This window comes from Alosa pseudoharengus, unplaced genomic scaffold, assembly GCF_046254945.1.
Source record: "Alosa pseudoharengus isolate Yale_2024_CS ecotype anadromous, Long Island Sound unplaced genomic scaffold, YU_APseudo_1.1 YU_APseudo_1.1_scf_12, whole genome shotgun sequence".
Taxonomy (NCBI): Eukaryota; Metazoa; Chordata; class Actinopteri; order Clupeiformes; family Clupeidae; genus Alosa; species Alosa pseudoharengus.
In genome coordinates, this window is record NW_027468587.1 from 16,052,192 (window position 1) to 16,123,526 (window position 71,335).

The following is a 71,335-nucleotide window of genomic DNA, read 5'->3' on the forward strand; positions in this document are numbered from 1 at the left end:
GACGTTGAGCGGAGCTTCACCAGCAGATGACCGGCTGAGCTGTTCCCCATCCCGTCCCTCTCCAAGGAGATACCATCTGAGCTTCTCTCCAATTTGTTTATATTGAAATTTCCTCCACAGTGGATAAGAATATGCACAGTCTGGTCCAAAGTACAATTACCGATTTTTTTTACGGAAGAAAACAGAGTTATGTTATCGGCATCTTGTTTATGCGGAGGAGTTCCAATTTTAAACCAGTAGTTAAACACTGTAGACTTCCTGAGCTAGAGATGAAGAGATAACCTACTGAAATGCACTAGAATTCATTCAAAAAGCTGCCATCAAACGCATGTGTCCATTGATTTGGATCCAAATCAAGATTATCAGCACCGCAGGTTTGAGTGGGTGTATTGTCATACAAGAATTAGGCTCTCAACCCGTATTCAAGACACCCTGGGCTACCCTCTGTAGTCAGCAAGGAGATGGACTGCTTTCTGATGACAAGGCATTCTTTGTAGAACTTGTGTTTTTTTTTAAATGTCTTCTCAAAAACACGTCTGTGTGCCTGACACACTTCCATGTCGTCGGTATGTGGGTCATCAGCTGATTTGCGGGGGGGGGGGGTCACCGTCTCTTCACCTCCCAGCTGCGTGAGACCAATATGCTGCGCTCACGCGAACAGAGGTTCTTTCTACAAAGAGAGCAGTCGCTAAGGGGAGGGAAGGTCAACTGGGAGAGTATACACACACAACCAGCTCCTGAATCAGCCTGGCCTTGGTTCCGTCTCCAGCCAGTGTCTGCACGATGACCCCCGCAGTAATGCCGCTCTCTTGTGTTTATGACTCCGGGCCACAAATCTAATAGTGACCAAATTCTGATGCAGGTCAACGGCTCTAAATCCAATTGATCAGATCTCTACAGTCCGACTGTCATGCCGCCAACTGCTTCTTTCCCATGACTACAGCTTGCTGTTGCTAGATTACTTGAATGCCTCTGGAGTGACAACACCATAATCATGGGTTCGAGTCCTAGTGACACACATGCACATCACATAAACACTTTTTCCTGAATAGACTGTTGCTTAGGCCAAGAGGGTGTTTAAAAGGAAACATAATTACGGCTTGGAATGAATTCAGTTTAAGTCGTAATATCATGCTCTATAACAGGAAACTGTTAATGAGAGGTTTTGTTATCAAAGAGCCACATCCGTGAGGCTTACAGCGCCATTGAGAACCAACGCTGTGACGTCAGTTGCTTAACTGTGACTTTCAGGTAAATTTTGTGAAATGCATCCATTCAAACTCAACCCTCTGTGTCCAGAGCTGTTGTAATATGACAGTTGCAGTACGAGTTCTAAAGAAAACGTAAAATTCTAAAGAAAACTCACCGGCGGGGGCTTGGCCACCACACAGCAGCCAATCTTGTGCCAGAACTCACTCATTCCCGGCGCCCCACGCCTCGTGTCCTCGCTCTCTCTCGCCACCCTGCAGGCCGTTGTCGGATACGCCTCGGAGACTGGGCTGGTTCTTGGGGAGCCTCCCGTGTTGGAGAGATTGGTGCGGTAGCCTCAACTCAACCAGGAATGGTCCTTAATACTTCCCCAGTGGCTGCTTTTGACTGGTTATTCCTCCAAAAAAGAAAGCAAAGCAAAACAAAACAAAACAAAAAAAATAACTTGTCCTCTAGATCCTTCTTTAAAACGTCCCTTCGGCCGCAAGTCTGGCAGGTTGTGTTACCTCTGGTAGGACCTGTAGAGGCAGAGGGAGATTCCATTTAGAAGGCCAAAGGGCACCAGACAGAGCCCATGAGTTCATAACAGAAGTTCCACTTAACAGGGGTTGACACGGACACAGTCCGTCTTATCAGTCTCACTCAGTAAATCATTTTAGCCTAATTGTCCCAGTGTATGATGTGTAAACTTATTCTTAAAGTACAATGGAAAAAAATGTAATACAAACATGGAGTTTATCAATTTCTGATGGTTAACTTGATTAATGTTGAGCTGAGCTTGTAAGGGTGTTGTTGTTGGGTAACTCAACGGCAAAGTAGAGATCTGTCATTTTCATTTAACCGATTGCTATGTAGGCAGTGATTTTACTTGGCGTAACTGTAATTAATAGATATAAACTTTAAAAATAATTACTGACTCAATGTACTATAAAATACTGTATGTGAGTACATAGCAACTAAGATAATGTTAATATGCTGGAAGCATTGCACAAATCAACAATAGGCTAAAAGTGGGCACACACATCAACAGTCAAATCCATCGCTCTATAATTATTATCTAGCCCAATAAAGCAATCTCTGCTGTGTCCAACCTTGGACCCAAGCTTTTGGCATTACATGCGAGGGATGTGCCATAATCTACATTGAGCTGTCTGTAAAAGGCCATACTTTAATCATTACTGATGTACTACTAGGCTATGGTTTTATTTTCCCACAGACAAAACAGGCAGTCTAGGGGAAATCCCTGTGACGTTGCTAAGAAGTCCCTATTTAAAATACACAGAATCACATCCACATTATAAACCTTACTGTCCTCTCCCTTAGCTAGTCAACTTAGAACATTAAACATTTTGGTGACGTTATGTTGTGTTACAATGTCTATAATGCACACAGCTCTTAACTAGGGTCATTTTAGCATCATAACAAGGAAATGCCATACTACCAAGACTATGTCACTTGCTTCACAGCAACAGGTTTACAAGGCTACTGGTCTGCTTAGTGTTCAGTAGGGACATGGTATTTACGCAGTCTTGGCAATAAGACAGTACTGGCACGGGTAAGCTTGAGGGGGAAGGGCGACAAACTGTGCCAAAGCAAGGCAAGACTTTCACTGCCAAGGCAAAGGCAAACACTGTGCAAAGACTGTTTTGCTCAACTGTGCTGGCACAGCACTAGGGAGGAGAGGCTATGGATAGCAGAGATAGGCCACTACTGTCCGATGGCAGGCAGCATTAGGTGTGGTACTACAGAAAATAAACAGCTAAGAAAATAGCAGAAAACACTGTTCTGCTTGACTTCAAAAATGCACACACTACTGTTTTGAATTTGACACAGCTCAAGCTTCTCATCTGAGCAATTTTTAGAATCTGACCCCTGGGTTTGAATTTGACACAGCTCAAGCTTCTCATCTGAGCAATTTTTAGAATCTGACCCCTGGGCCAACGGAAAAGAGGAAGGACCATAAAAAGAGCATCAAATTAGCAGAACCCTGAGTCAAAGAAGGCTCTCCTCACTGTTAACATACAGTCAATAGCAGTGATGACACATCAAATGCAATGTCTATGAAGCCAAGCCTATGTAGGGGCAACAACGCTTTCCTCTACCTAGAGTATAATTGGGGAAAACAACAAGCACTCCTCTCTATACCAAATAAGTCTGGCATGGAGAGTACCACTGATAACACTTTACCAAAACCACAGTCGCAAAACACTCTCAGTCCACATGGTAGTGCAATTGAGTGGTTTAATTATCCCATTCCCTAAAAAGAGAGCTCTACCTGAAGAGCAAGTTGAACCTTTTCACCTATTGCCAGGACTATGCTACATTATTTCCGTTTTTCCTTTGACCAGTTGTTCTGATGTGACTTCCATATGAATATGCAAAATGAAACATTGTTTCTCCTTAACAGTGGATAAGAGCATGTTACACATCTCTTCACATGGCAGTTTCCTCAGAGTCATGCAAGAGAGAACATCCAGTCAACCATGTCACCTGTCTTCCTCTTTAGACTGACAACACCTACCACATGGACTACAGGCCAAGGTCAACGTTGGCACATTAGCAAAGTGTTAAGGCTACCCAGTATGCAGTATACAGTTTAATGACTACCTAACAGAGTGTTCTGTGCAGATAGGCTTTTCCATAGTTTATACAGAACAAGGAGACGTCCTTGGATACTGGCCTGAGCACCACTGATGGTTCCTTCCGGCTTCGTCAGAGTTCTCCTGTTTTGCAACTGCTAGTATATATATTTTTTTCTCTTTCTGAGGCAATAATCCCTTTTCTACTGTCACTTTTTTGAGCCACGAGAGGAATTTAAACCTTAGTCTAACTAGATAGCTAACTGACCCTTTTTTGACACACTGCCAAGTTTAATTCAACAACATAGTTGCCATCTGTACACAAACGGAGTTAGACTTTGTAACGTTTCTCAAAGAGCAGGAGTCAGTGGGACTCGGGATTTAACAGTGAGATATTTTAAAACGGTACGTTTAAAATATCCTCCTTAGGAATTTGAAGATATTAACAATCTCTCTGATACACAAAACATAGCTCTTTTTTTGTCTATAAAATAAAAACCTGCACCCCAGCTAAAGCCGTTATTTGAGCACAGATCCATTGTCATTAAGAATCAATGTTCACAAAACGCTTACTTTAGAAAAGGTTCCCTAAAAAAAGAAACTGGATACATTAACGTTATTGGTAAATAATTAAGGCTAAATGTTAAGGTGTCCATATGAACTCTGAGAGCATTAACCTGAACCAGCTGTAAACCAGACATTAAGTTACAAACAAGAATGGTAATTTTAGGCGTCAGACCTTCAAATTAACGTTAATTTTGTTCAGAAAATCTAGCAGATAATAAGGAAAAAATGGCAAGCAACGTTAACGTTACGTTACTTTACCGGGACGTGTAGGTCAAGAAAATAAGTTAGCATTTAGAAGCTAGTCAACAAACATAGAATCTGACGTTAAAGATTAATTGATCTGAACTCGACCGACATAAGCTAACGTTAACTTTACCATGAACATCCACCACAATGTGGACTGGTTTCCTGTTAAGTTATCTCGCTAGCCAACGTCAGTTTAGGCTTAGCTGCTAGTCATCTCCCATCTCCCTACTCAAACACTTAACGTTAACGTTAACATACTAAACATAGAAACTTGAGCCATGATTAGAGTAAACTAACGTTACTACACAGGCACTCGATCGTTAGTGTGTGAAAAAACAAAATAATGCACCGCTATTACACTATGTAGCAGAATGAATGAACTTATGTGGATCATAGCGTTACATAATTCATGAAAAGTTGATTCTGAAAGCCAAAAGGGCTAACGTTAATTGTGTAAGCTAACATTAACGTTAAGCAGTTATCAATCAGATGACTGGACCAGCAAATCAGAACTAAAGGTAGTTAACGTACGTTAATTAATTTAAAACAAAGTTGCTCGTCGTGTTTATCAAGTAGCTACCAAGACAAACTGTAAATAACTTTACCTGAGCAAGGAAAAAATCCACCCTTCCGACAGTTCTTTGTGCAGACTTCTGGAAACTTGAATAACTAACACACAGAGGCGTTGAGGCACACTGGTGATGGACCAAGACTTTTTCTGGGCACTGGCAGAGGCCAATCAAAATAAAAGTTCGAAGTGTGTTGGTTGTTCCTTGTCACATAGCCTATTAATTCGTCTGTTTTTGATTCCTCATACAACGAACACACCACCTCAAAAGTGAATTAACATAAATTATTAGCAGTACTTTCTTTTACAGGGAAAACTGAAGTTGATCGTGTGACAGGACTTTTATTTTACCGAACACTTCATATCCGAAACATGTACGTTTTTGCCTCTGTAGTTAGCGGAAAATTCAAGGAAAAGTAGGCGTAGTTTGAAAAGTCAGAGGAGGAGAAGACTACACCAATCGAATATTAAATGTCTAAATCTACATGTTGTTTAACTTGTTTATCTGTCCAACGTCTTACCTGACATCCTCAAATGAAAATCTCAAGGTGAGATGAATGGAAATTAAAATCAGAGGCCAAGAACAAGAGGGCCCTCTAGCGACCAAAAATTTCAATTGCAACTAGATTCTACTTCCGAGAAACTGCAAAGTGTGCCGATCAGGTAAACCCAGAGAAAGTCTAATGAGGGTATAGTCTACACCCCGTTAGGGGGGATTTAATTCAAAGATTCCTCACGCACCTCCTTTTTTTTTTTTTTTAAATCGGACACACGGGTCAGACGTTATAGCATTAAGAGCCATTCAACAAAAATGGCTAGGCCTAACCCTAGTGACTATGAAACTGTGGACTGAAAAAAAATAAACATATTAGAAAGGACTCAATGAAATAAATGTAAAAGACAACACTGTGTCTTTATTGTGTCTGTTCACGTTTGTAAGGGGATTTCATTCAAATAATAGCCTACCATTTACAATATGGGTAATTGTGGTTTTGATCATTCATTTAGCAATGTTTATTGTGTTGTGTCGATTGAGTTATTAAGGTCCACACTGAATAATGAGACTTCTTTCATGTTTTTGAGAATTAAAGTTAACACCGAAGTACAGACACTATGCAAAAAACCCCACATCTTTTCACATCTTTATTTGTATACATTAATGAAGGGACAGTGGTAGCATATTTATTAGTCAAATGCAGCCTTACTACACAAATCCATGTACCGTAATCCATGCGTGTTTGAACTCCTGTCAGAGGCAGCCAGCAGTCATTTGAATCCACTTTTTTGCCTATTTTATAATAATAATGTTTTATAGACATACCTCAAAGACAGTATTGCAATCACTAGACTCTGTAGCCTATATCACTCAGCACTGAGATTTATAACTTGTGCAAATTACTCCATTCATCACTGTGTACTGTATGAAATGGTTGGTTGGCCTTCTCTTTATATACGAAGAGAAATGCACTGGTTGATTCTTGTGTACAATGCGATTATTGGTCAGCTTCCTTCTTATATGTCTGCACTTTTAAAAACTAGTAAGAAGACTGGGTACAATTTACGCTCAAGCTGCAAAAACACTTAAAACTGGAGCTCTTCATCTATTAAGTTTTATTTTGTAGTCAATTTGTTTTTATCTTTGTTGTTACTGCTGTCTCAATATCTTTTGTCTTTCTGTGTGTTGCCTTCTTGGTCAGGGCCCTCTTGAAAAAAGATAACAATCTCAATGTGCTCTTTTCCCTGGTTAAATAAGTCAAATATATATATATATTTTAAATTATTATTATTTTTTCCTGGTAGGTATCAAAATGTAGAGGAAGCAGCTACAGAAATATTGGCACCTCTACAAATTAGAATTATTGGCACCTCTACTAAAGTTGACTAAAAAGAGGAATATAAAATCATCTTTTGGAAATTGATCTTAATGCCTTAAGTAAAAAAAATAGTAAATATCCAGCCTTAAAAGGACCCCAATTGTCTTTGTGAATGAATAATGTATCATAAATAAATGAATGTTCTTCCTTAAAATACAGGGGTCATAAGTATTGGCACCCCTAGAGTATGTTAAATTCCCATAAAGGCCAACAGCATCAATCAAACCAGCTAATAGGCTAACTGAAATAAAACCATGCCAATCTCTAGGTACAGTATGGTGAAGGGTGATGATGTGGGGCTATTTTAATTCCTTTATCAGGATGCATAGTAGGCCTATCCAGGATCCATGAAATAACTGGCCTTTAAAAATAAAAATCTGGCACCCACCAGCCCAGCACTAAACTCCGAGCGTGGTAAACAAAATTGAATATTTCAGACAGTAAAAGGCCCGGTAAGAACCAAACTAGATTTTGTTCAAATCTACACACCTATGGCGACTGAAAAATGTAAGGTTCATTTATCAAATGTTATTTTGAATTATTACACGGCTCTTCACAAGGCAAGTGGACCTATATAGAACCCAATGAGTACTCCTATTGCGTGGATAAACTTTCTTCTGATATTTCAGTTGGATTGCCTGAAGCTATTTGAGCAATGGATACAGAGCCCAAATGTCCCATATAAATTCATGAACAGATGGAGTGATATGTTTATGTTTTCTTTCTACAATAGTGGATGAATAAATTACAACCATAACCATAATTGTTATAGGAAAATAAGTTCAGATATTGTGGCCAAAGCAAATTAGGAAGTTCAGAAATTTTAAATTTTTTACTTGGGTGCGTAACATTTGCTCGGCTTCCTTCTAATTTTGCCCTTTTGAATAGGCTTATGTGTGTTCAATGTGATCATGTGAACAATACTGAAACCAAAACAACTGAACCCTAGACTAAGCCAATAAGACATTTTTTGGGGTGATCAACTTTATTTTGTGGAGATGATTTCAGTTAAGTGAAGAAACCTGATTAGAGATTTGCCAAGAAAACTCTTGAGCCATTGCTGTACGTGAAAGACGAAAAGTACTCATCCAAATATTGTATTGTTTCGGGACACACTGCCCTTCCTCAGACATAAGACAGGTACCTAGCAGCCCATACTTATACTAATTAAACACCTGACATCACATTTAGATGTGCGCACCTCTTTCTACATTAATATAGAATCCTGAACATCAAGCACAAGACTTGACACCCAAAATTTCTATTTGCCCCCCCCTCTCCCCAATCGGAGCCGTCTAGATCCGGGCCTGGTATCATATATAGATTACAAATTTCAGTTACACACAAACTCTGCCAAATTGTGTAAAGATTCTTCCAACCCATTTGGTGATGAAGTGGATGATATGGTAACACCTTGTGCATGTGCAACAGTGGGTGTCCATCAGCTGCACAGCTTTGAGATGCTCAGAGACAAACACACCCACACACAACTACTGGTTGCACTGGCAGTACCTCACTGAAGTGCATTCCACTGAGGATCCTGGGGATGCTCTACATTAGAGGATGTGGAGGATGCTGTACACACACAAAGATGGGCAGACTTACTTCAGTTTCTTCAGCCTACAGTTTGGATGATCTAAGCAGCTCCACTCCTGAATCTCCCAGATTATTGTTACTCAGGTCCAGATACAGTTGTGTTCAAATAAATAGCATTGTGTTAAAGACATATTTTAAATTGAATGGAAACATTCAACATTTCATTCCAAATTAAATTATTTATGAAATTAACATGTTTTCTTACAGGAGGCAAAGAAAAAGAATATTAGTCTGTTTGAATAAATAGCAGCGTTGACATTTTTCTCTTCAATCTCAAACAGTTGACATAAACTGAAGAATTCTTTCAAGATATAACTTCACTTAACTCTAATATTTAGTTGCAAAACCATTCATTTTGATATATACTGCACATCTGCATTGCACAAAGTCAACCAACTTCTGGCACCTATAAACAGGTATTTCTGCCCAGAATGAACAAACAGTTCCTGGGAATTTTGGGGTTTTGCTTCAGAAACTGCATTTTTCACCCCAGATAGTTTTCAATGGGGTTGAGGTCACGGTAATGAGCTGGCCACTCCATTACCTCAATCCTTTATGTATGGGCCAAGATTTTGCTCTTACTTGTGTGTTTGGGGTCGTTGTCTTGTTGAAACACCCATTTCGGAGACATTTCCTCAGAGGCATATGCCAACATGATCTCTTCAAGTATTATGATGCACAAAATGACATACACACACACACAGGGGCGGCACTGCTAGATAAAATTATTCAATTATTCAAAATTATTCATACCCCTGGCAAATATTGATTAAATGTTGATATTCTATTTATCGATATGTTTGTTCTGACTGAAAATGACACTACCACATGTCAAAAGGTTGTAAGACAATCTGGTAGAAACATGGAATCAAAAAAAGAAGCATTTTCATCTTTTTTTTTACATTTTTATGAAAAATGGTGTGTCCAAAATTATTCATACCCTTTTTAAATAATCAGTGGAAACATCTTTATTTGCATTCACACCTCTCAAAATGGTTCTTATAATACCTACCAAGCCTCTCCATGTCTCCACAATGATTTTGAGTTAAGAGCAATTATTTGCCATCCCTCTGGCCTTGTGCTCACTTTTTTGATGGATTGAGGTCTGGAATGGCACCCAGGCTAGTCTGGACTATGGCTGGGCCACTCTAAAATGTTGGTATTGTTCTCGGTTAACCATTACTTGCCTTGTTTAGCTGTATGTTTTGGGTCATTGTATGGTTTAATGGTCCAATGCCGCCTATTGGGGCAGGTCTTTCGGCAGACAGCCTGATCTTCTGAACAGAGACCTATTTGGCATGGATTGGGTTTACATGATCTGTATTCCTGGTGCTGGCTAGCTGTATAATCTCTATTCTAAATGGCTTTCCTAAAACTGAGACTCTGGAGGCTATTGCAACATGTAAATGAGAAAATGTTGGAATTCTTTTATCACTTTTGTATGCTACAGTATAGACTAGTTGGAACTGCCCACCTTAATGAACTATGCTAAGCTATGCTAACGTGAGTGCTTTAGACTGAGTTATTGCACGCACAGAAGCTAATTTCCCAAAATGTTGGCATGTTCCTTTAAGCAAGCACACCAATTACAAGAGCGCATGTATTTGAATAGAAATCAGGCCGTTCAACAGTGAAAGGTTAGTTTATTGGTCTGCTTTCAAAGTATACAACATAACATTTTTAAACACCACTAATGAGAAGGTGCTGAAGTGGCTATAAAAAAAATAAGATAAACATATGGTCACATAAACTAGGTTAGTGGCTTGTTTAAGTTGTTGCTGAAGAATTTAGGGCTCAGTCTGGTTTGCCAGTAGAAGAGAATGGTGACAGACTAGAGTGGAAACCAGCTGGACAACCCATGACATGGGTTCCAATCAATATGTCTCATACCCAGTCAATCTAATTTGGCCCAATAAGTCCATGTGGGAAATTATGCCAGGATGCAGATTTGTTGTAATCCTGAGGTGGCTGGCGAATGGTGGCTTGAACCTCGCCCATTTGCTCATATTTTCCAAGAGGCCTGGCTAGATTTTTTGACACACTCTGCAACATCCAATTTCTTCCCACTGTTGCACATTTTTGCCAAGTTCTGTAGAGGAAGGAGCACATTTGAACATGTTTACCTCAGATACAGAAACATATGCCTGTGAAACAAACAAAAATAAAGAAAAACACCACCAGTCATTTGGACACTAGTTTCTCATGGAGTTAGCCATCATTACATGTTGGCTAAATCTGGGTGGGAAATCTGGTTTTCATGCACCAGTAATTTAAAACCAAACATTTCCTGTAGGTGGGGCACATACAGTGTCATTTGATGGGCCTTACAGGAAAACCCAGAAAGCGACACTTTGATGATGCTAGTTTTTAAATACAGTGTTTCTCCTCAAATTCAAATGTCTCGGCAGACTGTGAACTCTTCTCATTTTGCTGAATGTGACTACTTGGATGATTTCTGTCTATGGATGCTCATATAGAAAGCCCATAGTCCCACGTAGCACAACACATTAACATCATGATTTGGGTCATTCTAGATAAAAGGTGGAAATGCTTGTCCCTTACTTTTGCAGACCCCTAAGTCGTTTAATTTGACCCAATAATCACATAAGTGTATATATTCAATAAATATAGACTGTCCCTGAGATGATAAGGCAGAGTTTATTTATGTATTTTTTTATTTATTTAATTTATTTTAAATTTTAAAAATGAAAATTGCCCTGTTCCTTTGATCATACATGGAAGTTGAGCTGTGAACTTTTCGTTTAAAAATATTATTTTCCTAAATCAAATCTCAGTGTGCTTTCTATGCGCCTCTCGCTACAGACCAGGTCTGTCTTGGAAAGTGGCGTAATGCTTTTTAGATAGTGTACGATAACGATTTTTAGATAATGCACTAGACCCCACCTTAGGTCATTAATTGCCACATCCTGTGCGCATTTCTCAATAAAAGAGACGGGCATGGCGAAAAACTCGAGTGCATAATAGGAATACGCTTTGCGTCGTGATGAGAATACGCTTTGCACCGTGCTTTTGACCATCATAATAGAGCCCTCAAGGTCATCCTCTTTGACCTTAAATCAATTAATTCCCAAAAGAGCCATCCACTTACACTTGCAGCTCTTGCAATGCTGTTAGGGGACTGTAAGGCAGCCAGCTCATTGAGGATTCTCTTCAGGTCATCACTGCAAGGCTTCTCTGAATAAGGAGTGAAATGTAAGCAGAAAATGAAGTCACTCCTTGATGGAGATTATGGTGGGTTCAGTACTCAGAGTTTAAAGTAAGGAAAATTAGTGCAAAACCATTCAAAACCATTATATACAACCCTGTTACCAAAAAAAGTCTCGTAATCTCGTAAACCTATATTCAGTTACAAAAATAGCAAATGTTGAAACTGATAAAGTTTAGTATTTCATGAAAAATACACACTCATTTTAAATTTGATGCCGACACTCAAAGAAAGGTTGAAATAGTTGTGTAACGGCTAGAGAAAACACAAGATCTTTGGGGACCTCATGGCACTGAATTAAAAACAGACCCTTTTTTTTGTAAAGAAAATAGTGTATGGGCTCAGGAAAACTTCTGATGACCATTGTCTATGAACGCAGTTTAATGCTCCATCCACAAATGTTGGTTAAAATGCTGGTTATCATGCAAATAGGACACCACATTTCGACCTGATCCCGAAATGTCGCTGTCTTATCTGGGCCCGAGCTCATTTAAGATGGACTGAGACAAAGTGGAAAACTTACTTACACACAGCACACTTCTAATTTATTTTGGAAATCATGGACCCTGCATCCTCTGGGCTACAGGGATGAGGGAACCATCCAACTTTTTATGAGTGCACAGTTCAAAAGCCGGCATCTATGATGGTATGGTATATACAGGTTTTGAGCAACATATGCTGCTATTCAGACAACGTCTTTTTTCAAGGAAGGCCTAGAATATTTCAGGAAAACAATGGCAAACTACATTCTGCACATACTAAAACAGTATGGCTTCATAGTAGAAGGGTCCAGGTGCTGCTATGGCCTGTCTGCAGTCCAGATCTGTCACACTGGGTGCATCGTGGAACAAAAAACACAACGAAGACCTTAGACTGTTGAGCTGCTGAAATCCTATATCGGGCAAGAATGGGACGATATTTCATTCTCAAATCTCCCACAACTGGTCTCTTCATTTCCCAGACATTTACAGACTGTTGTTAAATGAGAAATCTGGAGAATTTTCACACAAATCTCCGTTTCTCAAGGTCACTGAGTACTGTTGGTACGAAAAAAAAAAAAAAAAAAAAACAGAATTTCTCCTTTAAAACAAGAGGTGAAGCAACACAGTGGTAGGTATGCCCCTATCCCAATTTTTTTGAGGCATCAAATTTTAAATGAATGTATTTTCCAAGCAAACAATAGATTTTTTCCATTTCAACAACTAGCCTTTCATTTATATTTTACACAACGTCCCAATAGAAGTGGGGTTGTATATCTATCTATTTTTTAAAAATTGAATTCCTGAATAATGCCTGAGAACTTTAAGTCCTGAGTACTGTATAAAGCCATATGCAAGTATGTTGTACCAGGTTCAGGAGCTTGTTGTGGTCGAAGCTGTAGGTAGGAGTGTTCCAACAGCTGTGCAATCGAGATCCGCTCCTTTGGACTACGCACCAAACACCTCTGCAATGCCAATTAATCGTAATAAATAAGAGCCCCCAAAACAGCTCATTCTCACAAGCAGAAAAAATATGATTCAAGGCACAGCAACCTAACATAGCACTGACCTTAAGGACATCCAACAGATCCTTCTCTGCAATGTCAGGGAAATCAATCTCATGGTTGGGATCAATGATGGCATGTAACTTTGTGAACTGATTAGTGATGCTCTGGAATGGTGTCTTCCCATAGGTCATGCAATACAGGATGCATCCCAGTGACCACACATCACCTTTAGGACTAATCTGAGGATTAAAGCAATCACACACACACACACACACACACACACACACACACACACACACTTTAATCCTGGGTTACAAAACAGCACAGCAGTAACCCCTTAAAAACAAGTCAATCATTCTGATATAAGCATTTTAATGTTGTCAAGAAAGTTAAAGTAATTTCTACCTTTGAAGTTCCCTGCTTCCCAGGCTTGGATGAAGTGTCTCTAATGGCCTCTGGCGGCATGTAATTCAAAGTCCCTACCTAAGAAACAGCAACAGAATGTGTGAGTACAGTATGGCCTGACCTGGCTCACAGTCACTGCACCAGACAATACAGTCACACTCACGCACACATACCTTTCAAGATACAGTCACATTCACACAGATACACAAGTATACCTGTGAGTCTTTCATGATACAGTCACATTCACACACTCACGCAAACATAGCTGTGAGTCTTTCATGATAGTCACATTCACACACTCACGCAAACATACCTGTGAGTCTTTCACGATGCTTGTCATGTCTGGCTGAATGTGATTGGCGATGCCAAAGTCAATTAGTTTCAACGAAGCATTCACAATTACAAAGTTGGCTGGCTTCAGATCACTGTGGACGATTCCTACAGACAACAAAATTTATATTAATAATAGAATCATTGCAGTCCAAAAATGGTCAAGGCATCACTGTCTCAGCAATGGAAGCACTTGGTTGTAGCTCAAGTCAAGTCACCATGTTTGTGGATGGTCTGGACGGCTTCCAGCATGTTCCTCCAGTAGAACTTCCTCTCCAGGGGGTCAACGACCTTGCGCTTGCGCAGCCAGGTGTTGAGGTCAAGGTTCCCGCACTCCATCAGCATATAGATGTAGTTGTTTGTGATCTCACTGCAAGCAGAGGGAGCCAGGGAAGTAAACACAGCAGCCCTCACCAAGATGTTCCTCCTCAGAACAATGGACGTCTATTTCAGTGACATTTTTTTTTTCATTTTGTGCAGCCTCAAAATTAAAACCCATGATCTGGACATTGCTAATAGATGCAGTCCAGAATTAAGGCATAAGGTTGATAATATTTGAGTTCAACAGCCAATCGAATTCACACCCCTTCTCCTTCCTTGACTGTAAAGCAACTGCTTATTGGCTGGAATTGTTTATAGCTCTGGCAAAGCCACTTTGTTTGCAGTTTACAGCACCAGGACTAAAGGCTGTTTCATGCTTCTGCGTCTAATCGACGGCGTAGCCCTGCGAGTCGCCGTGTACCCCCTCCAAGCCCTTCGCCGTTGCCTGAGTCTGACACGTACTCCAAAGAACTGAGGCGAAACAGACCGCAAGGACTGTGATTGGTCGACTTGCCCTGTGTGTTGATAGCTGGCTGCTTCAAGCACCCTACTTTGGGGAGTAGCAACATGCTAATTCTTTGCCAATAAAATCAGACAGCTTTGCAAATAAAATCAGACATATTTTGGTTACAATGAAGGGGTTATCCGTTTGAGGTGTCTATTTGTCAGTAACGTTTTGAAATCAGCACTTCGCCAGCAAGCAGTACTTTGTGGGATGTTGTGGGAAAGTTCACTTGCTAACATAACATAAACTTGCTGGGAGACAAAATCTCAGCAAGAATACAAATAAGATTAATATTTCAGCACGGCAGTCTATGGATTTCGCCATTCTACCTACAGTTTCGGTATTTTTTAAGCAAAGAACTAGGACTATGACAAGCAATTCACTGAATTTGACAAAATTCATTTTGTAGGATTAGAGTTACATTTATGTTTAGGAATTTCTGCAGCAATACCATGGCTTGCCACAAAATCAAAGTGAGAATGAGGTCCACTCTACAGGCTTCCAAGCCTGACACACACACTTACTAGTCATACAGCTTAATGATCTGGTCGCTGTACTGCTGAAGGTGGTTGAGGTGCTCAATCTCGTTCTTGTAGCTCTCCACTGTCTGAGCGTCTGCCTCCTCCAGGTTCACAAACTTAATGGCGTAAAGCTGCTTTTTCTTATCCAACACTTGATACACCTGAAAAATAACCCACAGTTCCATGGTGCCATGTGTAAGAATTGAGGTAAAAATATCCAAAACATGAGCTACACACATCAAAAGAATGAAAAGAAATAAGGGCGATGGTGTCATTAAAAAAATGACAAGGTATAGTGCTGCAGAGATATCAACCTGAATTAGCATGCTAAATTACTAGCCACAGCCCGACAGGTGTCATAATACCAGTTTCGGCCATGGGAGGCGGTATGCGGGCAACATAACCGCCAGCCAAACTGCAATACACGTGTCTTGGTTGTTACTCTAGGGTAGACCAACTCACTTTCTGGAGGTATACTGCCCCATCTTTTATGGAATGTGGAATATGAATTGATTTTTTGGCAGACATTACACATGGCACCTTTAATAGACATTGCAGACATTGTACAGCCAGACAGTAATCATGACTAAACAGAACTGAAGATACAGTGTTCAGTGCTCACCTTGCTAGATCCTCCACGACCAATCATTTTCAAAATGAAGAACTGCTGGCCTTTGATTGTGATGGACTCATTTGAGAAGACCGTTCCCTGGAGAAGTAGGACATTAGACATGAGCCACATCAACAACACGACTAACAGTCGCTGTGGCATAAAAACAACTAACGAATAAACTTATGCACAGAGCAAAATGCAATGGGTACTCCAGCCAAAACTCTGGACATTTGGACATCAGACATAGCGTTGTCTACCTGTGGTGTCTGCTGGACATGTGAGACCTGGTTCTGAGGGGTCTCAGGAAAGGGGGCCTGGCTCTGGCTGACGCTCTGTATTGTGGGAGGCACAACCAGCAGTCTCTGTTTCATGACCGGCGTCACAAAGCTATGGCACCACAAAAGAGAATGAGAGCATGGGTTTAGATCATCAGTGCAGTAAAAGGGTTTTACAGATGTTTCCAACAATCTTATGTCAAATCATATAAGATTTAGCTTATTAGCATTTTCTATTTGGTCGTGCATCACATGTCATTACCCCGCAACCTGAATAGACCTCTGAAGTTTGCCTATAAAAAGGAACCAAAGCTGCCATCTTTGCCCTTATAAGTAGCCTGAGAAACCCAGACGAACTTCCGGCAAATTTAGGATTTTCTCTGCAAGTCCGTCTGGCGAAGAGCCCATTCAAGCCCATTTCCAATTTTCCTAAATCCAGGCACCAATCACAACCGTAGGCGGGCTTTATACGATGATGATACAGCACCGACGTTGCGTTGGTTGAAGCAGGTTTTTTTTTAAACATCAAAGATGGCTGCTGCCGAGGAATAGTGCTTGTTTGAAGCTACTATTGCATCGGTTTTACGCAGGGAGTTAGAAGAAAGTTTCCCGTACCGCTCCCTTATGTTGGAATGTGTGAAAATGTACAAAAAAAAGAAAGGTTGCAATGTGTGTTGCTGTCGCTCTGCATAAGTCATCTCTTTCGTTTCTCTGATTGGTTTTCGGTCTGGAAATGGGCTGTGAATGAACCTTCCCCAGACCCACTCTCAGTTTCAACTGAGAAGGGTCTAGTGTCAACTAGGCTACCATATAAGGATATCCGGGTGTTAACTAAAGCTAACTACCTATGGAAAGTTGCATTGCAAGTTAGCTCTGGGGTAGCAAAAATCAAAGTGTGCCGTCTTAACCTACCGAAGAATACAGTATCCACTAGAAGGCAGAGGATAAAAGTGTGCAAAACATCTGCATTTCCGATTTCTTCTTCCCGCGAGAGTTTAACAGGTGTGATTATTCAAAACCCCATGTTATTTTCCCATATGAAAAATCTCAAGATACCGGGCAGGTCTGATAACAGTACATCACCTGTTTGGGGGCAGGTCTTTGCAGTTGGGCGTCTGGCAGGAGATGGCCGGGTTGAGTCGGGAGGGGATCTGGGCAGGGGGCATGGGTAGAGAGTCCAGCAGCCGTGGGGTACGCATGGGCTCTGTGGGGTACTTCTTCTCCTGGACAACAAAAACAAGGCGCCAGCTGAGTTAAAATGTAATACATAACACTGCAACCCTAGTTCAACCCTCAGGTCGGTTTCCCATACATACATTAAGCCTAGTCCCAGTCTAAAAGAAACATTTAATTAAATAACTCCACTGGAAAAGAGCATTTAGTCAAGGACTAGACTTAACCCATGTACAGGAAACTGGTTGTTTGAGTATGGACTACCACAGAAAACATAAATCTAGTTATCATGAACATCTTATCTTGTCCCAGTCCTGTTGAAATTATGTCAACAACACGAGAGGTAACTAATGAATCATTATTTTTACCAGTGAGTTTCAAGTACCTCAGGAGAAACGTATTTGTTAATTCGAGCGGGAACCCTCCACTCTGAGGAAGGCTCCTTCATCAGAGGCTTCTGGGGTGCCTGGCTGGACGGCAGCTGTGGGAGACTTTCTTCCTTCTTGTCATGTCCATCTTTCTGAGAGGCAAGCAAGCTCGGGGCTGGTGGCTCTGCATTAAAAATGTGTCATTTGAGAACTTGATTGATGTAGCAATAATTAATGAGCATACGAATATTGAAAAAACGCATGGAGGAAACACGCACACACACACACACATGCACACACACTAATCTGAATATTGCACAAACCTGCAATGTTCTCCTTATCCTCAGTGGAGAGAAGCACTGTGTTCCCAGCTTTTAAACTTTTCATCGCCATCTCCAGCATTTCAATAGGTTTGGCTTTCAACCCAAGAGCTTTCTGTAGTATTAAAGTGCTTTTCCTCATATTGCCTAGGGTTAATATGATAAACATAAAATATCAGGTAAACATACATTACATTAACTGTTGTAACTGAAAAGTAAAAATATTTATGTCATTCTATCTACAGATAAAAACAACAAACAGGCACACACTAATTTAGCATATGTAGTACTATGACAGTAAGAGCTGGCAACATGTTCTACCTTGTGAGAGCTCAAACTGAGCATGTGCAACATGGACAAAGGCAAAGCCTCTGCTGTTGGACCTGGCAATAATGAAGTTGTCCTGAGCATCATCTGGGTCCTCAATCCTATAAAAGTTCATATCAACTTTATCACTGATTCCACCGATTCCACAATTAAAACTTTACACCATGCAAACAATCCCAAGGAACAATTTACCCCTTCAGCTCTGCAAATCTGACCAGCAACCTGGCGTAGCTCTCATTTTTGCTGTGCTTGCTCAAGGGAAGTTTGGCAAACACTCTAGAGTAACAGTCCAGTAGCCGCGCCAGCAGGGCCGAATCGGACCGTGGGTCCCCAGCCCTCTCCAGGCCTGACAGGTACGTCCAACATGACTCAGGCGAGTTTGAGTCGATGACCCGGTTGATGCGCTCAGTGGTATCTAAGGAGAATGGTTACCGTGGTTACAGCTAATAAACGCGACAGACATAGGAATGCATACAAGCAGCGACAAACAAGTCGCAGAACAGAAAAATTATAAATATGGTACCTTCTATTTGGGCGATCTCTTTCTTTTCTGGGCGATGTAACAGTGTGGTTGTGGAGTCCACAGGGCCAACATCCTCCCACGGACGAGCCTCTGGGCTAATCATTGGAGGCTGGACACAATACAGTACAGTTATTAAAAGAAATCTCTTCTGAAAGAAATCAGTACAAGTAGACTACATTTAATGGAGAAGCAGCAAGTCATACCTTCAGGTTGAGTTCTCCATCCCAGCTGTTCTTCTTGCTTTGTGAGAATGACAACATAGGGTTTACCCGAGAACCAGACGTTTGCCTACCAGACGTATCATAGACAAGCAACAAACCACAAACATTTGTGTTACAAAATAGCCATACTAACATGAGGAAGGTATTACTGCATGATAGTTGATAAGGAAAAACTACCTGGATAAATTTCCACTGGGATGAGGCACCTCACTCTTATTTATGTGTCCCATATCATTACTATCATCCTCTGGGATAGAGAGAGGAACCATGGGAACTCTCCCAGGCTGGGGAACAAGTAAAACATAACACAAGGATAGAACATGATGCCTTAGACTTAACTTAATGGAAATGATGGCCTGCCCTGGACAAAAATCTTCATTTCCCAATTAAGTGGGTTAATACTTTTAAATAAGAGGATAGTGAAAAAGATTAGAGTTGTACCATAAAGCCAGTTAACTTCTTGCGTTGTGCACTAGACCTCCAAAAGGGTATTTGGTTGTCAACAGAGCTGTTTCTCTGGTCAGTCCTATGGGATGAAGAGCAGACATTAGAATTCTGAGAAGAGTCTAACACAGATGTGAATGAATTGTAGGCTTATTTTTACCACTGGGTTGAATGGTTGCTATGACAAACAGTGCCAAGAACAGAACTGTTGAGATACTACACTTAGGGTATTTTCACTAGGGCTGGGATAAACGATTATTTTTTAAACGATTAATCTAGCGATTATTTTTTCGATGCATCGATTAATCTAACGATTCATTTTTTCAGTCAGATTCGATTTCGATTTGATTCGATTATCTCCCCATTAATTCACTAATAGCAACTTATACATGTTTATTTACATATCTGAATGAAAAAAACATGAATTATTTAACATTGCAATATATGTTTATTGCTCTTAAGATTCCAAAATAAAAGACTGAAGTGCAAGTAACTACAAGTGCAAAGTAATGTATTCTTAGTCAGAGGTAGCATTCAATAAAGTTTCAGTTAGTCATTTTAAGACGTTCTTGTGGGAATCATGTGTGGATGCAATTCATAACGTAGTTCAAATAACAGTTTGTACTTCTCCTTTGGACAAGCACTTTTGAGTCTTGGAAAACACTTTTCCATTTCCATCTGGATTTTGCAAACAGAGTCAATAAAATGAGCCCTGCATGAGTAATACAAGCAGCTGCAAGTAAGCATGCTAAACTTGACATCCAAACAGTATTCTAACGTTAGCTTTGAGATAAGGTTAGGGACCGTTCGTTATTTATAAACGGGATCACCGGAGGGATTTAGAGTGCCTCGATCAAAAGTTACATGACCCTCCCCTGCCTGCTATATAATTTTCAACGACCCTTCAGCAGCATTTTCAAAAATGACATGACCCTCCCCAGCCAATTGTCGATGTCTTTCGCCCACGCTATACGCGCTATGAAAACACATCAACATGCTACCGCTCGAAAACCAACCTCTGCTTTCTGATCTTACACATCACACTTCACCAAGATGGTGGCCATTTCAGTAGATTTACTCACTAACATTGTTGTGGAAACACAATATAGTAGGGGGGCCTATGTGTCTAATTTGGGGGCCTGTGGGATTCGCATGTTAATTTTTGGAGTGTTATATCTTTGTTCTAGGGGTTCTTGAGAGTAAAAAAAAACATGTCTCCATTTTTTTTGATGGTTTTGAAGGACCCAAATCAAAGGTCAAATTCAGAAAACATCAAATTTGGTGTTTTGTCCATAAACCTCACATTGCTGGTATTATAGCATAGGGTTTGGTGCCAAAAAGCAAAGATATTCTACAAGGTAGTGTGCAAAAGTGGGCCACATAAACAATACAACATTATAAAACATTTTTAGGCTGATGATTGATCTATTTAACAAGAAATTGTGCCTAAAATTCTAGAAATTGTCTGCTTAAAAAAAGAATACTTCAATATCAATACTATCAATTCATGCCTATTAGTGTGCTTGAGTGTAGGCCTAGCCTGCTCTGTCAGTTCTTGTCTACACCCATTCAGAGCACAAAGTGCAGAGATCTCTGTTAAATCAAGTTTAATAGACTTTTACATAGTACCAGCTGAAGTCTGTAAGGCCTTCCGTAGCCTATGTAAGTGTGAAGAAAAAAAAGGGTAAAGGATCAGATAGACAGACAGGTGTGTGTGTGTGTGTGTGTGTGTGTGTGTGTGTAAGAGAGAGAAAGAGAAAGAGAGACACTACCAGCATGGACGGATTATGAACTTTCAGGCCCCTGGGCCCAGATGTATTAAGGGTCTAATTGTTGCAGGGGACATTTTTTTACATTTATTTGATGTGATTTCCTGTATTCTGGTGCATTTTGGGGATGGCCAATACTTTTATTCAATCAGATTCATAGCCTATGTGTTGAAATGATGTGTTGATATTGAGGCAATGATTCCATGCAATGGCTTGGGCCCCCTGACTCCTTGGGCCCCTGGGCTTGGGCCCGGTAGGCCCGTGCAGTAATCCATCCCTGACTACCAGTGACAGTTGGCTGATGATAGCTGGCAGTGATAGAATTTAGAATATCGAATAACCTGAAGCACATAGTGCTCTGTTCTTCATGGTTGGTGATATTAGTGACCTTCTAGCCTTCTACATTTGAGCAAGCACATTTTCATAGTTCATGGTGGCACAGTCTAGTTAGGTTATATTCTGAGGTGTGTCTTTCTGTTTGTCAGGTGATGGCACACATATTCTAAAAGAAACAGATTTTGGGCTATGTATCCAGTGGCAGATATGTGTGGACTGGTGAATGACCCATCACTTGAGACATATGCCAAATTTCTTGTTTTTGTCCATGAGAGAGTATGGAGATGGGGATCACAGATCAGCCAACGATTACATTGTTACAGTGCAGTTATTTTACAACAGAACAAAGCAGTTTGGCACAGGAACTGCTACAAATCCACCTGTAACAGTGAGCATCTGCAGCATGCTAAGATTCGCTACTAGAAATCATGTGAAGCAGGCAGGACTGAGTGTCTTCAGAAAAGACGTGGTAGACCATCTTCTGAACCGGCAGCAACACCTGCAACTGCATCAAGTCCATCTAGGGACTTTGTACACTTGTTCAGCAGCAGCTGCTGCCAGCATAGATAAGTGCTTCTTCTGTCAGAAGCAGACAAAAGAGTGTCTTCATGAGGTGTCCTCTATCAATGCAGGCAACCAACCAAGAACTATAAGTAATATTTTGAAGTCAGTGACTTTTAACAGGTAGCCAGTGTAAAGATGCTAGGATGGGGGAAATATGTTCATATTTTTTTTTGTGTGAGCAGCTGCCTTTTAAATAAGCTGTAAGCTCTTTAGACAGGTATTATTACAGCCAGCATAATAGCATTGCAATAACATTGCAATAGTCTATCCTTGAGATGACAAAACATTAATTTCTCGGCATCTGGTAAGGATAAGGACTTCCTTATCTTTGAAATGTTCCTTAAATGGTAAAATTAAGTTTTGGTGATCTGTTTTATGTGATTACTTAGTGCTAGGTCCTGGTCAATTATAAATCCCAGGTTTTTAACACTTGTGGATGAGGTCAGTGGAAGATCACTATATGAAGCCTGTGATGTGGATAGGATATCCCTCATCTTTTTAAAACCTAAAACCATGACTTCTGTTTTATCTGAGTTCAAAAGCAGGAAATTATTCGTCATCCATGTCTTTATATCTCTTATACATGTGTCAAGTTTGGCTAACGGGGTTAATTCATCAGGTTTTATAGAGAGGTATAGTTATGTATCATCTACTAAACAACAGGGGCCCCAGTACTGAGCCTTGAGGCACTCCACATTTTACCATAATCTGGGTAGATGGTTTATTATGGACCTGTACAAATTGTTGACGGTTAGGAAGGCATGATCTAAACCAAGCGAGTGCTGAGTCTTTGATGCCTATCAAATTTTCAAGCCTAAGTAGTATGTCATAGTCTATGGTGTCAAAGGCAGCGCTGAGGTCCAGGAGGACCAGTATCGATACAAGGCTAGGTTTTTTGAGGGAGGGCTTAATAACAGATGTCTTAAACGACTGTGGTACATGCCCTGATAGAATTATTTATAATCTAGAGCAAAACATTATCCAGGAAGGGGAGACCAGTCTTAAGAAGGTGAGTACAAATAGGGTTTAGTAGACTAGTTGTAGATTTTGATGAGGAAATTGTGGAGTGGAAGTGAGATCTAATATGTTGTGTATATATAAATGAATAAAATGTTGTTTGAGGTCTCATCTGTGAATCTGTGATTTTGCTATCTTTCAGCAATGGAGTATGTGTATTTGGTGAAACTGATTGGTTATTGATCTTATCTCTAATTGTTTGACATACAATCATAATACTGACATACAATCATACTGTTGAAAATAAGAAAATAACTTTTTTGTGAACTTTATTCAACATAGCCAGTGATTTAGGCGAAATTTATGGTGTTAATTATAGTGAAATATACAATTTCACAAAAATAGGGTTAAAACAGGTTAAATAAAATGGAGACATACTTTTTCTCCATGTTCAATGACCTCTAAAGACAGTCCAACCACTCTCCAAAAATTAACATTTCAATCCCACAGAAACCACATAGGCCCCCTGACTAATAAGCATGGAAACTAAATGCACACTTCCTGCAACTGCATTAGCCTACTTGAAAAGTTACTCCTCAAGTAAGTATTCACATGAAATAAAACAATAAAGCATTGAGACCATTCAACAAAGCACACTGGGTAATAACAAATTCAACACATGAACTTGTTGCTATGGACTCGTCTCTAGGCTTCCTCAGTCATTGTAAAGCTGCCGAAGCTGAACATTATCCAAAACTCAATTTCTCAGACGAGCGTCAATTTGGGAGCTTGCTACACTCCTTCCTTCTCAAATGACTTGAAAAGGCCGTTTGCACAATTTCACAAATAATCACAGGGACCGAAAAATACCTAACATGCCAACTTTTTCCGGGTTTATCATTTTAACGTTTCCCCGCTGTCTTGCCGTTTTAATATTTTCCCGTAGAATATCCCATATTACTGTAATACTATCATAACATTAGTCCTGCATTCTGGCTGTCTCTGTGTTGTCCTGTTGTTACCCCTTGCCCTTCCAGTGTATTCAAATCATCGTTTTGCTTGCTTGATGCTTGCAACAGCATCATTTTTTTGGTAACTGTAACAAGGCAAAGAACTTGGATGCCAAGAAGAACAATATGGCAGTAAGTATCTCAGCATGGAACAGGCGCGCGGGAACCTATTTTTGACCAGGGGTGCTGAATAACAAAAATAATGGATGTCCGACGATTCCCCCCCCCCCCTGTGGACATGTTTAGGATTTTGACTGCTAAATACGTCATTTTAGTGCGGTGTGCGGGTGATAGCGAGAAGTTTTAGAAAAGTCCTGGGCAGCCACAAATTCCAATGTTCCGCGACAGCACTCCGAGTCCACTGCGCCCACCCTAACCCCACAGAAGCGCATTTGACATCGTTAGCCTATTTCAGTATAGCTAAGGACAATTACTTTTCTGATCGTCAAAACCACAGCAGAGATGTTAGGCTTTAAATATAGGCTAATAATCAGGCTGCAATGATCTCGCATATAATTTCTGAATAGCCTAAAGTGCCGTCTCCACAGCAAGTATGTGTCCTAATAATTTCTATCTTAGCGACTAGGATAGTGAAATGATTTCACTAGCTATGCATTAATTATTTTTGCAAAACTGTAAAACACAATTAAAGTTTCTTTCAGCTTATCCATGTTTTTTTTTAATGTGTAAATCGCATAGAATATGTAGGCCTATATCAACCGTAGGCCTACACACTTGATCGCTATCACATAGATGAAACCAAGCTACGGTTCTTACAGTAACTGACTCGTTCACGTTGATCTCTATAACTATTCATTTTTAGTAGCCTATATTCAAACCTATCCATAACCCTTTTTTGCTATTTGACTCATCATTTCACATACAAAAATATAAATAATGTCAGACAGCGAATTAGTAATTATTTAAAAATACATATAATATTTAAAAAATCTATCTCCTTCCCGCGCCCTTGGCATGGAAAAATAACAGTACATTTCACAGCAAATGTGAGCAATTTTTCAATTGTGTTTTTAAGAAAACACCATCAACATTTCACCCTTTGGAATTAATTGAGTCGCTGTAACAGTGCTCTACATCTACTATTCACATGTGCAACCACATAGTGCTGTGCACAAAAGCCCCAAACGGAAGCACTTGCGTGAGTTCCTGACAGCTGGCTGCAATTGGAGGCAAAGTTGTCCAACAAACCTGCGGCACATTATTACCATATTATTACCGTTAGTACCATTAGCACGTTATTAGCGTTTTTAAACGCCCATATCGAGAAAATCATAAATCACCGTTATTAGCATATTATTACCACAATGGTATTGCATCACGCACCCTCCATTGACATTAAGAATTGTCATTATTAGTATGTTATCACCATGTTATCAGTGTGTTATAAGGGGCTTATTTGTCGTTAATAACTGTTACCGCTGTTATTTGCATGTAAAACCAAAAGCGACCTATGCGACCGGAAAGACGGAAATCATTATTTGTCTATGGAGGGTCGGCGAATAAAGCGATCAACGTGAATTCGCCGGGAGCGAACCAATCTGGGCGATCAGAGTGATTAAGCGATTTAGCAATTAAAAGTCAGCTAATATGATGGTAATGAGCGGTTCGGCAAAAAACAATTGGAATGCTCTTATCTTCGAATGTCCCAGGCTGACAAGCCAGAGCCGTTATGTGATTAGCTAAATCAAACATGTCAATGTCACGTCCAGAGCGAAAAAATCGAATTCATGACAAAGCTTCTTCAACGACCTTGGCTACTTGGTAGCTGAGGTTGTTTCTGGTGTGCACGCATCTTTTGTTTAACAGCAACATCGAGAAAACCATGAATTGCCATTATTAGCATATTAGTGTCATTGTATTATTAGCATGTCATAACCATTTTATTTGTTTGGGGGGGTGGGGGGTGGCATCACGCAACACCCTCCATTGACATTAAGAACTGGCATTATTAGCATGTTATCACCATGCTATTTGTGTGTCATAAGTGGCTTATTTGTCATTGTGGAACATTTTTAATATCTGTGTCACTTCATCATCTTTGGAAACATATTTAAGGAGAGTGAACAATTATTTACACTACATTTGCAATTTGCACATTTGAAATTTGCAAATTTCTCGGGTCTTTTTGGACGCCATCTTGGAAAATGGCCAGCATTTCAAGTAGCAAATCAAATGGATTTGATTGTATTGGTCTTGATCACATCCATGCCAAATTTCATGCGTCCATCATAATTTGCTTTGACAATTCTGTGCAATAAATCAATTTCTAGGGTCTTTTTTGGCAGCCATCTTGGAAAATGGCCACCATTTCAAGTGTCCAATTAGGTAGATTTCATTGTATTGCTCTTGAGCACATACATGTTGAGTTTCGTGCTTGTATCATAATTTGCTAGGTCAATTCTATGCAATAAATCAATTTCTGGGGTCTTTTTTGGCGGCCATCTTGGAAAATGGCCGCCATTTCAAGTGGCCAATCGGGTAGATTTGAATGTATTGGTCTTAAGCACATACATGTCGAATTTCATGCTTGTATCATAATTTGCTAGGTCAATTCTATGCAATAAATCAATTTCTGGAGTCTTTTTTGGCAGCCATCTTGGAAAATGGCCACCATTTCAAGTGGCCAATCAGGTAGATTTGATTGTATTGGTCATAAGCACATACCTACCAAGTTTCATGCTTGTATCATAATTTGCACGATTCTTGCCAAATTGGCCTTGTAGCCGCTCTACTAGGCTGGATAAAGTTGACCAAATGGATATAGGCTGCGTGAATAAAGTAGGCTACTTTGTTGCTCCAACCCTTCCAACGTTATGGGGACGAATGTTGACATTTTCCGAATTTTGCGTGAGAAACCCGGGAAATCTCCCTTATTTTCATTGTTCAATGTTGACAGAGCTATGGAACGAAAGAGAACGTTATATGGCGACAGAAATCAACAATCAAACAAGCCACTTTGATTTTTTGCTGTTTTCATTAATACAAAAGATGGGTGACCCTCCCTCCTAGACAAAAAAAAGTTAGGTGACCCTCCCCTCATCAAAGAATAAAAAGACATGACCCTCCCCTATTTTCCTCCGGTGACCCCGTTTATAAATAACGAACGGTCCCTTACTGCTTGATTGCATACTGTAACTTAACTTCGTTTAGTCTCCTCAATGTACTATGTTGTGATAAGACCTTAGCAGAGTTTACTTTAACTTTAATGCAGCGGTTTTGAACAAATTTGCGCAGCATGGTCACGATGCTTTTAATAGCAATGTAGCCCACTGTGTTCTATGCAGTGCTTCTATGTGGCAACAACAATCCTTCAACAATCGTGACTATTTTGTTAAATGCACATGCAGAGGAGGAGCAGCGGGCTCGTTACGAGAGAGCGGGCGGGGCGAGGAAAGACTGTGTGAGTAAGTGGCAAGTGCAGCTCAATGAAATTATTTTATCTTATCTTTAATTTAAATAGCAGGCCTACAACATAGAACATCAATGTGTGGTGGCCGGTTTTGATTTCGTGGTGCCCAGCCACCGATTAGTCAACGTATGAAAAACACTGAAGGTGTAAAAGTAAAAATATTTAGCAGCACACGTTATGCTTGACGAATCGACGCTCATATTTTGCGTCGACGTATTTTTTGCGTCGACGTCATCGATTACGTCGACGCGTTGTCCCAGCCCTAATTTTCACACATCCACTAAAAGGCAACCAGAAAGATGACTAAAACAAAAGGGACTTTTGTATTCACATTGTGAGTTCATTTTAAAGAGGACTCAGATCTCTTTCTGGTGCACTTCAGCTCTGATGGGGTCTCAGTTTTCTTCATGTTCACACTATACCTTCTCTGCGGGTCTCAGACCTGCTTTGGATTATGGGCTATGTAGTTGCTCTGGGTTAGTTATGTATTTTCATCATCATTCATTATCAGGATGAAATAATTATCATAACCCATAATTGGTGTGGTGATTTTGTTTAATTTTTTTTTAACCGTGCCGCGGATTTCAAAGCAAACCGCGCCGAGACTACCTCCCGAGCTGGTCTCAGTTCAGTTCGCGTTAGAGGGGTCTGAGTTTGTTTGGCGTGTTCACATATGCACAAAAAATGCTGAGTCATCGATCTGAGTTCGTTTAAAAGGCTGAAAGGGACCAAGTGTGAAAAACCCCTTAATAACCACTGGTGTATCTTTCTCAGCAGGCCAATCACAACAAACAAATTAAATAATTGAACTAAGTAACTGCAAACAATTTCTTACCCTGAGGAAATAATGCTTGCAAGTGGTGATTCTCCATGTTCATCTGACTGCATATTGTCTTTGTATAAGTCCGAGACAGCTCTTAAAGATTCCTGCCCATTTCCAACTGTTGATGCTTGAAAAAAACAACACAGGTACTAGGTGGTTATAACAGATTACATTATCCTGCTGGTAGAAGCGTATATTCATCATTTTATTAAACACATACTGTCCTCATGGGAAATCAGTTGACCTCTGCCAGATTTTAGGTTCTGAACTGCAGCTTGCAGAAGTTCTGTTGGTTTGGCATCTAGTTCAAAAGCTCTCTGAAGAATCCACATGCTTTTCTTTACATTGCCTGAAGACAGATATGATTATGTGAACATAATATAAAAATAGTAATAAGTAGTAAGGAAAGGTACAAATAGTTGTGACAAATGTTAAATACCTGTAAGAAATGCAAAATTAATGTCTGAGAGGAATAATACTGAGTCTCTATGATGGTTTACCTTGAGTCAGTTCAAACTGAGCAAACGCAATGTGGACAAATGCAAAATCCTGGCAATGGGATATTGCAACATTGAAGTTATCCTGAGCCTCACTGACATCTTGAATTCTGGAGGAAAGGTAAGAAAAGTATATTGCACAAACGCATGTTCACACTTCAAGTTTGAGGGGAAATGGCAAGTCGTGTAAATAGGTAAGCCATTTTAAAAAACATCAGCTTACGCCTTCAGCTCTGCAAATCTGACAAGCATCCGTGCATAACTCTGGTTTTGGCAGTATTTTCCAAGTGGCATGTTGGAGAACACTTGAGTGTAACAATCCATCAGTTTGTGAAGAAGAACATGATCAGTGTGCGGGTCTCCCTTCTTCTCTAGGTTTGCTAGGTAGGTAAGGCACGAGGCTGGAGAGTTTGAACCTATGATTTTGTTGATATTGTCTGTGTCATCTGGAAGAGAGGCACAGAGTGGGTGGAATTATTGCATGTTGTGAATACACAAATGCCTGAATCAATGTCATCCTATGTTGCATGATCTGATGATCATTAGATACTATTAGATAGATACATATAATAACTGCACTCACCATCATTGATGTTCCTTTTGATTTTTTGCAGCCTTTGGCACAACATGGCAATCTGCAGCTTTCTGTCTGTGTGCTCTTCCTCCTCCATGTCTGTAATGAAACATTTGAACAGTGGGATTGCTGACCTAAACGTTGATATTATGCAGCAGCAAATACCTACGACAGCAGTAGCGAAGTCCTCCAGTCCCGACAATCAAGAATGCTCACTTAAACTGCTCTATTTGCTGGTGATATCCCCTAGTGCAAGATAGACACACTAGTACTGACACACTGGCCTTTTGTGCCCAAACGTCACCCAAAGGTGTGCTAACAGGCTATCGATAGCATCGTAGCACAGGATATTTCTTGATCATGGGATCTAAGCAGTTATATTACATTACATTATATATTACTTAAACGGAAACAACGAAGAGCATCATAAACACACAAATGAGCGATTTGTGTACATAGCTCCTAGCTAGCTAGTGCTAGGCTCAGCAGTGTTTTACGTGTCCATTAGCTTAACGTTAACTAAGCTGATAAGCTAAATTGTCGTCGAAACATGACTCTTTTCAATCAAATTTAGCTCGCTATTGTCATAAGTAAAGTTATTTTAAGCCCAAAGGCGCATTTAAAATGTGGAACAACAGTCTTACCTGTTTGTGGAAAGTTGTTTTATACCTATATCGTATCGCGTGATACGTTGTGAAAAACACCCAAGTCTGTTTACCATGCAATACTTTCAAATTCACCACTTCCACTCACTTCGCAATCTCATTGGCTAATTCGTATCTGTGCTCCGCCTCGTCTGAGATGACGGTGGGTAAGGTCAGCTGAATGTCTGGCAGACCACTGACGATGCAGAAGAATCGTGTAATAAAATGTCTTCAATTGTAATGTCTCCTATTCACGGCAAGATACAACATGATTATTTCTTAAATAGATAACAATAGGCGTTCATAAGGCCAGCACTAGCCTGACGTAGCCATACTCAATTCTAGCAGAGAATCTGATTCTAGTCAGAATGTTGTGGGTGGGGCTAGATTCGGCTGGCTTCCAGGCTAGGCCAGCACAGGCCACAAGAAATGCAGAAAAGTCAACTACCATCTCTAGATGCATTGACAGAAAAAGGGGGGAAACTCATCCTCTGAGCGCAAATACACATTCAATGTTCAGAGCCTTATGCTCCAAAGTTAAGAATTGCAGCAACACATTTCCTTCAATCAATAAACAAAATCTATTTTGGGTTGAACCTCTAAAAGTTAGATTATTGACCTGGTGTATATTCATGTAGACATGATGAATAATTGAGTGTATGAAATACTTATTATTGCTCTAATGTACATTCATATTGACACAAATTGTGTATATTAAAATACTTGTATACTTGGGTAAATATTATGTTTTTACATACATTCATTTTCCATAAATTGACAAATGGTACTTGCAAAGCATTGGATAGTAGCCCTGGCAGCAAATTTAATTTGCTGCCGCTAGGGTGCGTCTAGATTTCTAAGCTAATTGGATAGTGTATAATTTAAAAAAGCTTACAACAACACACATGGAATAAAATCATTTCAGGGGTTATTTCATTTATTTATTTTTAGTTTTTATTGGTATGTATCCAGGCTAGACAGACCTGCAGCTGGAGGCATTCATCAATGACATTTATGAGCAGTAGTAGAGAGTTTGCTTCAAAACAAGATGTGTTTTTTGAAAATCACTAGGTGGAATGTCCAAGGCAAGAGACATTTTTAAATTTTTTTTTTCTCTCGACTAAAACCTAACTTTACACAAATACATCAGGCAGTCACTGAAACAGATTGCTGATTGCTGAAACAGCAATTAAAATGGTCAAAGAACACTAATTAAACTCAAGTGGAAAGTACATTCCATTAAATGACAACATAGGAGTTCAATCAGTTCTTAAATACAAACAGAAAGTGTTTGTACAAAATCATGTTCAAAAACATGAAGCAAAGGGACAAATGGGCAAATGACAAAATGTAAAATGACATTTTGTGTAGAACTGCTTCAATGCATCTTTAAATACACTGTAATAGTGATGTGGATATTCTGGAGCTACTCCACTTTCTGTCCAGGTTTGGGTCCTTCGAGCTTCCGAAGAGTTTCATCCCACTGGGCAAACTGTTTAGACAGCAGGAACATCTGTGCAAGGGTCAAGGATTAACATAGCCTGATCACAGAGACCGAATATGATTACCCACATGAATTCTGGTCACTGCAGAAAGCAGACTGATAGAGCGTTGCAGAGCACAAGTGTGTCATGGCATGACTTTTTCAACCACTAATTGATGATCAGAACAGATCAAAACGAACAACGACGGTTCCATGCTATCCATGTGGGGTTACATGCCCACCAAGTTTTGTGTACCCCGGTCTTTCAGTGTCCCGGGAATCCTTGTTGGTGTACGTCACTAAATGTACACATAAATTATTTTATTGTAAGGCCCCCCATAAACGAAAGTACACTAAACTTTGCATGCATTCGGAGGGTGTCATAATGATCCTACACTTTTAATTTCATGCAGTTTTGACCATGTCAGCCAGAGATATTGTGATGAAAACACCTAATTTTTTGCTTTTTAATTTTTAACTAGGTGGCGCTATACATGAAATAAGTGGTAATGGGATGTGTTAACATGCCCCCTTAAGACCAACATACATAAAAAAAGGTGGACCTCCTAGGCCCTACGGTTCTCGAGATATTCACAGAAAACTGTCTCCGGCCACCTACAGGCCAGTTGGTGTATAGTAACATAAATTAATTTATTGTGTGGCCCCCCATGAACGGAATTCCACGAAACTTGGCGTGCATACAGAGGGTGTCATAATGATCCAAACACTTCCAATTTTGTGCAGTTTTGACTATGTTAGGTCACAGATACCTGCGATTACAACACCTCATTTTACTTTTTAGTGTTTAATTAGGTGGCGCTATACATGAAATGAGTAGTTATGGAATGGGTTGACATGGCCCCTTGAGATAAACATACACAAAAAAATGGTCCTCCTAAACCCTACGGTTCTCAAGATATTCACAGAAAACTTCGCTTCGCGGCGGTCATAATTATTACAGCTTTGTGCATCCGTGTCAGCATTCTTAGTGTGAGGACGGACAATGGACATTAGATATAAAATGTAATGCATGCCTAACTAACAAAACATTTCCTTGTCAAATGCTACAATTAGAAAGACAATAAGGAACACCAGAAAGGATACCATCTTGTTGTACTCTTCAAACAACCTCTTCACTTCCGCAGATAGTTCTTCATTCTGGTCCTATCAGAAAGAAACACAGAAAGTAGTCACAACTTCTGGATAGCTTTGGGTGAAACATAAAAAAAAAGTCACATGCACTAACCCTCAGGGGAGAATCTCGAATCACTGCAACTGTATCAGCCAACCCAACAGAAAACTAGACCACTGTTCCAATTTCCGTACTTCTGTGCTTACAATACCTAATCTGACTGCATAAATGCCTTCACACTGATGGTTATAACAAACTGATTGTGGAAAGCTGGACACTTTTCGCATTCAATGGTCACCACCATCTTGGCTACGTAGCAGAAGGGACCATTTCAAACTTGTGACAATCAGCAGCAGCAGAAGAAAACACACTTTACTGATGTACAAGCATGTTATTACTTTGTCATGTTTTGACAAAGTATGACCATGTCACTATCGAATAAAGGACACCAGTAACGTTATGTTGAAATGTTGTGATCGTCATTTCCATTTAGTGCGCAGAGTTGGTGTTCAACGGTGTTTAGGACGACACTACTTTGTTGAAATTCAAGCACTACAGAAGTAAGAACACAGTGCACAAAACGCACTACATTAAAGTATACTGACTGAAGTACGCAGATTGGAACACAGGGCAGATGTCCTGTTTGAAGTTTGCTTACCTGTTGTTTAATATGGAGCTGTGAAAGACGCTGTAGTTTTGTGGTGAGTTCTGGGACAGCTTTTTTTTGGAAAAAAAAAAAAAGAATTACAACAACAATAATAATAATAAAGATAATAATAATAATAAAAATAATAATAATAATACAACATTAGAGTAGATGTAATGAATACTCTTAAGAGTCATATGAACATCAGTTAAGACAGTTTTGAAGCTCATCTCTCACATTTGATGTGGTTGCTGTCCAGATAAGGCTGCAGAGTGTGGACCTGCTCAAGCATGGATGCTTGAGTACGCAAGAAATCCTCCTCTGTGGTACAAATAGAGGGAATGTTATATTAAATCAATCCTACTTTGTAGTAGAAAAGTTATTTGGTGCTCCTTGCAAGTAATTTCCATGGTCAAGGCCTCCAGTCAGTGAGGGATGCACCTATGAAATTACTGGCAACTGGGTGATCATAAAATAAGAGTAAATCTCGGCTTGTGTATGGCATTTGTGTTACCACATTGCAGTACATAAACATCAAATATGTAGTGGATCTTCAGTACCTGCAAGAATGAATTCCAACTTCATGGCATCTGGTACAGCTATGTAATCAGTGAACTGAGGATCCAAATACTTCAGTAAATCTTCAGCTGAGAAAATGACAGGTAGAAACCGTTGGTTATTGATTACAAACCTATGATAATCAGGTACCATCCTAAGCCAGAAACAACACTACTCTTACTTTTTTTGTGAAGAATCTTGACACGCTCCCTCTTGTTGGCCGTGTTTGCGAGAGCAGCATTGACTTTGCCAAGTGAATCTACACACTGAGCAAAAACAGAATGTGCACAAAAAGGCATCTAAATGAACAGATTGACTGCAATATGCCTAATCACATCAGACTGATGCCACACCCGCTAACGTCAACTAGGAATGACATACACAGGCTAACGTTACATTTTAATAGCAGAGGCCTAGCAATGATACAAAATTAAATAACAGCCAAATAATAGCCTAAGGATAACTAATTCAGCGAGCTCCTTAGCAGTGTATGAAGCACAATTTAACAGCTGATGTCAGCTTTCGCTCAATGGACAGGCAAGTGAAAAAAAATAAATGCCAACTCTAGCTAGCTAGAAGCTGGCAAATACTTCATCACTCCGGACATGTACGTTTGGAATGCGAATGGTGTAACCGCTGTATAGTTATACCTTGACTGTTTTGTTCGGTTTACATCCTCTGTCACCGTAAACACGCTTCTCGAGTATTTGCAGACGTCCATCAAGATCTTCAGTATTATTCCTGCCCTCCATCTTTAGCTAACATTAGCTTAGCTGCTTGGTCTGAAGATATGACGGCTAGAAATGACGTAGGGAGTTAACACGATTATGGGTGAAAGAAAACGCCATCTTTGTGAGGACACTAAATTGGCTTCAGGCCTGTTTCACAATTCACACTAGACATGTAAACTGGGATGTTTGATATTGATAAGATAAAATACAGTTGTCAAAGCTTAATAATTCTGAAGCTAAAAGTAAAATATGTTGAGACGGACATTAATTGTTGCTTTGCCAATGTTCTAAGATTTGGGACCTCCCTAGACTTTAGAGAGAACGAATCATGTCTATATTCCTTTCTACCCAGTTAATGGGTATGCTATTTACTAAACATTTTCAGGGTGCTACGGTTAAATCTACTTAAGAACAGAGCCTATTTTTTGCACCTCTGGCTTCCTTTCTTAATTCCTTTCTTTCCTTTGTTCTTTCTTTTCTTTCTGTCTTTGTTATTCTACTGTGCTTTACAATCTCAGACATGTTGCCATCAACTTCCTGTTGTAGTTGATCATAGGAGTTTAAGAATTGTAGTCGGCACCTGTTTGGAAAGCCTGATAAATTCTGGAAATCTAGTGAAAAATTATCTGTGCATATATTACATTGTATTGTCTCATGTTTTATGCTTACAGCAATGACAATTGAAACCTTTAAACATAGGGCTTCTAATAGGCCTACTGATAATGGCAGTTAGCTTGTACTTCTTCCCTGCATTCTTTAGTCTATGCAAGTCTATGATGCATCTTCCGCTTTACCTCTAATTCTTCATTTAGCTGATGTCCTATTAAGCAGATGGTCTTATTAAATCTGCTCTGTCAGTGTCAGCGTTTTAAATCTGCTTTTAAGATGCACTTTTACAAAATATAATTTATTAATAACTGATGTATCTATCTTTCTTTTGTTTCACATTGTTATTTTATTGTAATTGTTGTTGTTGTTGTTGTTGTTATCATAATGGCCAATGGCCATCCTCTTTTAACCTTTCCCAGTTTTGCTTGTGTTTGAGTTTTACACAATAAATTGTTGAAGCACACTGAACAACCACAATACATTTTAGCACAATAAACTTTAACACCACAAAACAGCTGACATCCACTGACTAACTGACTTGCTGAAAAATTGTGATCAATTAAATATAATTTAAATAAGTGTGCAATAAAAGTGTGTATTCATATTTGCATGTTGACACTATTGAGAGCTAGGCCCAAATGAGACAAAAAAAACAACAATGAATTAAACTCCTACTTAGCCTACTTTTATTTTCGTGCTCTATATCTGTGAATTTTTTGTGAAATTGTTTGCATGAGACATAACTGACTTTAATTTAATTGATTTTAAATGGTTTCCAAGGCTTTTTTAACAGTCAGGCTAACCTTAATCCAAAACCAAGGCTCTAATAATCCCTTGATTTTAATCTTGGATTAAACGCCCTTGCATACAAATGAAGGACTCCAAAAACTGAAATCTGACATGCAAAATGGATACATTTAGGGTTTCAACCCTTAGACGTGCATGAAAACATCTCTGAACAAAAAACACTACAAAAGAGTAACACTGTTTCATAGATGACAGGTTGACTTTCACCCACCCTCCACCACGCCTCTGGAAGAATGAGGCACAAAATAGCCTACCTGCTGACAAAAAGCGCTGAGCCTAAAGAGAGAAAACAATCTGAAGAGACCATCCTTGCACCACTCAGACAACTCATTAATGACAAGAGAGGTTATAAATTAGAGGTCCCAGCTGTTTATGGTGCCCTGCCATTAAAACCATCGCCAAATTTAAGCGTTGGCGAAGGCCCTCTATGGAATCCGCATGCGCAATAGTCCTCTCCACGCTCCTTTTTCGAGGCAACTGACACAGGAGCCGCAGCACTACGCTCAACGAGGGATACACGACTGTGATGCTCCAAATAACATGATTTTCGTATGCGGTGGACCCCTACAATTACTTTAACTTTAGCTAGAATCCACATTAAACATCCACATCTATAAAAGGTGGAAGACTTGTCGATTTGTGTGACCTTGTGCTGAATGTCATTTTAAAAGGATTTGGATCTCTACGCGGTAAGTGTGATAGCCTAAATTCATGTCAAATGGGGATGCGGGTGATTATATGTTTCTGGTGGCATGAAGACGGATCGTTGCCATCTAACCCCCCTCTGAAATTTGAAATAGGGTTCCCTTATGATTACATTCGAAATGTGGCCAGCTCCGGTCCTATGCAGAGGTATTGCCCGGCCGGCACGTTGTACCAGCCTACCTTAGCTTTCATCGGTTCTGCGATGACTGTGGCCGTTTCAGCAATGAATAGCTAATCGTGCACATTTTAGGGATGTACCTTCTAGATAGCTTACTTGTGCATTTTGTCAGCATTAAACTAAAAACACGTATATTTTAATTGTTGCATATGTAGCAAAGGCTATACGTGGTGATGAACCTCTTTTGCGCGTATAGGCTATAATATACCCAACTCTAATCTGAGGGGAGGAAGGGGCGTCATTGTAAAGGATTTAAAATGTATCAGTTTACCCCCATGGCGTGGTTATACACATTGTTTCAGATGGCGCATTTTAGTAGGTTCGGGGGGGGGGGGGGGGGGGCTTGAAGATTTCCGTTGGAATTAGAGTACAGAGTACCTTGAAAGGCCACACATCCCAGCCGGGAAACCTGCTGACCAATCCTTCCCAGTGCCTTTGTGCTGCACGATGCTCGGCTTCTCCTGACTGGCTGTCTCATACCAAATGGATCAGTAATGGAGTCATCGTCCAAGGTCCTCTGGTGTGATGGGCTGACAAAGCAAAATATCTGATTTGTCATGAGCAATTTCAGGTATATGATTGGGGAATTTTGGCCTATTTATTTATTTATTTATTTATTACATTTAATTACCAACATGTTAAGCATAGACTAAAACACATATCCTCTGATGAACTGACATAGTCATACTCAGTTAAAGCCATTGGATGTTAGACCTGTTAATGAAGCTAGTGTTTTGACCACCCACCCCTGCATTTCCCTGCCTGGTCCAACCTATCACCCGCTTTCTTGTGTTTATGAATTTCTGCACGTCCAATCCGAGACATCGAGTATCTGGTTGTTTAAAGACTATCAGAAGGCTCAGAGAGGCCTGTGGGAATATGATCTTCCAATGATATATGGGATTTGACCTAATTTAAAACAAAATACATAAAGTAGTGTCAGGTATTGCCCTATAATAGAACTTAATCATGTTTGTCTTGTATTATTAAATGAATAACATTTCTGGTATTTCCTTTTTGAAGAAAAAGCCAGACCGGCTGAAAGATGGAAATCCTCACTCATCTCATCAATGACACTATGGAGTTCTACAAATGGGGCCTGACCATTGCAGGTGACTTTCTGTACTGGGTGTACGGGATCCATCTGTGTCCCTTAAATCTGATATGTTTCCATTTCTGGGACCAGATAAATTAAATAAAGCAACACACTGGAACAACCTCTTCCTTCAGCAGTATAGGGTTTCTGTGATAACTCTAATTTAATTGACCATGAGCTCTGTAGAAGTATTTTGTAACAAACTTTACTTTTTGCTCACATGTGTAGACAAACACAGAGACGAGGAGGAAATATGATCAGGGATTTAGTGGAGGCTAAACGCAAGGAAACACAGTTTATCAACCTCTTAAATTTCAGAAATAGAGTTTATGCACCTCTTATAGAGTTTATGCACACTGTATTATCCACGTTCACAATATGTACACTCATCAACACTCTAGGAATCATTTAATACCATTGGTATTGTTATAAACATTGGACAATAACCTCCTCATCAAACACCCTCTTAAAAATCCGATGCCGCATGGCGCAGTCCACCTTACCATGATGGCAGAATTCATTGTTTACCCACCTCTTATTTTACCACTGCACCTCTGGATATGATAGCCTCTGTTGAATGAAAACCTTCAACCTTTGTAGCAGTAGTAGAGGTATTGCTGTACCTGCAGCAAGAATATAGCATATAGGCTACCAAAATACAAAATTATTGCATGTTATTGGATTGACATTTGCAAGACTGAACAATCAAATACCCACCTCTGGATCTACATCAGCGAGTAGAGTATATATTTAATGCCATGACGTTTCTTGTCTTCTGTTCATGTCATGTCTTGCAGACAAGCGTGTGGAGAAATGGCCCTTGATGGACTCTCCGCTCCCAACGCTGGCCATCAGCTCATCTTATCTGCTCTTCCTGTGGCTGGGGCCCAAGTACATGAAGAACCGAGAGCCTTTTCAACTTCGAAAGACTCTCATTGTGTACAACTTCAGCATGGTCTTCTTCAATTTTTTCATTTTTAAAGAGGTGGGTGCTAACAGCACTCGAGTGTAGTGCTAAATAGGTTTTATGATGGCCATGTGTTTCTTGCTCCTTAATTCTTTTGTTTAAATGTATGGAATCCTGGGCTTTGGGTTCACCTATCACACACTCTTCATTTCTGTTGGTATTTGTTGTGATAGTATGACTACACTTATCTTTGTGCAAGCTCACACAAAAAGGAGGTTAAAACATGTTAAGGTTCTGCATAGAATCATTTTCAATGTAAATGTTTGACAACCAAAAACATTTTTTGCACACATAAAAGAGCACAGCTGAATATTGCCAAAGAATTCTGAACACAGCATTATATTGCTAATGAACACTATATTATATAGTTGCATTTACGAGTAGACATGCATTTTTTAAATATGCCTGTTCATGTGGTTATGTTTTAGCTCTTCCTTGCTGCACGGGCAGCAAACTACAGTTACATCTGCCAGCCAGTGGACTACTCAGAAGACCCTAATGAAGTGCGGGTGAGTGCTTCCCTGAAAAGGCTCTTATGGAAGTAGATTAGCCGTGGCGTGGCAGGGTCTGATCCTGACTGTGTCTTGCAAGGAGTAAAGAGACACTGTGTAGACTACCGTGGAACACGATACCTCAGCCCTTTTTTAACTGGACCAAACCATGCAGCCGAGCCACAGGGGAATTTGATTTCACATCTTTGTGACACTGTTTCCACTGAGGTCACGGCCACTGCTTGTATTGTTGTACAACAAGGTAGTGGTAGTAGTGGGGGGGGGGGGGGTTAAAAAAGGCATAGCACAGGTAATTTAGTGACTGTTGGTAAAGGGATTAAATGTGTTTTGCATATTTGCCTTCTGGGTTTGAGCTGCCCACTTTAGGCAGAATTAAGCCGTTTGGGACGATTTCCGGTAGATGGATTAAGCCTAGTCCATTTGTCTGTTTAGGACTACATAGAGCTGAGCTATTAATCAAATTAATCATCAATTATGACTTACGATTATGAAAACAACATATTATTTTGCTGCATTCCGATTTACATTTTGCCTAGTTTGAGCCCAATAGGACCAGGTTTAATCCATGCGTGGGAAACTTGCTTCTTTTTGCCTTGAACAGGTGGCGGCAGCGCTGTGGTGGTATTTCATTTCAAAGGGAGTGGAGTACCTTGACACAGTCTTTTTCATCCTGCGGAAGAAGTTCAACCAGATCAGCTTCCTGCATGTGTACCACCACTGCACCATGTTCACGCTTTGGTGGATCGGAATCAAATGGGTGGCTGGAGGACAATGTGAGTCCTGAGTTTACCCTAACTCATTAGATAAATACTTTGTGTACATAATGCCCAGGAAGGATAATAAGGGCAACCTCATATAGCCAAGAAGATGCATTAAACATGGGGCTTCTTTACCACTAAACTGAGTTATTTCTACCACAGCTGGTTAAATATTTTGAAAAGTCATATCAAATAGAAATGGTGTAAATACGGCTACTTCTGTTGTATGCAGTATGATACAATAGGATATTTAGCAAATTACTTGTAGACAGATCGTTTTCCAACCCATTGTTGGCCCCAGGTTTCTTAAAATTATATAAAAAAAAAGGGAGATATAATAGAATAATGACAATTTGTTTGTCATATTTTAATAGTTTTATTCTGGACTGTTTTCATGAATGCACAGAGTAAACACATGTCGGTACATGAAAGTATGTACTACTTAAAGGTAGTACATACTAGTGTCACCCATGGCTGTGGAGGGCACTGTCATTAAGGAGTAGGGTTTGATGCAGCCCCAGACTTTGGGATGCCCTTGATGGGAAAAGGAGATTGACGTCAGAGTCACTTCATTGAAATAACGAACACAATAAATATATATGTAAACAGACACTAACACACATTTTGTTTACCCTGAAAAATACAGAAAGTCTTTCCTCTTTACTCCTTTCATTATTATGTGTGTAGGGTTGCATTTCACATAGCTCTGTCCACTTCCACTTCCCCTGAATTGGTTTCAAATGGCACTTAATGTGGCTAAAGGTGGTTTCTCGTGAACGCACAGAATGGAAGTGGGTATGGAGAGTGTAGAGTCTAGTTTGGAAAGGGCCCAGCATCATGTCAAATGTTAATATAGGTAATAACCCTGTAATAACCCTCTCTTTTCTCCTCTGTCAGCTTTCTTTGGTGCCCATATGAATGCTGCTATCCACGTTCTCATGTACCTCTACTATGGGCTTGCAGCCTGTGGACCAAAGGTGCAGAAATACCTCTGGTGGAAGAAGTACTTAACCATCATCCAGATGGTAAATATCTAAAATCTATTGTAAATGTGATCGGCCAAGAAATATGAAGCATCAATCACTGTAAAGTAAATGAAGCTGTTTGATTGGACAAGTGGCATTGCATCAATGTTGGTATTTGTTGTAGATACATATTGATGTACTATTTGTATCACTGCATTATAGCGACATCCTGTTATTACATTGCATGGAAATACATTTGTTGGAATCATGTTAGATATGTCTGTCTTTTTGTCAGACCAAACAACATAGCCTAAATATTGTTTAATTTAATCGCTGTTAGGGAGGAATACTGATCTGGTGTGTAAACAAACTACCAGAATGATTACATAGCAGATGTACCCAGGGACATGTATTAGATATTGTCCTCAGTGTTATATTCTCATAATGAAGGTCTTCTCCCACACAATACTGTCTCTAGCTGACTGATAGATAGTTAATTACGTTTACCTGCCTACTTAAGCGGAATCCTTTTCTCATCTCATTTATTAGATCCAGTTCCATGTCACCATCGGCCACACCGCTCTGTCCCTGTACATCGACTGCCAGTTCCCACATTGGATGCACTGGGCTCTGATTGGCTACGCCATCACCTTCATCATCCTCTTCGGGAACTTCTACTACCAGACCTACCGCCGCCAGCCACGGCGCGAGGCCCCCGCCAAAGTGGGCAAGTCCGTCTCCAACGGCGTTCCCAACGGGGCCGTCCCGATGAGCAACGGAGTGGCTGGGAAACTGGAGGACAAGCCGGTAGAGAACGGCAGGCGGAAGAGGAAGGGCAGGGCGAAGCGTGACTAAAAAGGTGGGGGGAGAGAGGAGCGGGCGAGCCGGTTTCCCTGTGGACTCTCGGTTGACCACAGCGCTGGAGAGGGAAAGAGGGTTGGTTGGTTTGTGATGTGAGCTAATGTGATGTCAAACCACTCATTGGTGATGATGTGGGGCTGCAATAGGGGAACCAGCTGGTATATGGAGGCTGTAACTGAAGGGGTTCTGGGTTTGGTGGGTGGGTCATATACAGTTGGGTTAATCGTAGTCGAAGATATTGTGTTCATTTATCATTGCAGAAAACGCAGGAGTTTTCCTCCCTGTACAGCAACTGTTTCTTTTGTGTTTTGTGTTAGGGCCCTGCTGTACAGGGATTAGAACACACATCACATAGTCAGGCATTCATGTAGGGTTTAAATCCCTCTCAATCAACTCACATTATGCCCTTCCAATCGACCAGTGTTTGGAAATTTCGTTATATTACAATTTTATGTGTATGCCTTTTTTACATTCAAACATATCTCTTTTTTGTCTTTATGCGATCAATCATGTCTTGTTAAATTATGTTAGACTGTGTGTGTGTGTGTGGGTGTCCTCTCAGTGAGATTTTGAGAGTGACAGCTTGTTTGTGTACATTATGTCTGGTCACAGTCATTCCGCTGGAATGTCAGTTGTAAAAGGATGGCTTCCCGTGTAATATGTTGGGGCTGTGTTGTCTACCAGTTTTACCAAGTCACCTGATATCTTTGAACACAGTGGAAATATGAGTATGAAGTACTATAGCTAGTAACTACTAGTACTAGTAACATAAGTTATATTATAGATATATATGTATATTTCCACAAAGAAAAACAGAAATCCTCTCTCATGCATTGGGACTGCCAATTGGACTGTTACAAACCAAGAAGTTGTGTACTGATTTTGACCCTTTGTCATTTTGATACAGAATGCTATGGAATGATGTTGCAAAATGTTTTGTATTTATTTTATCAAAAGCTGTAATTTAGATATTAACTGTGTTGTTATTTGGCTTGGCAGCAATCATGCATGCTGATTTGAAACTTAACTGCAAAAGATTAGGCATTAGAAAACATCCCATCACGCATACGATTCACACTTGGTGATGGCTGGGTTTCTACCAAGGGAAATTATATCTAAAAAATTGGAACAAGATGGCGCCCCATTAACGTACAGTACATATTAGTTTAGATGGGCACTGTTGAAATTAAGATTATTAGTACAAGCCTAACTGAACCACTGAAGGAGTGTGTGATGTGCTATTGTGTCTGTCTGTTGCAAAACAATACTGAGCTCATTTGCAGAACTCTGTTACATGTTAAGCAATGTGTTTAATGCTATATGTCATGTTCCTCCCCACTTGATTTCTTCCAAAATAGTAATATAATACTTGAGAATGGAAATGTATTATTTATTGTCTTGTGTTCCTAAATATTTATTTTCTTTTTTTAATGTTGTATATGCTGTGCAGTTTTGTACATTGCGCATTTGGGAATATGTAAAGGTCATGGAAGACATTTATTCTCTTTTTTAAATGACCAACTCTGACAGCCTCTTGCTGTCGATATATTAAACTGGATGCCAATGTAAGTGAGTCATTTTAGTTTATTACTTATAGTCCTGTGATTGCATTTCTATGCAATACTTATTTAGATAACTCATACAAACTTAACTGGTGCGTTCCTGTTTTGCTCCATGCAATTATAATTCAGAATACATATTCTTCTTACTAGTACATTTTGAATTTCTTAAAATGTTGCTGAACAATCAGATCTAATCATATTAGACATTACAGCTGAACAATAATGTGATATACTTGATGTGAGCGCTTCCTAACTTTTAAGAAAAGGTTTGTAACCAGAACAATATTGATAGGCTGTCTATTGTACACAAGAGGGCAGTATTGTCCAATATAGTAGGAGCTGTTTCTACTCATGACTCATTCTACTCAGTGAAATATGTCAAAGTGCACAGCTCACAGAATCTATTAGGAAAAGCGACTCAGCATTGCTTATAACCTATCTTACCTTATTGACCACCACAACTATATCCTCATGCTATGCCATCCATTGTTTTTGAGTAATAAAATACAAAATGATATGTTTCAATGACATGGTCTTAATCTCCTCTCCCTCCCTTCCTGTGATTCCATCCTGTAGTATTTGGTGCCATGGGATGAGTCATTACGCATCCTGCACGTCCAAATCTCCCTTCCCCCCTCTCCTAATTATTTGAAGTTACCCCCCTCATGAAGAGACCAGCTGTAGTTTCCTGGGTCCCCCCACTCCTCTGCTTCCTCTCCACCCATTACTGGCCACACAGACCCTTGAGGACCAATCCGGTCGCAGCTACTCCTCCCTTTCATTAAAAGGCTGCTGCAGAGAAAGGGGGGGGGGGGGTTGTCCTAGGCAACGGGGATGCAGCTGAGCCCCTCAGAATTGATTTTTTTTTTTATAAAGTCATAAATCAAAACTGTTCTTGAGAGAGATATTGTAGGTTTTCACTGTGAGGTGTTGATTGTTCATTGGCTAGTCATATTTTATAAATGGCGGTTGTTGTGCACTGGCATGAACATATTCATGGGTCTAATTAAACTGTCAGTTGCAAACAAAGACCTCAGAAAATGTCCCTGGAGAATCATTGGTTTTACACAGAGATAACTGCAAATTAAATATTTATCTTCCTTTAACTTCCTTCCTTCCAGCTGTACACTGTGCAGAACGCAGGTCTCAATATTTCCTTGCCTTTGTTGCTTCCTCTGAGGGCAGCAGAAGAAACAAATATTTTGTTTTTGACACTCTTTGACAGGCGGTAAGATCATTCCTCCTCCTTAACGCAGGTCATAGAGGGAGCTGAGGCCTACTCTGCGGCAGACAGCTCCTTGTCTCTGATTCTCCACGGATGCCATAGTAATGCAATCCTCCTCCTGGCTGCTGGAAAGCCCAGTGCAAGGAAGAGTGGCACAGGCAACAGAGGACGTCGGATTTACCCTCATCTGACCCTGCAGCAGCGAGGGAAAAAGAAAGAAAAAAAACATGGTTGGTGCCATCATTGCTAAACAAAGCAATATGATAGTGCTCTCAACAGTGCAGAGAAAGGTTGCTTGTATTGCCACTTAAATTTCGAACATTTCTAAATCCCTTTCCCATGGCACTTTACTGCAGTGACTGAACACCATGTACTACATAGGATTGTTCAAGTTTTAATTTGTTGGAAAAGTAATCTTTAAATTGTTTAAAATGGTTATTGTACCTCACAGAACAAAGCCTTTCTTTACCAAATACTTTGTTTTACCTTTTAATGATGGTTTTTAAGATGAAAGTATTTTATTATAAAGCTAATTTTTCCAAAACATTTTCCATACTACACAAAGATCTTCATAAAAAAGGATCCTTTGTTGAGACTTTGGGTATCTTGGTTGTGGTGTACCTTAATGCTGTAAGGTGGTGTGCCTTCATTAATATGTATAAGAGGTCAACTCACTCATCTGGTGTTATCCTGACGGAACCTATAGTATATAATGCAGGTCAGTGTAATTCAGACTGGTCACCTCAATGGTTAATTGTGAAATGACCTGCACAGGTCAGATCTGCCTGCATCAGCACAATAGAAAACAAATTTACATTCTGAGTGTATCTACACACTGGTGACAAAATGTTTGTGAGATAAGTTTTTAAGATGGATATGCAGTGTCCAGTGTCAGTGAGTTGTCCTTATTGTACATGGAGAGAAGGTTGATGAGATTGTCCTTTCTGAACTGTTTTTTCTTTAAGCTTGCCCAGCCAAAGTCAGAACATTGGCAAGATTCCCCTTTCTAAGGCCTTGGAAGATACACATTGGAAAAACCAATAGCACACCCAAAAGAACTCACTTTGTATGTCTTACATCTCTTTGAATCCAACCTGGGATATATCTTTGAATGTCCTCCAAAATGAATGAAATCAGCGATCAGGTGTATCTGTAGGTCAGAGAGTTTGAAGGCCATACAAATATTTGACTGAGACATCAGAGAGGACAAAGGGGAGGTTGTAGGGGGGAGGGGAGATGAGCACAGCTTGTGAGGAGGATGTGATGTCACACCAGATGGTACGTGTCCTGCTGGCTGGCTGACTGCTCTGAGGGTGGGCCCATCACCACATGCATGCCAGGGTGGCAGTGAGTGTGGTCATCCCTCAGTCCCACACTTGGGGGCAGTGCCAGCCTACACAGCACAGCTGCTGCGACCCCCCTCCACGGTGCATCCACAGGCCTCGACTCGGGTCTGTCTCTCTGGAATGCAATGCAGACTGAATTCCAGCTCGGTGGACCCCTGACAGAGTGGAGAGCAAGCCTGCCCCGGTGAATGTTAATGTTGGGGGACTATTGTTTCTGACTCCAGCACAAACACACTGCTCCTCCGGGTTCACACAGTTTTGAGTGTTTGTGTGTTTTGTCTTTGCAGGTTGGATTCGTGCCCAAAATAGACTCTTTGGTTTACAAAGATAAGAGAGGCTCAGGCAGAGAGACATTCTGTCAGTTTGTCGACTTTGAAAACTAGACGAAACAAGGCAGAATTAAAGAGACTGATGTGATGTTGTGTGCACAGTGAGCATGCATGCACACGTTTTGCCTTTAAATTTGCATATAAATGAGAAAGAACAAGCTCAGAGAGAGAGGAGGCATCAAAACGATAACCAGAATTCTGAGTTGAGTTAACAAGGCCAGTCTGTGAAGAAACAAACTGAAAGACTGTCTAAATAGAAAAGATCCAACTGAAAGAAATCTTCTTTCTCTCTCTCTCTCACACACACACAATCACATTAAGACTCATTCCAGTATTCCCATGATGAACATGCATTTTGCTTTCAACCCAGGTGGGAAATGATTGGGCACAGAAGAGTGTAACTAGTATGAACATTCCAGCCAACCCTTTCCAAATTCTCTCTTTTATTTCAGCCAACTTTTTCTCAGTCCCCACGGTCCTAAAAAGACTGTGATTGGCATGGACATCTCTGGGTACTACATGATGAGCTGTTTTGCAATAGGGCCTAAAGCTGAGACATATTTGCAGTCAACTGAGGCCAACATCTAACTGGAAATGACAGCAGTGGTGTCAAGCTGTGTATCCTACTTGTTTCAAAACACACAAAGACAGTAACAAGAACTTCATGTGGCTTGATTTGAGGTCCTAGCAGCCTATGTAGCACAGAAGATATAGCAAATAAGCTCTCTGAGTGAACATGTGAAGTGGAGATCTGAGAAGATTTCGTAAATAATCTCTTGTGATCATGTTTTCACCTGACACTTGAACATAGTCTACATTAACAATGTTTTGATATATTGTAAATCCCAATAAGACCACTTTGTATTTGAGGAATCAGGGATGTGGTGTCCAGCTGGCATGGACAGCTCTGAGATCTCTGCATAGGGCGGGATCGGTCCCATACAATGCCCACGGGCCGGATAGGATGAGCACCGCCCGCCTTCTCCATCATAACAGAACAGGCAAGGCGACTTTTCGGTTATAACACCATACACGTGTTTGATTTACCTATTGAAATGTTAATTGGAATTACAAATCAATTAAATACATGCCAGATAGCAATCTTAGATTGCGTTCTACTGTTTTCAGCTCCGGGTCCCTCCCTGTCATGACGTAATTATATGACTGACGGTAGGTTTTCATTGGTGGTCCTACATCGCCGGATGCACAGTGGCAGTTTACTTTCTCTCCTCGTCGAACCTGGAGACAGGCTTGGCTGATTGCAAGGTAAGAGCTATATTTCTTTCATTAGAATAATTATGGGTAGTGTAAAATGAAATACCCCCTCTAACGTGCACTACAGGTTTTCTCTATGCATGTCAACTTCTGTGTTATAGGAATCAGATTTTTCGCAACCTGTATGTAGGCCTCTTGTAGGCTAGCGCTAGTCATCGCCCAAATCAAGTGTAGATTATTACTTCAACGACCTTCTCAAGTACTCAAATCAGTGTTGCTAAATGAAAAAAATAAAAACAAACTGGACACATGGAATTCTTGTTATCCGTGGTGTAGCTTACTATTATGGTCGTCATTAACCATTTTTAAGTTACACAGAAATAAATGTGAGAATAGTTAATGAAAGACAATAATGGAGACTAGAATTAGCCTATACCACCAATAATAATAAGCTACTCTTCGTGGTACCATGCTCTTTATGGAGTTTTGCCTGGTTCCCTCCTGCCAAATTGAAAAATGAGTCATCGAACGTGCTCGCGTAGTTCAGGGTGACATGATTGTCTGGAAATGAGCATTCTGGCGACAAAGGATTGGTGGAGACATTTCCATACTGACCTAATACTGACAGTGATGGAAGTAGACTAAAAGCGTTATTTTTGGCATTGATGGCGTGTGCATCTGGCGCTGCTAATGACCTGCTGCGCATGTCAAGGTAAATGAAATAATATGGTTTTCTCAGCGCTTAACAATGTGGGTGAGGGTTAACGTGGCATGCAAATGAAAGAAAATGACAGCGATTCCAGTCCTATTATATAATTTAAGCCTGATCATATTACACATTTTCACCGTTTAGTATCAAGTATCAAGAATAATGCTAAACATAGATTATTGACAACAGTTTCCAGGCGTTTTGACACCACCGAGAAAAGATAGGCCTATTGAATCGTGTTTTATAGTAGGCCTATAAAAATAAAACATAAACTCAAACCAATTGATGTAGGTTAGAGAAGTTTATATTCATATTCCATCATGAGGCCTACCTTTTGCCAATATGATTTCTGTTGTATGCTACTGGTAAGTTAATAACGCGGTGGTCTGTCTCAGCAGCTTGGATGCTGGGAGCTGGGAATGGATGATGGGCGACCACTGACTGCACACAGATGACACCATGAACCCCGCCGCAAGCGGCGCTGCCGACTCTCGACAGGCAGACAATAGCAACAAAAAGCAGCACCGGGCTTCATCTCCGGGTAGATTCAGAGACACCACGGCCAAGTCTGCCACCAAAAGCCCGACGACAGCCAAACCTGTCGCTTCAAAGCAAAGTGGGAAGACCAGCCGAGGTAGCTCTCCGGTCACGGTGCCCGGTGGCAAGGACAAACAGTCTGGGAAAGGCGCGGCAGCTGTCCACCCTAGTGGTGCTGAAAGTCCCACTTTGAAAAGGGCGGAGGCGAGCAAGAAAATCGAACAGCGTAGTAACTCGTCGGATGATCCTAATTTCTCGGAACCGAGTTCTTTGAAGGGAGAGACGAACCGTGTCGTTTCTGATCAACCGTGTTCATCAAAAACCTCCCAAGCAAAAGGTAAAAATCAAAAAGCAGAGACAGCGGCAAGCAGCAGCAAACAGCAAACGACCAAGAATACTGTAGGGTGTGGGCCAGGCTTTTGGAGAGACGGGTGCTTACAGTCTGAATTGATACAGTTCCATCTCAACAAGAGCTTGAAAAACGGAGGAAAGATGCACACGAAGACGTCAACCTCGGTTGCGGAACCAGAGCAGTTACCAGAACCTGCAGAGCCGATCCCTACGCAGAACCAGGAAATGCAGGATGAAATCGAGAGACTGGTGGAGGAAAATGAGGACCTCAAGGTATGATGTTCCATGCGGCATACGTTTATACTATATACGTCTATAGGTCAAGATTACACATTGCATGGATTTAAATGCTATATGTTGAGATAAACAGTAGGCTACATTGCATTTGTCACGTATGATGTCAACCTCCGATACGTCAGGACTGCATATTGGTTGATTGGTTGATGGTTGATGTGTGGATTGATTCACGGTTTCTGTTAACTTTAGTGTGATATTGAAGAAATGCGCACGGAAATGGATGAAATGCGAGACACATTTTACGAGGAGGATGCTTGTCAGCTGCAAGACATGAGACGCGAGCTGGAGAGAGCCAATAAGAACTGCAGGATCCTCCAGTACCGCTTGCGGAAGGCGGAGAGGAAGCGGCTGCGTTACGCACAAACCGGTGAAATAGATGGCGATCTCCTCAGGAGCTTGGAGCAGGACTTAAAGGTACAGTGACCATTCAGACTCGACTGACTATATGGAACACAATTGAAAGACTGTCTATATTCTACAACCTGATTGCATTTTTGGTACATATTAGGGCCCTTACCCCTAATGATACGATTCTTTTTACTGTTTATAGCATAAGTCATATTGTATTCCCCCAAACATAAATCATGATTAGACTATATAAAATCTGTTGGAAAATGAATGGAAACATATGTCCTTATATTTTGTACAACAAGCAATGAAATACTTTCCAGAAGAAAAAAAACAGGAAAGAGAGCTATATGTCATGCATGATATGATACTATGGTGTTAAAGGTGGCAAAGGATGTATCTGTGAGACTGCACAATGAGCTGGAGAATGTGGAGGAGAAACGGACAAAAACAGAGGAGGAGAACGAGCGACTCAGGCAGCAACTCATCGAAGTGGAAGTCACCAAGCAGGCCTTACAGAATGAACTGGACAAGGCCAAAGAGGTAGTGTGTATAGGTCTATGCAATCTCAAAAATAATTGTCTTTGGATTTAAGTCTCTAAGGATGAAGGATAAAAGTCTTTGAATAAAAGTCTCTACTAAAATAGTTTTAGGAATGATTCCTGTGTTAACAGCTCTCTGGCTATACATTTTAGAGGTAATCTGTAGATAATGTTTCAGTAATATATCTCCTTTTCTGAGTGGATCTGTTGCATCAGACTACTCTGCACTGTTATAAAACCAAAGTCAATAAACAGCCTTTTATACCTTAGCAGTATGTCTCTCTCTCTCTCTCTCTCTCTCTCTCTATACCTCCCCCTGTCAACCTATCTCTGGCTGCATCTGAGTGAGCTTGAGTATCTCTCTGTCTGCTGTGCACCAATAACATGACTCTTTTTTAAATCAGCTTAAACGCAAAGGGGGAAAAGATAAACAAACAGCTGATAAGAGGACTCCACATACACCAACAGAGGTGAGGCTGACAAATGGCATTCCATTTCTTTAGAGCTAAAATGCACGTGAAACCAAATGAATAATTTCACTGTTAAAGTTAGCATATAATACTTCAGCTTATTTAGCAGCTTCTTTTATCCTTAGCATGAGTGCAATAAAGCACACTTCAATATTTATTTGTTTCCTTTGACAACATTATTGACTGTGATACTTTTATTTTTTAATTTCTGAGATATCTTTAATTTTTTCAGACACTGCTTAGATTTAACTTAACTGTCGGGAACAATAAACTATGACTTTCCTCAGGAGGAAAATGAAGATCTGAAGTGTCAACTAGCCTTCATCAAGGAGGAAGCTGTCCTGATGAGAAAGAAGATGGCGAAGATCGACAAAGAGAAGGACCGTCTGGAGCAAGAGCTGCAGAAGTACCGCTCCTTCTACGGAGACGTGGACAGCCCTCTGCCCAAAGGCGAGGCCGGGGGGCCTCCGACCACCCGGGAGTCCGAACTGAAACTGCGCCTCCGTCTGGTGGAGGAGGAGGCCAACATCCTGGGGCGCAAGATCGTGGAGCTAGAGGTGGAGAACCGCGGCCTGAAGGCCGAGCTGGAGAACATGCGCGGGGAGGAGCTGGGCGCGGGGGGCCTGGCCGACCCGGTCATGCGCGAGCAGAGCGAGGCGCTGTCCGAACTCCGTCAGCAGCTCCAGCTGGTGGAGGACGAGGCCGAGCTGCTGCGACGCAACCTGGCCGACATGGAGGAGCAGAACCAGCGTGTGACCACCGAGCTCAACAAGCTCAAGTACAAGGCCGGCTCGCACGAGAGCTCCCGCCACGGGGCGGCCGGCGGAGGGGCGGCAGCGTCCGCCGCGGATGCGGCGAAGTTGGAGGCTCTGCAGGAGGAGCTGAAATCAGCCCGGCTGCAGATCAACGAGCTGAGTGGCAAGGTGATGCAGCTGCAGTACGAGAACCGCGTGCTGCTGTCCAACATGCAGCGCTACGACCTCGCCTCACACCTGGGGGTCCGCGCCAGCCCGCGGGACAGCGATGCCGATAGCGACAGTGGCCGCCGCGAGAGTGACGACGACTCGTCGCGCCTGCCGCCGCATCGCAAGCGTGAGGGCCCCATCGGCGGCGAGAGCGACTCGGAGGAGGTACGCAACATCCGCTGCCTCACTCCCACACGCTCCCTCTACTCGCCAGAGAGCCGTTTTTTAGCCCGCAGCCTCAAGGACCGCCAGCAGATGATGGACATCCGCTTGGAAGCAGAGAGGCTCAGCAGGACCATCGACCGGCTCATCGCAGACACCAGCACCATCATCGCTGAGGCCCGCGTTTACGTGACCAATGGAGACCTGTTCGGACGCATGGATGAGGATGATGACGGCAGCCGCATCCGCGAACACGAGCTGCTGTACCGCATCAATGCCCAGATGAAGGCCTTCAGGAAGGAGCTCCAGAACTTCATCGATCGCTTGGAGGTGCCGAAGCCAGAGGACAGGGAAGCAGAAGAGCCCCTGTCTGTGAGTTCACTTAAACTTGGCATCCGAATAATTACAGACATTAATACAGACACATTCACAGGGCCACAATAGTTCAAAACATCCAACTACCACTATTATTAATGTCAGTATTTTATTTTACATTACATGTCATTCACTGTAGATTCACTGCAAAGAGGTACAGAGGTAGCCTACTCCTTTAAACATGTCACTGTCTCTAATAATTGCCTGATGAGTCAAATAGACAGAGATTAGAGAGAATGAAAGTGACAAAGAAAAAGAAATTGTCATATTTAGTTGTACATATTTAGGTACTCATTGGTCTAGTCTATGCTAACTTTTATTATACAATACAATGTATTTATTATACTTCTCCTGATGTGCAACTCTTGTGTTTACCACTATTTAACCATATATTTTTTTATCTTCCAATCTCCTGTTCCTTCACATTGTTTTTTTCCATTGACCCACCCAGATGTTCCAACCTATTATTTTGCTTATCCTTATACTTGTTTTATTCTCCTCACTTTCCTATGCCACAATTTTCAAATTAGTCTTTCTTTTCACCCTTTTCTTTGTCCTATAAAACCCACATTATTTTCCCATCATTTTTCTTTGTTTAATTTCTTTTTATTTTAATCATGTCAGCAAGACGAGAAGATACAAGAAATATCACGCTTTTCATGTATGGACTACAGTTACTCACAAGCCTTTGACTGTTTGCGACACATGCTTTGGCAGCCATCTATAATAAAAGGTAAGTTAAAACATGCCTAATTATGCTTTACACATTAGGGGTGTAAAGGTACACATATATTTGTACCGAACCATTTACTTACAGAACGTTAGGTTCAATACAGATGTGTACCGAATGTACCAAATGCAGTCTTTAACAGCAATCAACAGTAGGCCCACATAAACATATTATGGCAGACCATATGTCAGTTTAATCAATTAATGTCAAAAACATGAGACCTTTTCCCAATACTATTCCCATTGCACAGCATCAATGTTGTCAGTGAATTTTAGGTTAGCAGTACTTTCTAGGCTTATTGTACCAAAAATTAACTCAACCGTGACTTCAAAACCGAGGTACACATCGAATCAGGATTTTTGTGTACCACTACACCCCTATCACACATGTATTGTACCAGTATGTGAATTGAAAAGTGAAGGCATATCTAAAATAAAATGTAAAAAATATAGCCACCATTTCTCGGCCAACAAACATCAAAATACGACAGAACAATCTACTTATATTGGTGTACAATGACATCTTGGTCATAGTGACTACTGTAATCCTGGATGATGATGTTTATTATACATATGGGAACATGTCAACCTCTCTGCAACTGAACTGGAGAGCATGACCACTCTTTGAATACAGTTTGTTGGACATACAAAGAGTGGCATTGTGCATAGGGACAGAGTACAATGAGAAGGATTATGTGAACACTGCTTACGCTTCTGGCCTTAGGTATGTGCTGTGAAAGATCTTGCTTTAGATCTTGGTGTACTTCTGGAGCTTCAACTTTAATTTGTGCTCTTTGGTGGTTTTAACTTTCACCGTGAAGTGCTGCTGCAATGTAGAGTAACCTCGGCCAACATTCTATGTTGCCAGTAGCAGTCTGTGTTTGAACATCCTGACATTTTCACAAGGAATGCACTGGCAGAGCTCAAGCATTTCTCCCTGCAATCAAAGGTGAATTCCAAAGCCTTGTGGTTTCTCACAATTTAGAAACTTTTCAAGTCCACCACTGAAGTATGCTAAACATTTTGGCCAGTGCATTATTATGCTTATGTGAAACGCCCTCTCAACTTGGATTTGATCTTATTTGAAGACATTCTAGAAATACTTAAATTTATCAATATGTATGATTATTTGTAATGTGTGGACCTCAAAATTGCAGCATGCATTGAGAAAATCTGAGAAAATGGTTGCTATTTAAAGTTAGAAATGTTGATATGTAAAGAATGATATAATTTGTGACAGATTTGCTTTGAACTGAATGTGCTATTTAAGAATTTTTTAAAGAAAAAAATATTTTTAAGCATCACTGCAGACATCATCTGGTATAGCCTACATAAGTCATGAAACACCATTAAAACACTAAATTCGGAAAGACCACTTAGTTACAAGTGGGTAGCCTATTGAAATAGACATTAAAGTTCCCAGGTTCCGCAAAAGCAAAGCATAGCATGCCCTCAATGATGTGAGTTACCACAGGGGCTTATATTGTGACATTTGATCTGAGCATAACAGATATCTAAAAGTGTTGTCTATGCACAAACAATTCCCCTTCGCTTTAAATTACACTAGCATCTGAAAAGAGCTTAGAATAATGGCCGTTCTTTGGTATCTGGGGCGGGCCGGGCCTTCTTCCATCCTACCTCTGGGGGTTCACGTCATAAAAGCTATTAAGACCAGCTGTGAAGGATGCGCAGGGACTGCAGGATGTGGGCTTCGGAGGAGATCGGAGAATAAGCTGACATCTAGGCAAACCATTGCACTACAAGGGGATCGGTTCTCCTTTCGATTTTTATTGCTGAAATACTACTTTACAACTACTGTAAATATCTACTTGTCAAGCAGGAGAGAAGATGTGAGACAAAAGGTAAGGCGAATGCTCCATTAGTGCAGACTACACTGCAGCGCTGTTATCCTTGATGTATTTCATCATGCGTAATGTCCTAAAGTCAGTACTCAAGAGTCAGCCAGCGTCGGAATGTGTTTATTGGCAAACTGCAGCTGGCTCACGAATTAACACGTGGACAAAATGACACTGTTGTACACTTTGCGTTAAACTGATTTATTGCCATGGTCACGAATACAACTTGGACAGTGGCAGCACAATCACCGCTTGAACTTAGACTTTTTAATTGCAGTACAGAAGACTTCTGAAGCACGACGTAGGTATACGGATCTTAAGACTGTTGCAACGCACGAAGTTAGACCCCTGTTCCTTTTTAGATGGCTAAATAGTTGTGTTGGAAAATACGACGCCTAGTTACATGGGGACAAAAATAATTCTCAGCTCTTACATCACTAGGCTATGAGTATTTTGGGCTCTTGTGGTCGGTCTACGGGGTGTCATCTTGCGTTTAGGAGAGACTGGGCTAAATGTACCCTTTGATTCTGACTTGGCTGTTAAAGGCGGAAAGATTAAACAATGTAGCCAGACCTGAAGACGAGTTTCTCTGCGCGCGCCTCGGCGAGACACAAGGAGATGGTATTTTTCAGTAATATGGAGGCAAGTGGCCGAAACTAAGCCTCTGAGGAATGACAGATTGACCTTGTGCCGTGGTGCAGGCGCGTGGTGACATGGAAGGAACAAATGCGCCCGGTACAAAAGCAGTCGAGGCTGCCCCAAGGGAGCGGGAGTCGGGGGAAATGGCTGGCTTCGGCTAATTAGACTGTGTCAAATGAGGACTGGTAGGCTACAACATACCTTTCAGTACAAGGCTGTCATTTCAAATTTACTTGTTAATGGTTAAGAGATGTGGAATGCGTTTGGAAATGGGTCAGGGTTGCACGGAGGTGGCAGTGGATATGTGGGCAAAGCACAAGGTTGGGAATTCGTCCCGTGCTCCAGGTTGGAGAGAGAGAGGGGCAGGGGCAAGAGTCCGCTCAGGACTCTCTCACCGTCGATTCCCGTCGGTCATTTTTTCGAACAGCCCATTCCTGGACTCGGAGCGGTCGGGGCATCCGATTCTACTCGGGGGCAGGTCCCCCGGAATGAGTTACAGACTCAACATACTCGCCTGAAAAAGAAAATTGAGGACTTAAAAAAGCGGCATGGGCAGGACAAAGAAGAATGGATGAGGGAGAAGGAAGTACTTTTGAGGCAAATGGCTGATATACAAGTAATTACACTAAGAACAAAAGCGTGCAAATTATTGTTGAATACATCAATACTTTTTATGGCATGTGCCCGTCTTTGATGTTTCTTAACTTAATCACTATCTAACCTTTTATGGTCTTGTTGCTTTTGAGCAGGGAGGGGAAAACAGAAGAATTTTGTTGGATCTGAAGTCGATTTTGGATGAAGTTCAGCTTGAAGTGAAGAAAGAAGAAACGAAACGGAGCGAGCTGCAGTTGCAGTACATGAAGGACCGATGCGCATGGGAGCTAGAGCGAGCAGACCTGAAATGCCGTATCGTGCAGGTACCAGCATCAGTTACTGTACATATCATATGTGAATTACATACGGCAAGATTATGTTGGATTCTGTAGACTGTTGAAATGGGGCATCATGCTGGTCTGACAAGTTTCCATCCTTAAAATCGTTCTCAGTTTGTATTACCATCTAGTTTCATGATCTGATAAACCATCACTTAAAATATGCCTGCAGCCCTTTAGGTATAGCTTGACTGTTCCAACTGTATGGTGTTCTTTGGGCAACCTTCCAAGTTCACATTTACAGTGGACAAAAGGCTTTAGGAGACAGGTTTGGTATGCCACAGCCAGAGCAGACCCATGATTTACCTGTCAGCAAAATGCACTTAAGGCAAGCCATATATAGCCCACCTGTGAAAAAACAATAGTGAACAACCGCATTAGTGCACTCTTAGTAATCCATGCCAACACATGTCAATATGACCTACTGACTGACCTAATAAAAAGCCCCATGCATGTCTGAGTGCACTGTATCTCTGCTGAAATAGTACAGCATGCACAGTATGTGTCTACTCTCCATGCAGTGTGGTTGCCTCTTTTAAACAGCATAGCATCCTCTGTTATTAACCAGCCCTGCTCCTTCCAGACGATCCTTTGTGTATAAACCCACACTGTGCACTGACTGGCCACATATTCAACAGTCTTTCCTCCTGTGTGTCCACAACGACCTTATAAAGATACAACCCGACACGTTCCTCGAGTGTTTATGATCTGCTCGAGTGCAGCGCCAATCCCTCCCCTTGTGTGCTAATGCACCAGTGCCGGTGTGATTCTCTCTGATCCCGGGCCACATAATGTCTGGGTCTCCTAATACAGTCCTAGAGCAGCAGCAGTGTGCAGCTGGGTAATCCAGGGTCAGAGTGTAAAAAAAAACTTCTGTAACACCGGTGTTATGTGCCTTGATTGGCTAATTAGCATGGTTCTTAAATGAGGTGGTTGATTTCATGGGTGATATCAGATGGCCCTGTGCAAACCAAGAAGCACAGTCCCAGGGCGTGAAAATGTTCAGCTCTGATGCAGTTCCAGGAAGACGCTGAGGAGACACAGCAGTGTGAGACTGATGTGTAGGAGAGCTTGTGTACATTCTGCGTATCAACATTGCCACAGGAAGCTTGGTGACACTGGATAGCTGTCTGTAAAGCACTGAGCAAGCCCAGCCACACAGCTCCCGGACTCATCCAATAAACAACTATGCCCGTGCCTACCTCCAGGGTACAGCGGCCAACCGAGTGCACATTTCACACACAGTTATTTCTAAACATCCCCAAAGAATGTCTGCTGCTGGCCATTTATAGAAGTGAACCCCATGCATGAGTTTTTTCTCTTGTCTGCATTTCCCTTGTGACTGCATAGCCCTCAGGGCTATATCGGTGTGTTTTGCTCCTTGGTCGCATCCTAGAGGGCTTGCTATGGAGGACTGCCACATGCATGTGTTGTGCAGCGCGAGCGAAGCAAAAACATTGGTTAGCTCTGGGGTGGAGAATGCTGGGAGGGGTCAAACAAAATTGTGAAACTTGTTTTCTTTCACCAGCCACATCCTACCACACCTCAAACTTCTCCCTCTCGAGGCATCCAGGGTTTACCACCAGACATGGGGGGAACGGATAGTTTACTGACATTTTTTTTTTCAGGCATATTTTTGTATTTGAACACAGAAGTAACACATAATGTGTAGGCTACCTCAGCCTCGACCCCCCACCCCCAACCCTTAGGAATGTGAAATGGTCAGGCATGGGTGGCGTTGTCTATTTATAGTGGGCCTGGATGACACCGTTACTAAGAGACAATCCTGATTCAGTTCAAGTCACACAGCAACAGAGAGTTAGTGGAAGTTGTGAGCGACAGAGGAGTTGATTCTGAGGTCCGGTTGCATCTCTCTCGGAAATGGATGGCAGCGTGTTCCACAGAGCCGTTAGACTTGTAAACATTCCCCACGTCTAATCTGCCTGGGGGTGTGCCTGCTGAAGTGGTGGTGCCCTAACTTGGCATTGAGCGTTGCAGTCACGGCTTCATTGTTTACACAGCCCATGCTTGAGTATGGTTTGTTGCTTTGAGGACCTTGAAATAATTTGCCTATTTCTGTCCATGTTTGCCTTTGTGGCACAGATGGTGGATCATTCAAGCTGCGTTCACCCTGCAATTTCAAAAGCCATATAAAAGAGGCAAAGACCGTCAAACACTCCTAGTCATGTTAAGACTCATTCATTTTACAACCTCTGGCCTCCGTCAGAAATAGTAATGTTGAAGAACTGCTTGTCAACATACAGTGGGTCTTGTCACAAGATGCCATCTTGATGATTAACAAGGCATTACTGATTAAAGAAACAGAGGACCGATTCTTAACTGTTCAGACGTGGCTAAATTCATTAGTTCTTGCAAAACTTTGACAGAATCAGTGAAAGATCCAGATGGAGATGGGGGCCTCCATGCCTGGACATCAGGCCTAAAAGTTGATCATATCCAGGCTCAGTGTGGATAGTCTGTCAGCAGGTCTAAAGAAATGTTGTGGAAAGAAAAGTCCCTGCTAGGTATGCATGGCTGACCTGCTCTGTGCACCATGTGGAAAGCATGGTCACTGGAGGAGCTGGCTCTTGAGACATTCATTATCTCTAGGAAAGTCCCTCGAGCATTCTACACACAAGTTGCTATTATAGGGATCAAATGAAATCTAAAAAGTACGGGGACATTTTCACCAAAATGAGCCAAGTTTTGTTTTGATTTTCATTTTATGAGGTTAACTTTAAATGTTAAAGTTTCAGTATGTGGTATGCTTTAAACATAGTTTGTTTGTTGGAACCTGACCAGTTGAAAATAAACTTTTGACATTTGCAGCAATAACATTATACAGAACTGAGGCAAGACATAGACCAGCCAGTGCACAGAAACAGTAGTGTTTGTTAAAGATCAACACTGGCCTTTGAATGTTTTAGTTCTTGGAAGAGTTTTTAGAGTAGCTTTTCACACAACCTCCATATAAAAACCCCTATTTTAAAAGGAGAGGGTAGGTTGAGAACTGTTTTTCTGGACTCCTTCAAAGATTATATTTTTCATAAAATAAATAGATCACAAACACTTGTATCTGGTCGTAGAAGACTGCTTCCAATGAGAAAAGTATCCTGTAAGTGCTTTTGCCTCTATGGATACAAGCCAAAGAGCCACAAAGTGTTCTGCACTCAATCCTTTTATCTAAGAGGGTTGTGTACAGTATGCTGAGCTACAATGTATATCCCGGACTGAGATTTTGGGTTGAACAGGTTCACATGCCTCTCCTCCACTTTGTGTGTGAGTCAACACAGATGGGTCTTCCTGAGAGACACATGTGGAGAGCGGGGTCAGCCCCAGCGTCCTGTGGGTCTTTAACTCAGGCCGGATGTTATTGTCTCTCCAGCCTCACATTTCTGTCTGCCCACACTGCACCATCCCCAATCCTCCTCTCCTCTCCTTTTTCTCGCCCTGGTTTCACACCCCTGTCTTCCTGTGTTTCTCCCTCCCTCCCTCCTACTCCCTCTCTCTCTCTCTCTCTCCCTCTCTCTTCCTGCCCCTGTCGGTCTCTATCCTCTGCCTTTTCCCTCCTACTCCCTCTCCCTCTCTCCTTCTCGCTCTCTCCCAAACCCTTTTTAACTCCGTCCTCCTCTGCGTTCCTTTGTGCAGTTGGAAGTTAAGGAGCACGGCTCTTCAGCGGAGGCGCCGACGGCGAAGACTAACGAGGAGCCCGGCAGCGGCGGCGGCGGCGGCAGCACACTTCGGCGGGAGCAGCAGGAGCAGAAGAGGCTGCTGGCCGACACGCACACGGTCGCCATGGACCTGCGCTGCCGCCTGGAGCACAACGAGCGCGGCTGGCTGCGCGAACGCTCCGAGCTGCTGGAGCGCTTCGACCTGGAGAGGAAGGAATGGGAGAGCCAGCTCAGGGACATGCAGAGGAAGATTGAGGAGGTGAGTGAAACACGGAATGCTATACTTTACAGCACAGCTGAGTGTTAGAGAGAGTAGTCGTCTGTTATTTATCCTTTTGTTTTTATCCTGGGAGGGTTCTCACAGGCCGTCAGTTAATGGAATGCAATCATGAGGCTGATCTACAGTTTTATTTGTGCAGTTATAGTGGTGTGTTTGTCCCAATCATGGCTGTGGATAAACAAAATAGTGGTTGTTAGAGCGTGTTAAGAGCTAGCTGGCACAAACAGACACTAGGCCCTGGGAAGTAAGGCTAGACAGCCCTCATAAGGGTCGCATGGAGTCAGGAAGCATGAGAATGTGGTGCATCCTCAGCGCTCCAAACAATGCCCCAGTGGTTGACCTCACCTCCCTCACTGTGGTGCAAGGGAACAATAAAGCCTCTGTAGCAGGTCTCAGATCAGTGCAGATGGATTGTGGGTAGAGCATCTCAGTGAGCAGCAGTGGGTGGTGGGGAGGAAGGGGGAGGGAGACCCCAGAGGATATCTGGCAGAAAGGATTTAAATCTTGACACTCGCAGGAAAGAAGATTAGCTTTTTTAATGAAAGGGGGCAATATGAAAGGGCTGGATTTGAGTGCTTAAGCAGCAGAACAATTGTGTTTGAGGGAACATGTGAGTTGTACAAAGCCTCCCAGGGACAACAATACAAAAGCTTGAAGAGGGATAACAGGATCGGATTTGGATGAAAACAGTAATTAAATTCTCTCCTTTTTTTATCCTGTCTGCTTGGAGTAAAAAAGATACCCTGTCCATATATTCACAAAATTACAACTCTTATAGCCACATTATGAGTATGTTTTGCTTGCCGAGGTCAGTTGCATTGTTGTGCATGACTTCTGTGGTGTGTTTGGGGATATTATGGGGAAGATACTGACTGCCTGTTCCAAGAACAGCACAAGTTCTTGAATATAACCTCGAAAATTGTCTTGTCATGCTCTTTTCGTAAGGGATGTGATTTTGTCATGTCATGGTCCTAGATAAGCCAGTAAAGGCACTGACGTGTCATTTTCTGTCTCTGTTCCAGTTGTACAGTGAGGTGAAGTCCCGCCGGGAGCCAGGTGAAGTTGGGCCAAACGCTGAGGCGCACAGCTCAGCCCGACTCAGCCTGCAGTCGGCCAGCACAGGCTCCAGCGTCCTTACCGACCCCTCCGATGTGCACAGCAGTAGCTACTCCGACTCGACGCATCCGCACAGCCAGAGCCGCGGGGGTGGCGGTGGCGACCTGTCAGGTCGCCTTAGCAACAGCCGCAACAACAATAACAGCAGCAGCAGTAGCAGTAGCAACAGCAGAGGGGACAGAGGGACACAGAGAAGCGCTCATGGTGAGGCCAAGGCTGGTGACCGGCGTGCAGCCACATCCGTGGAGCGGCCGGAGATTGACATGGGCATTGACACGGGTGAGCTGGAGGGCATCTTGCAGGGCTGTCTGGGACAGAGGCTGGACAGACACGCCTCCCTGGCTGGGAAGGAGGGCTTCCTTAACCCCTTCAGTGACCTGCAGAGCATGGAGATCCGTTGCGGGACCGAGAAGAAAAAGAACACTATCGCCTTGAATGCTGTAAGTCCTTAGACACAGTTTTTAATCCTCAAGGAATAAGTTACGAGTTGGAGGTGTGCTTATGCTTTTTTTCCACATCGCCCACCCCATCATTAATTCATCTTTTTTTATCACTCTGTTAGTCTATGTTAATGTTTGTTAATCTCCTTTAGTTTAGTGAGAGCATGTCTTCTTCTGTCCGTGTCTCAGGCTCTCAAAGAAATAGCCAGAGTGAGTGAAGAGTTGTGCAGCTACCAGGATGAGATCAGGAGGAAGTCTGATGTGAAAAGGTTGGTCCAGTGGAGTGCAAACCCTGAAGAGCATGCAGTGGTATTCAAGCACTGTTATATAACACAGGGTTTAGGTAGTTGCAATATTAATTCACTGTTGCGCTCTCTCTCTCTCTCTCTCTCTCTCTCTCTCTCTCTCTTTCTGCTGTCTCAATTTAGAAGCCACACTGAATCGCTGTACTTTCCGGAGGACATCGAGAGGATGGAGAATGAGAGGAACAAAATGGAAATGGATGAAACCTTCTTTAGTCTTAACCAGTGGTGTAAAGAACTAGAGGATATTGATGAACAGAGTTGGATTAGTCCCAAAACCGCTATCAAGGAGACAAGCATAATAGAACCAGAAATCAGCATCCCCCCGATGAAATCACCTGAAGCCCCACCGATTCCACCTCGTAGCACGTCCTGGTACATGAACGGTCCCCCTCCGCTAGAACCGGAGTTCAGTGTTCCAGAACCCCACATGGAGAGGAAGTGTCCTAGTCCATGTATCCATTTGGACAGGAAGTGCAACAGCCCCTCCATAGTGCGCAAGTTTGAGGCAATGCTGCAGGAGAATGAGGGGAAGATCTTGACAGAATCTGGGATCATCCCATGTGCAGTGCCTGCAGATTCCAAGTGCAATATCAGTTGCTGCCACAGTCGGTGGTCCTGCGATGGAAGCAGGTTTGGCAGCAGCAAGTCGTCCACATACGTGCCTGTCCAGAAATGCCTGTCAGAGCTAAACATACCGTCAACGGGAGTGGACTACCGCCAAGACCACAAAGCGGCCGGGACCCAAAAAGGCCCTGGGGAACATCTCAGCCCACTGGGCCCAGATCTCCCTGGAAAGGGCATCCACGGGGACATAAGGCTGCCCACTTTAGACATACTCCCCACCCGGGGCAGTGCCTTAGCCCCTCGCAGGAATGTGACACTGGAGCAGAAGACCGCCGAGTTCAACCGGACCCTCTTCCAGGCCGAGAGGGGCCGGGGCTTTGCTAACAAGGACGGCCCCAACCCCACAGACATGACCGCGAGTCCTACCCCACAGCAGCAGCCAAAGGTCAAACCCAGGGAGGTGAATGTTGACATTATGCCACCGCCGCATGACACGGAGGTCAAACCCAAAGACGGGCCAGTAACAACAGAACGCCACAGTGAGGTGAAATATCACAAGTCACATTATGCAGAGGTGGAGCTTGAGGAGGCAGCGTTTGAGCCGGTGCAGTACCACGAAGCCACCCTAAAGCAGGTGGCCTCGGAGCTCCAGCCGCGGCACCCTGTGGTGAGAGTCAGGGACATGATTCACCCCTCGACTCGAAACCCACCTGAGATCAAGCCGAGGTCTGCGGTGCTTGAGCGCCCGACAGAGGGCATGCATGAGAGAGAAGTGAATTCTCTTCTCTCTCCTGAGCCGAGTGTGACCACCACGACACAGTTTAGTGTGACTGTGACCCCCGTCCAGTCCAGAAACAAGGTGGAGGCGCCCAGCGCCGCGTCAGCAGGGGCGGGCCAACGCTCCTCGGAGACCAGGCCCAAGCCGGCGGAGAGCGTCAAGCCGGAGGTGTCCAAAACCAGGTCGCGGATCCTGATCGAAAACCCCTGGAAGCCCACCACCTTAGCCGCGTACCCCCGGCCCGTGGACTCCAGGTCCAATTACGGCGCCATCGAGCGGATTTTGAAGAGCTACGAGTGCTCGTCACAGACTCAGACGGTGCCGGCACCGGCCACGCCTACGCCCAGCCCCGGGAAGGAAGACGACCTCATCGAGCTCATGGACATGCTGGACATGGAGCATCACGCCAGGTCCGGTCAGAGACTTACACACACAACGCAAAGACAGGCAACTACGCACAAAGAGACACATGTGACAGTACAGGTCAGTGCACAGTATATACTTAAAACAACACCAAGACACATTTCCACAGAGATAAATACAGGTGTTATCTTACCTGGATTTAGAGGCTTGACATAAACATGTACTTAGATGATTCAAAAGTGGTTTGTTATGATGTTGAAGTGTAGGTTCAAACACAGGGTTTTTGTTTGTCAACACACTAGGGTTTACCACAACTATGGGTTTAGTATGTATGAGTATCTGGTCAGTGATCAGTGTGCCACAGTCCTTAAAAAGACACTGATTCCTCTTGGTGCTTTGTGCCTGAATGCAATGTGGGAGGACCCACACAGCAAGTCTGGTATTTATTACTGTGCAGGATCCGAATCAGCTCCCAATGGCTGCTTGTGTGGCCAAGCAGTAAAGATGATTTGATCAGGGAGCCAAGTGAGTGAGTGCGTGAGAGAGAGAGAGGTAAAGAGAGGAAGAGAGCGGGAGAGAGAGAGAGAAATTGGCAGACAGGCTGTTGCCTGCAGCCTACTGTTATTGCCCAGATATTTCATACGTTTCTGTCCTTTCCTGTTACCTCAGTGTTTTTCATTATATCAGGAGAAATACTTTGAGTGCGAGCGAGTGCACAACTGCCATTCCTGAAGTTAAGTTCACGTGTTCCGGGATAAAATATTTCCAGATTGTCCTCGGCTCAAGGACGCCACCGGTGGGAACGGTATTTTTATCTGGCATGCTCCAGAAAAAAAGAAGGCCAGAATCCTCTTATTGTAATGTGGGGCATTGTACTCAAAAGTCATGAAACTAAAAACCAGTGGCATAAAGTTTAATTGGCATGTCGGCCAAGTCTGAGCTCCAAGCCTTTCATCTGTGGCACTGCTGGAAGCTGTTTCTGGCCCCTTGGGCAGAAGGCAGAGCCTGTGGAATAATTGCTGAAATATCTACAAAAGGCCAGCCGGACAAAGAGTTGGATCCAGGAAAAATAGTTCTCCCTGCACAGATGGCTTTTATGTACAACTAATGTTTCCAAATTGCTGGAAAAAACTCATCAGGCCTAGGAGGGATATTGCAGTCAGGCTTGATGCCATCTGATTGGTCTAAATGCACTGAACCTCTGCAGAGTGCAATCACCTTTTGGCAGAAGGAGATGTTTTCGTCAAAAGACGACTTGTTTTCCTGTATTGTAACACAGTAAAATTAAGCAGTAGGAGTATATGACAATAGGGAGAATGGTAGCATTAAATTGCAGGCAGTGAAAATTATGGGCAGTGAAAATGACAGGCATTGTGCCACATTTCACAGGAAAGGGGGGTGGGTAGAGTTTTGCTGCAAGGCTTCATGAATCTCTTACTCTCTCTGCAGAAAATCAGAGAGTTCGGCGTGACCTCCAGGAAGAGTTTCTCCCGGCCGGCGTGCCCCGCCAACCGCCGACTCCCTTCTCGCTGGGCGAGTCGCTCTTCGTCTGCCTCGTCCACATCTTCCTCCTCCACCTCACCTTCGCCGATCACCCAGCTTTCTGTAGTGTCCACTCAGAAGCAGACCGTCTCCTACGCCGCCTTCCACACCGAGACGGTCATCATCTGATTCAAACACACTGCTGAAAACAAACATGCAAACAAAGAGAGCCCAAGCACTGAGCAAGGAGCTTTCCAAAAACTCTGAATGCAACTCTTTGCCCCCCTTCCCTGCCTACCTTTGTATATAAGGCCGAGCAAAGACTATTACTGCAACGCTATGGAAATGACTCCTTCAGGAATGCCTCTGTATCGAACTCAGCTGTCGCACCTGACATGATTTTTGTTTCTTTTTACAAAAAAACAGTTTTTAAATAAATTCCTGTGTATTTTTGTTTTATTTTAATTCAATTAATGTTTCCTATTCATTGCATTTACCAAAGGCTTGTAATTACAAACATTAATGTTACATCAACTTTTTTTTTCAGTGTTGGGTTTATTTGTGACAGACCTGCTGTGTATTTTCCCAGTGGCTCAGTTAGACTCCAGCCCTTTGTGGGGCGCTGTGACTGTGTTTAAGACTATCTGCAGTGTCTGTGATCTGTGTTAAAGCCTTTTCAATGACGCCTTCTTTTATGAACTCTTCCCAGAGTGGTGTCCGTAAGACACAGTAATTGAATAGTAATGGCCTACATGCTCAGTAAATATTGTGAAACATACAGAAGTGATGCCTTTGCAACCCTTTTATGGTAATAAATATTTCAAATGCAACAATTTAGAAGGCCTAACACTTTTTTGTTTATGAAAATGTGGAATGATTGATATTTAATCAAAATATAATGAATTTAATATCCAGTGGTGAAGTGAATGTTGGATGGAAGTTTAATCACATTGTAAATATCATTCCATGACACCACATGCTAATTATAATGGGGTAAGTTTCCATGATTCCACGATTTACTGCTGCCATTTTAGCAGTATAATGTGCTGCATAGTAATGAGTAATCTTTCACTCTCAAATTCCTTCCCATCAACAAGACACACCTTGAGGTAGAGAAGCACTCTATGTCCTCCGTGCCTTCGCCAATTTCCATTAGGAAACATGTTAGCCAATCTTAAATCAATCCCCATCTGACTGTCAATGCAGCATCCAGATGGAGTCATGGTATTTAGGTGACTGCATGCTCTAGTGCAGATGACCAAGCAAGGAGATCACAATTGGCCAGTAAAACGGCTCATCGAAACCTCTGATTTTCTTTGACAGTTGGCAAGCCTCCAACTCTTGTATTTACTACTGGGAGGCTTTTGATCACCTGTCTGCCTGCCTGGAGATATTTTAATGCATTGGGAATGAAGGCGTTCTCTCAAGGGTCTGTGTCGAGACACCAAACGCTGCCTGAAACCTGGCACCCTTTGACTGAAATAGCAGGTGTGACGGTGTTTTGGTGCCAGAAATCTTATCCAGGCTACTGATATAAATACGGTGTTCCTTCCCTGATGTGCAGACACCTTTATTTCCATCTTTTCCTGTTTGCGTTGGGAGAGAGGGCGGAGGCACACAGGCGCCTGGGCAACGGCACAGGTGAATTCCCTGCTGGACGAAAGGTGCTTGGTAGACAAACAATCTCGCCATGTACCCTCACATTGCTGTGCAAAACAAAATGGACTTTTCAAGAAATGTCTCGCCATGATTGAAATGTCCATATATCCTAGAATTCAGAAAAAAAAAACACATTTATTTGATTGTAATTGTTCAAGAAAACATAAATGACACTATTGTCACTCTACACTGGCAAATTGTACATCTATTGTATAAATAAGAAGTGATATTTTGGCCTTCATCTGTTTTTGCAGAAATTCAACAGAGGCACAGCAATGCCAAACTGTCATCACTGTTGCCAGTTTAGTTTGACACTAATGACAATATACTGCTGAGAGTTTCTCTAATGCACTAGTGTTTCATAGCCTTTATTCTTGTTCTCCCTTGAGTTTCATGAGGCCTAGCTAATAGTAATCCTTCATTTGACAGATGTGGGTTGCCTTTGCACACATATTATGCAAACATCCTAATACAGACTAAAACATTGCACATTTTAACTCCCTAAAGTCGCTAAGGATATCATTTTTCAGTCAGTACTCAGCTATTATTGTGCGCTGCCTGGTATGCACATAAAAGACTGTACGCATACTTCAGGGCCTTTACATGTCTGTGTCTTGTGATAATTCATCTCTCATAGATGACCAGTGTGAACTCCTCCGTGATTACCTTCTACTTTACATTCCATTTGAAAACACACACTGCCCTTGGAATCTAATAACAAAACACTTTTGAGCAGCTGTGACACCCTGTTGTAGACCCCAAGCTCCATGCTCTTAACAAATGTGTGCGCACGCACACACGCACACACACACACACACACACACACACACACACACACACACACACACACCACACACACACACACACACACACTTTATCTCAGCTCTGTCCAGCACTCAGTCTGATATTTCTCTCCCCCAGACAAGAGCCTTTCCCTGTCCACCTCTGCCCCCACTCGCCCTTGCCCTCTAACCCTCACCGACAGGAAGAGAGAGGCGCCCCCCACATATAAGACGTTTTAAAAATGCCATGGCATCTGCCTGCCCTGTCGCTCACCCCGCCCTGAAATAGACATCCAAACACCACCCTGAGGGTCGAAAATGTGGCTGAGTGAACACACTCTAAATGCTCCAGATGTCTCTGCCCGGGGGGTCGCGCCTGCAGGCAGGCTGCAGAAAGCCTAGTCCTAACCTCAAAGAAATTGATACAAAAGGCTTTTCAACTGATTATGATACCTTTAGATGTACTTAATAACATAAAAATCTAGTAAAATCTGTCCCCAGTAAAGGGGTCATTTTCAAGATGGCCGGCAGAAGCTAATTATGGCTATATCTGAAGCATTATTCAGCCTAGGAAAGAGGTCATGAAATCAATTATAATCTATTGAATTGTAATCAGTCCCTCCTTTTCCACAACTTTCTGACCATGCTGCCAATTCAGTCTACTTGAAGCATAGAGAGTAATAGACATCATTCTACCAGTTTTCAACCTATCATTTTTTTTCACAACTTTCTCTCAGTTGAATTACATACATCATAGGGAGAGAGATTGGACAAATTTTCATCCTAAAAAGATGGTGTGGGTGATTGACCTTATTCAGAGGTCATGAAAACAAATATATTATCTGCTGAATTGTTATGACTACATTCTTTCTAGGGAAAAAAAATAAACACCCTAAATAAAATAAATACCCTAAACTGTATATTTTCTGAAAGCATATAACCTGTAGATGAGATATAACACCAGTTAAGACATGTCCCATCTTCCTTCATGATATGCACAATACATTGCCCTATCCTGTAATCTAGTGTAAAGCAGACACATTTTGGCCTGTACAGTCCAGGGAAAACAACGTTAACACCATAAACTATATATTTTCTGAAAGCATATAACCTGCAGATGAGATATAACACCAGTTAAGACATGTCCCATCTTCCTCCATGCCATGCACAATACATTGCCCTCTATTCTGTATAGGCGAATAGTGTAAAGCGGATACATTTTGGCCTATACTGTCCAGAGAAAACAGATTAAACACCCTAAACTATGTATTTTCTAAAAGCATACACCCTCTAGATGAGATATAATACCAGTTAAGACATGTCTTATCTTCCTCCATGCCATCGACATGGTACATATTGTATTTGCTCTGTATTAAAACGCATTGATTTTAATATATGACTGAAAAAGGTATGAGCATTCCAACATTTTCAATGTTAACATTTGAAATCATATTTTTGTTTAATTTGACCATCATTTGACCTCATTCATCCCTGTAGGCTGAATAGTAATTGAGATAGCCATTCTAACCTCTTGGCAACTATTTTGGTGGCCATCTTGAAAATGACCTATTTCCCAGGTCAGATTTTACTAGATTTTAAAACCCTTTTGTATCAATTTTTGTATCAATTTTGACGTTGAACCCTACATGCTCCCGCCTACACATGGAGTGGACATTACAGGTGCAGGGGGCAGCAATATGACAGTAGATGAGTATCAGATGGATCGATCCAATATTTTGAAATAAAAAAAATGAAACATCTTTCATATTTCATATCCCCCTCTCAACCTGTTTCTCTCTCTCTCTCTCTTTCTTTCTCTCTCCCTCTCTCTCACTGTTTGCCTCTCTTTACATTTGCTATGAGGTTACAGGTTTATGTCTTCCCTTCTCAGAGCCCTGCTGACTCCATTGCATTGCCAGACTTCCTGAGGAGCCCAAGGCAGCTGCTTATCGATTGCCAGTTGATGTATCACTTCGGCTCGGTCTCTCTCAGTGTCCCTGGCAAGGGCTTTGTCCTATCCATTAGCAGACTGCAATTTCAGATATGCTTTCATATTAAACGGAAGCTCAGGAGTTTCCATTGTCTCAAGCACATGAGTATGGAGGCTACAATTCAGGCACACCCAGCAGTGTGTTGTCACTTTGAGTACACTAGGGGGATGGGGGTGGGGGGGGGGGGGGGCATCTAATTTGTTATGACACTGTGTGTACACTGTGAGATAGACAATAGTGTCTTTATTCTGGGAGAACAGACATGGCTGTGTAAAACCGTCTGAGTGTGCCATGCTCATCTCGGCTATCACTATCTCTACCGAGCAGTGTCTCGGAGTACCACCACATCAGTGGCCACCTATAGCAGGGACAGTTACAGCAGGGCTACTACAGGACAGAAAGAGTCATAACAAGAGAGAGTCAAACGCCTGGAATGCCCGTGAAAGTGTCTAGTGACTCAAATGACCTGCGGCCTCCCTTCCAAAAAAGATTATCAAACGCTGGACTTTGACAGCAGATCCAGAGGTGGCAATAGAAGGGAACACTTCATAGGGAGACTGTTAGCCAGTCATACAGATTAGAAGTGTTCTGGGCTTGGTTGCAAATTTGAAGCTGAGTTTACAGTGAGGCTTATTTGTGGTCATTAATAAGATGTTCAAGTTTGCTGGTTTGAATTTAAGAGTGAGCTGGTGTGTGTGTGTGTGTGTGTGTGTGCGTGTGTGTGCGTGTGTGTGTGTATGTGTGTGTGTGTGTGTGTGTGTGTGTGTGCGTGTGTGTGTGTGTCTGTGTCAAGCTTCAAGCAGCTCATCCTCAAGCCCTGTGATCAGTCAAGGTGGTTGCTCACAATGTGGAATTCTGATGACATGGAGCAGCATCCAGACCGAGACCCAAAATAATACGTGGCCAAGGTTGGATTACCAAGAGGTTTCGAGGGTATTTTGTAGCTATGTTAGATTTATGGCGATTGGAACTTGGATTACCATTAGAAAAAAAGTCCTGGAGCTTT

General features: G+C 41.9%; 5 protein-coding genes across 5 annotated transcripts in view; 2 read left to right on the plus strand and 3 right to left on the minus strand.

Moving 5' to 3' along the window:
• cdc42se1 (CDC42 small effector 1) overlaps positions 1-5,288 on the minus strand; it is a 12,539-nt gene extending 7,251 nt beyond the window's left edge. The window contains exons 1-2 of the mRNA XM_076280260.1: positions 5,207-5,288; positions 1,367-1,727 (exon numbers count right to left, since the gene is read on the minus strand). Coding sequence (XP_076136375.1) covers positions 1,367-1,420 — 54 coding nt within the window. The 5' untranslated portion in view covers positions 1,421-1,727; positions 5,207-5,288. The remainder of the gene's footprint in view (positions 1-1,366; positions 1,728-5,206) is intronic.
• A 4,974-nt stretch (positions 5,289-10,262) lies between these two features.
• ttk (ttk protein kinase) lies at positions 10,263-30,388 on the minus strand. Its single transcript, XM_076280261.1, has 25 exons — positions 30,302-30,388; positions 29,667-29,756; positions 29,307-29,529; positions 29,087-29,193; positions 28,807-28,935; positions 28,599-28,713; positions 19,695-19,779; positions 19,431-19,537; positions 19,236-19,320; positions 19,033-19,141; positions 18,702-18,924; positions 18,504-18,610; positions 18,186-18,329; positions 17,880-18,046; positions 17,405-17,544; positions 16,304-16,433; positions 16,056-16,142; positions 15,437-15,594; positions 14,305-14,456; positions 14,070-14,194; positions 13,757-13,834; positions 13,414-13,590; positions 13,213-13,309; positions 11,749-11,834; positions 10,263-10,728 (listed from the first exon to the last, which is right to left on the minus strand). Exons 2-25 carry the CDS (start codon positions 29,752-29,754, stop codon positions 10,642-10,644), a joined length of 3,006 nt encoding a protein of 1,001 aa, XP_076136376.1. The 5' UTR covers positions 29,755-29,756; positions 30,302-30,388; the 3' UTR covers positions 10,263-10,641.
• Positions 30,389-31,212: 824 nt separating this feature from the next.
• Positions 31,213-34,902, minus strand: dctn3 (dynactin 3 (p22)). Its single transcript, XM_076280262.1, has 7 exons — positions 34,771-34,902; positions 34,302-34,386; positions 34,123-34,209; positions 33,800-33,883; positions 33,575-33,633; positions 32,889-32,948; positions 31,213-31,814 (listed from the first exon to the last, which is right to left on the minus strand). The coding sequence occupies exons 1-7, from the start codon at positions 34,870-34,872 to the stop codon at positions 31,728-31,730; spliced, it is 564 nt and encodes a 187-aa protein (XP_076136377.1). The 5' UTR covers positions 34,873-34,902; the 3' UTR covers positions 31,213-31,727.
• Positions 34,903-38,195: 3,293 nt separating this feature from the next.
• Positions 38,196-42,303, plus strand: elovl4a (ELOVL fatty acid elongase 4a). The gene is made up of 6 exons (XM_076279437.1): positions 38,196-38,262; positions 39,044-39,231; positions 39,642-39,722; positions 40,327-40,498; positions 41,381-41,508; positions 41,998-42,303. The coding sequence occupies exons 1-6, from the start codon at positions 38,196-38,198 to the stop codon at positions 42,301-42,303; spliced, it is 942 nt and encodes a 313-aa protein (XP_076135552.1).
• A 7,793-nt stretch (positions 42,304-50,096) lies between these two features.
• LOC143119624 (uncharacterized) lies at positions 50,097-66,688 on the plus strand. The gene is made up of 11 exons (XM_076281246.1): positions 50,097-50,294; positions 50,613-50,771; positions 51,175-51,223; positions 51,520-52,739; positions 56,217-56,582; positions 56,716-56,883; positions 60,547-60,828; positions 61,872-62,405; positions 62,595-62,674; positions 62,834-64,535; positions 65,865-66,688. The coding sequence occupies exons 1-11, from the start codon at positions 50,097-50,099 to the stop codon at positions 66,084-66,086; spliced, it is 4,980 nt and encodes a 1,659-aa protein (XP_076137361.1). The 3' UTR covers positions 66,087-66,688.
• The last annotated feature ends 4,647 nt before the right edge of the window (positions 66,689-71,335 follow it).

What these genes read in the sequence shown, in the direction of transcription:
- ttk (XM_076280261.1), bottom strand. Translation starts at nt 29,754, where the DNA reads ATGGAGGAGGAAGAGCACACAGACAGAAAGCTGCAGATTGCCATGTTG. An exon ending in AGAAGTTAACTGGCTTTATG is followed by an intron (nt 19,538 to 19,694) that starts GTACAACTCTAA and finishes CTTGTTCCCCAG; the next exon opens with CCTGGGAGAGTTCCCATGGT. An exon ending in GTCGTGGAGGATCTAGCAAG is followed by an intron (nt 15,595 to 16,055) that starts GTGAGCACTGAA and finishes GTTATTTTTCAG; the next exon opens with GTGTATCAAGTGTTGGATAA.
- dctn3 (XM_076280262.1), bottom strand. Translation starts at nt 34,872, where the DNA reads ATGGAGGGCAGGAATAATACTGAAGATCTTGATGGACGTCTGCAAATA. An exon ending in GTTGGAATTCATTCTTGCAG is followed by an intron (nt 33,884 to 34,122) that starts GTACTGAAGATC and finishes TTTGTACCACAG; the next exon opens with AGGAGGATTTCTTGCGTACT. An exon ending in TTGAAGAGTACAACAAGATG is followed by an intron (nt 31,815 to 32,888) that starts GTATCCTTTCTG and finishes ACCCTTGCACAG; the next exon opens with ATGTTCCTGCTGTCTAAACA.
- LOC143119624 (XM_076281246.1), top strand. Translation starts at nt 50,097, where the DNA reads ATGGATGAAATGCGAGACACATTTTACGAGGAGGATGCTTGTCAGCTG. An exon ending in TGAAATGCCGTATCGTGCAG is followed by an intron (nt 56,884 to 60,546) that starts GTACCAGCATCA and finishes TCCTTTGTGCAG; the next exon opens with TTGGAAGTTAAGGAGCACGG. An exon ending in AGACACATGTGACAGTACAG is followed by an intron (nt 64,536 to 65,864) that starts GTCAGTGCACAG and finishes CTCTCTCTGCAG; the next exon opens with AAAATCAGAGAGTTCGGCGT.
- elovl4a (XM_076279437.1), top strand. Translation starts at nt 38,196, where the DNA reads ATGGAAATCCTCACTCATCTCATCAATGACACTATGGAGTTCTACAAA. An exon ending in ATTTTTTCATTTTTAAAGAG is followed by an intron (nt 39,232 to 39,641) that starts GTGGGTGCTAAC and finishes GTTATGTTTTAG; the next exon opens with CTCTTCCTTGCTGCACGGGC. An exon ending in ACTTAACCATCATCCAGATG is followed by an intron (nt 41,509 to 41,997) that starts GTAAATATCTAA and finishes CTCATTTATTAG; the next exon opens with ATCCAGTTCCATGTCACCAT.